General features: G+C 36.2%; 2 protein-coding genes and 1 long non-coding RNA gene across 9 annotated transcripts; 2 read left to right on the top strand and 1 right to left on the bottom strand.

Annotated features, from left to right (window-relative positions):
- The first annotated feature begins 2,550 nt into the window (after nucleotides 1–2,550).
- LOC138304819 (uncharacterized) lies at nucleotides 2,551–4,892 on the top strand. The gene is made up of 2 exons (XR_011205641.1): nucleotides 2,551–3,542; nucleotides 3,900–4,892. It is a non-coding gene; the product is annotated as an uncharacterized lncRNA (long non-coding RNA).
- A 395-nt stretch (nucleotides 4,893–5,287) lies between these two features.
- LOC138304818 (uncharacterized) lies at nucleotides 5,288–12,705 on the bottom strand. Of its 2 annotated transcripts, none has more exons than XM_069245122.1 (2): nucleotides 12,248–12,705; nucleotides 5,288–9,143 (listed from the first exon to the last, which is right to left on the bottom strand). In XM_069245122.1, the coding sequence occupies exon 2, from the start codon at nucleotides 8,964–8,966 to the stop codon at nucleotides 7,572–7,574; it is 1,395 nt and encodes a 464-aa protein (XP_069101223.1). In that variant the 5' UTR covers nucleotides 8,967–9,143; nucleotides 12,248–12,705; the 3' UTR covers nucleotides 5,288–7,571. The 2 variants fall into 2 exon arrangements, with proteins under 2 accessions (XP_069101223.1, XP_069101224.1); XM_069245123.1 differs by lacking the exon at nucleotides 12,248–12,705 and adding an exon at nucleotides 10,941–11,179.
- Nucleotides 12,706–20,224: 7,519 nt separating this feature from the next.
- Nucleotides 20,225–55,266, top strand: LOC138304820 (ubiquitin-like modifier-activating enzyme 1). 6 transcript variants are annotated; one of them, XM_069245124.1, is made up of 25 exons: nucleotides 20,225–20,425; nucleotides 20,863–20,955; nucleotides 22,994–23,032; nucleotides 25,690–25,754; nucleotides 26,425–26,593; nucleotides 26,934–27,068; nucleotides 27,466–27,572; nucleotides 27,803–28,026; nucleotides 28,453–28,550; nucleotides 28,771–28,917; nucleotides 29,693–29,971; nucleotides 30,601–30,681; nucleotides 30,887–31,208; nucleotides 34,345–34,427; nucleotides 34,689–34,802; nucleotides 35,285–35,398; nucleotides 35,878–36,024; nucleotides 36,559–36,633; nucleotides 50,089–50,284; nucleotides 50,618–50,799; nucleotides 52,579–52,665; nucleotides 53,051–53,155; nucleotides 53,574–53,657; nucleotides 53,906–54,006; nucleotides 54,359–55,266. In XM_069245124.1, the coding sequence occupies exons 2-25, from the start codon at nucleotides 20,863–20,865 to the stop codon at nucleotides 54,492–54,494; spliced, it is 3,183 nt and encodes a 1,060-aa protein (XP_069101225.1). In that variant the 5' UTR covers nucleotides 20,225–20,425; the 3' UTR covers nucleotides 54,495–55,266. The 6 variants fall into 6 exon arrangements, with proteins under 6 accessions (XP_069101225.1, XP_069101227.1, XP_069101230.1 ...); XM_069245125.1 differs by lacking the exon at nucleotides 20,225–20,425 and adding an exon at nucleotides 20,574–20,716; XM_069245126.1 differs by lacking the exon at nucleotides 22,994–23,032.
- The last annotated feature ends 16,823 nt before the right edge of the window (nucleotides 55,267–72,089 follow it).

Genomic DNA, 72,089 nt, shown 5'->3' on the forward strand with positions numbered 1-72,089 from the left:
AACAGTCTAGTGTTTTATTGACAGTAATAGATTAATTATTTACAATTTATAATAGAATGTCCTATCAAAGTATGGCTACTATTCAATTTTTGTTCAAGCTTTTTATACGGATTGGTAATAAATATGCACCAGGTAGAGACAAATGAAAGCGAATTCCATGGAAAATACTTACAAGAAGAAAAAAGAAATGTAGATGAATAGAATAAGAAATCAGCTCATTCTAACATTGAATTTTATTCAACATTGACAACATGTTAAAACGAAAACTTCCGAAGATGAATCAAGACAATAAATCAAACTGATCTGGAACAGTAAGCGTTCTTTTGTTTCATCAACGATGTCTATCAATCAAAATCATATTTGATAACCAATATATAAAAAAAACTAATAAAACATTACGTAATTATTAAATAATTATGAATGAGTTAATCCTATTCTGATGAAAACTTTCAAGCCACGTATTTTTTTTTAATGTTTTGAGTTGAATATGCGATAGTACGTTTCCTATGAACAGCTTCTTCACGAAAACAATTTCTGTAAGTAATGTTTCTATAAATACCTGATATTCCTGCTGGTTTTCGAATATAAAATATATAATATTGGTTCAACTCTATAGGCTATAGGTTATTTGTATAACTGTATTAATATAAGGGAGATCACTCTTACAAATAAAACAGGATATTGCACAACACATGTATGCAATATTCATTAGACTGTATTTGAGTTTAAGAGGTCGGGGTGAGCCGTAGCGTGGTGGAACAACCTCTTTCAACTGAGACTAAAGCACTTGATATATACGCCTGTCGAGAGAACCCTCGGCAGGGGTACCACCGCGCTAACTCGATACTCATTCTTTTTATTTAAAATCTAAAAATGAAATAAACTGTATTTCAAGCTTTAAACTAATATCTTTAATTGGAATTTTTTTCAAACATTAGAAATTATATTATTCTGTCTTTTTTGCATGATATATTTTTTTCAAATATAATGTGTATGTTCAATTATAAATGCATTGTAATTGAAAGTCCTATCAAAGTCTGGCTACGATTTCTATTCAAGCTTTTTATACGGATGGGTAATTAATGTGCACCAGTTAGAGACAAAGAAAAACGAATCTCCTGGAAAATACTTACAGGTAGAAAAAGAAACAGTTTTATAATTTACGATCGATTTCCTTGATCAAGCCATGGCGGTGAGATGTGAACATGTACGGTGTTGTTGTCCATGATATGTGCCACATGATATAGTAACCCCTAGAATATCGAGGTTGATATGTTTAGGATATTCTGTTTGCTGAATAAGAAGAAAAGGACATAACAATATTTGTACAATGGGATTACCAAACAGTTTAGTGTTTTATTGACAGTAATAGATTAATTCTTTACAATTTATAATAGAATGTCCTATCAAAGTATGGCTACGATTCATTTTTGTTCAAGCTTTTTATACGGATGGGTAATTAATGTGCACCAGGTAGAGACAAATGAAAGCGAATCCCTTGGAGAATACCTACAGGTAGAAAAAGAAACAGATTTATAATTTACGATCGAATTCCTTGATCAAGCCATGGCGGTGAGATGTGAACAAGTACGATGTTGTTGTCCATGATATGTGCCACGTGATATAGTAACCCCTAGAATATCGAGGTTGATATGTGTCAGACATTCTGGTTACTGAATAAGAAGTAAAGGACATAACAATTTTTGTACAATGGGATTACCAAACAGTCTAGTGTTTTATTGACAGTAATAGATTAATTATTTACAATTTATAATAAAATGCCCAATCAAAGTATGGCTACGATTCAATTTTTGTTCAAGCTTTTTATACGGATTGGTAATAAATATGCACCAGGTAGAGACAAATGAAAGCGAATTCCATGGAAAATACTTACAAGAAGAAAAAAGAAATGTAGATGAATAGAATAAGAAATCAGCTCATTCTAACGTTGAATTTTATTCAACATTGACAACATGTTAAAACGAAAACTTCCGAAGATGAATCAAGACAATAAATCAAAGTGATCCGGAACAGTAAGCGTTCTTTTGTTTCATCAACGATGTCTATCAATCAAAATAATATTTGATAACCAATATATAAAAAACTAGTAAAACATTACGTAATTATTAAATAATTATGAATGAGTAAATCCTATTCTGATGAAACCTTTCAAGCCACGTATTTTTTAATGTTTTAAGTTGAATATGCGATAGTACGTTTCCTATGAACAGCTTCTTCACGAAACCAATTTCTGTAAGTAATGTTTCTATAAATACCTGATATTCCTGCTGGTTTTCGAATATGAAATATATAATATTGGTTCAACTCTATAGGCTATAGGTTATTTGTATAACTGTATTAATATAAGGGAGATCACTCTTACAAATAAAACAGGATATTGCACAACACATGTATGCAATATTCATTAGACTGTATTTGAGTTAAAGAGGTCGGGGTGAGCCGTAGCGCGGTGGAACAACCTCTTTCAACTGAGACTAAAGCACTTGATATATACGCCTGTCGAGAGAACCCTCGGCAGATTCTCAGACCGTCCCTCATCTGTTTAGAGCCCTCTCATTTTTTATCCCCTCACTACGGGGATATAGCAACGCAAATGAGGGCGTGTTCGTGTGTCCCAAAATGGTTGGTCAACGATAACTGTTGAACCCTTCCATGGATCATCGTCAAACTTTAATATTAAGTATGGAGGTCGTCCAAGGTCACTGTCAAGGTCAAACTTCAGACAAACATCTTTAAAATCATCTAATTAAAATTCATACTGTCTGTGTGGCCAATATAATATGCATGAGCAAGGCATCAGCTGCAGTCTCATTGGCCGGCTATAAAAAGTCTCTTCTCAGGACGACGTTGTACATCTTTATATGGATATGCCGTTGCTATTCAAACATATACAAATATAGACGTCTAAAAGTGGTCTTAGGGCACTCTGGTGGGTCCATGATTATATATATATAATCTGTGACTATAATTCTCAGATCCCTGTGGTCATAAACACTAAAGTATTTTCGTAGGAAATTAGTTATATTTGATTAGAAAATGGGTTATAAATGTAAAATGGAGCAAGAATAATCGGTTAATCCTTTTTTATAGTAACATTTCAACAAATTACTTAGATTGACTTTGGCTTTGTGAAAAAATAAAAAGCATCGTCATCTGTTTTGTTGACAAATAGAATAATAATTTTAAAAAAACTCCCTCCCTTATCTCTTTTGAGAAAACTGGGCCTGAGAACAAAGTAATTAATTTTTATGACCGAAAGAGTTTATTTTTATTTCTGTTTATATTGAAACTTAATTTCAGGTTGACTTTGGGGTTAAAGACTCTTGGGCTCTATGACAGAATGAAGGAAAATCCAGCTGTTTTCGAGGAGGTGTTCCTCAATAACTCAAATGCTGAAATCGCAGCAGCTACGATGGAGGCCATCTTTGTTGACATCACCTTTTCTCTGGCCGGTAGTAACCGGAGAAAAACAGAGGAAAAGATAGTTGGGTTCTGGAGGGACTTCCTACTTGATATAGAAGGTAATCAGAGATTTGATTCTGGAATCCCGAGATTTCAAATGCTATATTAAAGGGCCCTTGCAACAATTTTGCGTGGTGATATTACCACACAAATATTTCCATCTTTCTGTGTGTGGGAATTAACACTCCGTCACTGTTTTCTCTGTGCCATAAGTATCAATCTGCACTCATTTCAATTGAAAGATATTTTTTTCCTTTATATTCCATTGAAATTACTATAAAAAAGATCAATTACTTGAATAAATAGTTACTTTTGGGAAACAACATTCAAATGTTATGAAACTCGAGTTTGACAGGTTATTGTTTAATACATATATTTATTTTTCTGTTGTGTAATATTAAGTTATTCCTTTTCAGAAAATAGTACTGAACTAGAACTAAATCTAAGTGAGGTGCTTGCTTTTGCTACTGGGGCAGATAGTGTTCCTTTGTTGGGGTTTGACCCATCGCCATCGATTACATTTACTGAATGTGGACGTTTTCCAAGGGCCAACACATGTTCAATGGAAATTGCTCTACCGTTAAATGTGACATCTTATGAGGAATTCAAAGAATCGATGATCTTTGGAATAAAAAAACTCACCAGGATTTGGAAAAGCATGAGAGTGGATTTATCCTTGGTCTTTTCATGTCACAACCAGTACCCCAATGCAAACAAGGAGTATTTAAACTTCATTGACTCTTTGCGGTTTCCTTGTTTGATATGTTGACTAAGCATGTGAACAACCATTTGTGATGATAAAAAGTAAAATATTTCCATGAACTTATTAGATAATTATTTTCCAAATTATTATTGCTGATAGCAATTGTTTTTTTGTGTTCACTTGGACTTTATTCTTTGAAAAACACTAGTCTTTTTTGATACTCTCCCACTAGTTAGCAGAATTCCACTGTTTATATTTGCCAAGGCCGATATGTTTTGAATTATGCATGATGATAGCCTACAGTATGTAGATGTGCAATAGGGGTTTTAATGGTTTTTTGTTAGAACATTACATATGTCTTTGTAGCTATGACATTGTCAATATGCAGAAACACAGAATCATATTACTAAAAAAGCAATTAGTATACCAATTGATTAGGTTAGGTAAAATTTTAACTGTATTACCAATTTTTCAAATATGTTTTAAATCAATACAGGTTCTTGCTTATACCGTGCATCCAATTGTGTACGGTACTTTCCAGGGACATAATTGTTTTTCGTACTTTTCAAACAGGAGGGAGGCTTGTGTTACGGGCAGCCATCTATTAATCGTTTTAGAATGTTTATTATACATTTTATGTTTTGATGATGTCACTAGTTTTTAAGTTTGGAATACATATGATGTAAATAAATGACTTAAAAATTCATACTTTTTGTTTTTTTATGTACCTACTTTTTTATGATTTAACACGTTCACTAGAATCAACATAAGATTCAGGTAACATGGTAGGGGAAAAAGGGCAGTCGGCAAAACTTTAAAATAAGTTTTCTTATTTTTGAAATATTTGCTATTTAAATACCTGGGTAATATGTAGAAAGCCTTGATTTCTGTATGAACCCTGTATTTACAACACAGAAAAAAATTCTTTCAAATTCTGCAATTAAAATGTTAATAGGGTCAACAGGAAAATCTAGGGTTGGTCAGGTTACCTAAAACGAACCTAATTTTGTTTGGCCTAAACCAAGTAGCCACCTAGCACTGCTGAGATTTGGATCCAATAGAAATGTATCATTTAATTGTATCCTTGTATTAATAATATTAAAAGTGCCATTTTTCTTTCAGTATTTTTGTTCAGATGTGTTCTTGGTAGGTTCAAACATTGCCTCGTGATGTTATTTTTAACAAATTTGATTTCCTATTGTCCGAAAACCATACATGAACGTTTATATATAGACCCAGACTGCATTTTATTCACCTCACTAAACACGATATATGTCAATTGGCTGGATGTGCACCCTAAAAAGTCCTTGGTATTTTTACTGTCTGTATAAATGTATATGTATTTCGGACAATTCCAGATGGATACGAAACAATTTTATTGACAGGCAAACTCTGGAGGTTCCATGAACACATTCACACAAAGATTCTTATTGCACAATGAACAACATTTCTTTGGTAAATACTTCTTCAACATTTTTATTAGAATCAAGATCTTTATATAATTAAATGCATGTTCAGCTTTATGCAGCTAAAAGTGGTATGTGGATAGGCTAGATTGGGATACACTCCCTTAAAAGTCGTTTGCACAGATAAGGACTAGACATTTATTTCAGACAATTCCAGATGGATATGAAACATACCATTGGCAGGCATAGTTTAAACTTTACTAAAGCTACCAAGAACACATTTCTACAAAGTTGTGATGGCAAAATCTCTTTCAACCAATTTGCAATCAAAACTTTGTAGAAATGTGTTCTTGGTAAGAGAATTTGATAAACCTGATGTACACATGTACGTCATATTTACTTAGAGACGACTAAGCTAAAAAAAAAATGTACCGGTATGTTTCAGGTAACCCTTCCTACCCTAATTTTTCTGTGCCTACCTATCTTTTCTATTGGCATTTGCAAAACTGAATTCTTCAAAATTAGTCTCAATATTACATGTAATCCATACTGGACACCATATTCAAACGAATAATATTGAACATATTGGATAAATTTCTTCTAATTATGAAGTCAGGAGGTAATAATGGATGGAAAATTGGAAAACAAAATTTAAAAAAAAGTCCCTACCTACCTACCCTATCCTTTCCCTGACATGTGACCTGAAACATACATATTTTTTTTTGCCTAACTACTGATCTTTAATCTTTTTAGAGGACCATGGTACATCATTTTACCAGATATGAGGAAGATTCTGTGGACGGTTTTGTTGTTATTGTGTACATTTTACATATGTACACCATTTTGTGACGGATGGACACAAACATTACAGCTACTTTGACCTTGACCTTTTCAGCTATGAACTTGACCTTCACGAGGCGTCATCCACAGACCAAGCTGCATTTGCCAACCAAGTATGAAGATCAATATTGGATGGTTCTTCTTTTATCGTGAAGAATCTTGGTAACATTTCAGCTTCTGTGATCTCGACCTGCGTCTCAAGTCTAATGAAATATACATCATGTATTCTTCACACAGCTAAGAGAAAGTCCTGAACAATATTCCTTGCTAACAAATAAATATTAATTCCAAAATCTTCACAGTTTGACAAGGGGTCATCACAGTGTTCCCTTAACATTGCAATAAGATGCTCCTTCTGCTCATCGGACTGAACCTGCAGGTCAATTTCAGGGATGTTAATCTCATTTGCATCATCTCCAGCAACATAAATTTCATCTGGATCTATTCCAAATGTCTGAATACTTTGAGAATTCAACACATCACTTACAGCTAAGCTGTTTTGTCTCTCGATGTCAATCATTCCATTCACTAGGGATGGGTATCGCGAAAAATTTTGTATCGCGATATATCACGATACATCATAAGTGTATTATGATACGTATCATGATATTTTGGTATTATTTTTGTAGAATAAGAATTGCATGGTTTTTTCTGTCAATCACCTAAAAAGAGTATGAGATAAATGTTTTGTCAATATATAACTTTTATTTTTATTTTTATCTAAAAAATGCGAGATAATGTCTGTGTTACTTCCGCTCGATGTTTTGCAAACACTTACTACTGGACGGGACTCAGTAGCTGGGTGATGGCTACGCAAGTGAGTCGTCAGGTTCCTTGTTCCGCCACTACATTTAACGATTGCCGTACACAATCGACATCAAGCGATGCTTTACTCGCTATTTATTTCCCCTTTACGTACTATAAGGCCAAAATGCTGCCATACAACCGCTTTTGCTTGGGATTTTTTACGAGGTTATGATTCGTGCCTATGAAGGTCGCCATTTTGAAACGTTACTAAGCACAAGATCAATCATAATCTACGTATAATAACATCCCAAAAATCCATCTTAACCTATACATTTGTCTGAAATGTTGTTAAAATATATATTTCAGTTTTAATTTTTATACAAATTCTCATTTTAAAAATATTTCCCGTCAAAAACGAAATTTTCACGGAAATATACGGAAAATCCCCGAATGATTCCGAGTGAACCGATACGACTAAATCGTACCGCGATACGTATCGTTTTCAAATTGAACCTGGATATATCGGTATACCGATAATACCGCGCACCACTACCATTCACCCATATTCTTTTAGGAGTCCATCCTCGTTCTGTTCTTAGTCCGTGGTGGTTATATGCTTCTGTAAATTCACATAGTCCAGCATTGATGCGCGGTAAATAAACAAATTGGAGGCAAAACAAATCTACCTCGTTGTTTACATCTAAAACAGAAATGCTCTCCATGTAATAGAATAGGCTATAATAGGTTTGTACAATTCCATAATATACATCCCTCCATAACCTCTCTATTCTACTGTTGTGTACTGACCTGCCACCAATAAAACTACCCCTGTTGTTTCCTCTACTATTTTCCATGAACTGCTTAACAAGCACATTTTCGCTTCCATGATCTCCTCGAACCCTTGATGGGAGTCCATACTTGTCAGTAGCTTCTATAAACAAATTAAGCACATTATCCGCCCGATTATTTCCTGAACAGCACAAGAAAACTATTAATCTACTGAATCCATCGATTCCTCCATGGGTAACCATTCGCCAACGGATCAAGGCATGGTGGCCATCTATGTGCCAGAGGCTGTTTGGACCTGGTACACTATACTTCCTTCTCCGAGCCATCAATCCCCACCTCAGAACAGAGCTGGCAGGGTCCATCTCGCGCAGTATTTTCTGAACAAGCCTTTTCGGAACTGAAATTCCTTTTGCATGTAAATGTCCCTGCATCATTGATAAACCGCAATGTGGGTGATTTTGATAAATACTACACATTTCATTTGACAGGTCTTCTTCACTAATATCTGTAAATCTTAACAAACCAATGTTCATTTCTTTTAGTTTCCTCCAAAGTGTTGTTCTGTCTATCATAAAGCATCTTGCTATATCTTTTTTTTTGAATCCAATAGAAAATAAAAAATGAATCTTTTCCATGTCAATTATAACAGATGGTCGACCGATTCCAGTGTTGGAAAGTTGTACACATGTAGCAATGGCTGTTGGTTCACTGGGTGTACCATGAACTACTCTTGAAGTATTCCATACCTGGGAAATTGTTTTGAATGAAGAAAGTAGTATTTTAATGTTTTCCGATAATTCTTGATTAGCGTTTCTTTCCCTCAAATGGAAATTGATGTATTCCAAGGACTGCAGAGCTGAATCCAGGTGTTCTTGACAATACTCCACATCCCCTGGAGTAGGATTGTCTTTTTTGTCCTCACAATAATTCAAAAGATCAGACAAAGACGAAAAAAAATTCTCAAAATCAGATTGTTGTAGATTCTGATCTGAAGCCATGACATATTGAAACTATACTCCTTTCTAGTAAATTGGTATTGGAGTTTTCCAAGTGATGTTACCAAGGGCGATAAATTGAGAGAGATACAGACTCGGAGTATGATGTAAACATGCCATCCGTGAGACAAAGGGGTGCGCCATCGCCCGGTAACAAGGCAGTGTAATAACCACAGGCAACTGAAAAACAAAATAAAAAAAATTAAGGCAGTGTAACGGTTGTAATTATGGGCAACTGGAAAAAAAAAATCAAAACGAGATCCATACAGATCTACATGCCCACTATCAATCCTTACAGTATTCACATGCCCACTATCAATCCTTACAGTATTCACAAGTTGAAATCAAACTTCCAAGATGACCATAGGCAGCTGTATTGAATATCTAATTTAACCTAAAATGTTTCATCTGCGACAGCATAGTGTTGGTATGATTATAAACTTTAAATAAATTAAAAGCTAATTATTGATTATAAGAGTGGAGATAATTAACTCATATTTGATCATGTGTTCTGAACTGAACATATTACAAGTGAATTTAGTCTAAATTACATTTCAAGACACTTATATTGTTATAATGTACAACAAAATAATAAGCATTGTTAAATTATAAATTAAATGCAGCATAATGAATTGGGCCAAAATTAAAATAGTTTGTGTGGGATTTACGAACAACCCACTCAAAAGCCCCTACTCAAAGAATTTTTTGGCTCCTCTCAAATTACAATTTTTATTTTATTCAATTTTTCAAAAACCTTTGGGTTACCAATTAAAATTGTAAATGCTAATAATAGTTCTTGTGAAAATAAAGTAAGTTCACTTATGTTTTATAATTTAGGACTCTTCAACGAGGATAGAAGCCAAAAAGTGTAGCTCAGAAGCGCTGTTGTGCAAACGATTACATAAATGATAATTTGTACATTGTAAGTTGGTCTCAACCAATGATCCATGATTTCCAACTGATTCCGAATACTAAGCCAGAGGTTACATACAATTTGGAGTGTGATGTTTGCGCCCCTAGGAGTAAGCCATAAAACAGGTCTACCAAGCTTGATGTTTAAAGGTACAGTAGTGGAGGTCTTGAAAAACGGTAAAAATCACAAACAGGGAAACTTTGTGCTGAGATCTAATGAACACGATGGGTAATATTAACATGTCATAGACGGTAAGTCCTATTCCGAATTTGCATATTACAGAGTTATCTGCACTTGCGGGGAGGTATTTATTGTGACGTCATGTGTTAGAGAGCGTAACGTCATACATTTCGGAGAAAACGACGTGAATTGCGCTCACAACATGATGACGTAACAATCGATACCTACCCGCAAGGGAGCTAACTCTGTAATATGCAAAGACGGAATATCAAAATGATCATGATGAACTGCAGTTTCATTCTACCAGCATTGTTCTTTACGAAAATGTTTCGGATCGGAGTTATTATATGATAAACACTAATTATACTATACAGTTCAGTGTAAGCTAACTTTTACACCTAGTGCACTAGTAGTAGTGCAGCCTGGGCAAGAAATATCCCATGTCCGATGGCCAGAGACCAGTAAAATATGCTCCTTGGCAAGTGGAAATTGGTGTAAACTTGCCCGGTTTTAATGTTATTTTCCCTGTTTTGGGTAAAATTAGACTGAAATCTTAAATTCGGGCAAGTGGTTTTTAAAATAAGTTTCTTGCACTACTTTTGAACTAGGATTTTAAGGAGTGCACTACATTTAAATTACAGGTAAACTAGTAGTGCACTACATCCAGATAGGTAATTGACACCAAAATCTCCAAACAGGTATTGGGCAGTACCAATTGCTACCTGTGATTCTCACCTGTGGATGTCTGGTAGCTACACTTGTATATGTAGTAATCTATAACTACTATTGCCCAAGACAAAACCAGCATTTTTTTTTTTTTTTTTTTGACAAAACCTATTAAAACTTTTAAATATTTGATGATTACCTACAAAACAAATACTAACTTAACATTTTACCACACTTAGATGACATTTTATTTAAGTATGGATTTGGGTCATTTCTCCTCTGACAAGCCTTTTTCCTGTGGTTGACCTATTTTGAATCGAAAAAAAAAATCAACATAATTCTCATTTTCAGAACACAGTGCATTAAAATTTACTTTCTTTGCTCCATAAAGTCAGTTTTAAGCCTCAAACATAACCTTTCCTGTTAAGATATCTCTAACAAGATAATGTAAGAGAAGACAGCAATTTGGAAATTTTTTGAGACTGACTCATACATATGTATATATTCAAGCTACATTGTAGATTATAATCACATCCTTTTCTACTATTCTATTATAAATGGCCCTATCCAGAGACTGTTACTATAGGGGAGACAAGGTATATCAATACCCGTAGGTAAAATTTCAGGTATAGATATCGGCCTATTAGGGTTTTAGTGGTCACACCTGACTGGACGTACATGTATACGTAGTGCACTACTTTACTCATCCTCGATACTCCAGGGCTTCCGATCACTTACGATCTCTACACCCCTGGACTATCTCGTAGTGAAATTGAAGGCAGCTCAGCGGAAAACATTTGACCAATCACAGGCTAGCAAAGATTTCCTTTGAAGACTACAGAGAGAGCGACGCCTACCATCAAAGTCACACAGTCAACCACAGTGTACCGTTATACGGCTCTTTTGATGTACATCAAATGACTAAGTTACCTGTTCTATTCTGTTGCCTCCAGTTTTACTATGAGATAGTCCAGGGGTGTAGAGATCGTAAGTGATCGGAAGCCCTGGATTATCGAGGATGTACTTTACTGTACAGTACAGTGCAAAAAGCGGGGCTTCCTTCCCATTACATTGTATCACAGGGCCTCGTTACTATTGATGATATATATAAGATAGATCACGTCTATTTACATACATTATACGTGACCTATCTTATATCATCAATAGTAACGAGGCCCTGTGATTGTATAGGGTGGCGGTTTCAGGACAGATGTTACCACCCTTTTATTTCCAAAACCACTAGGCCTACCTACCACCCTTTAATTTCAGATTACCAATTTACCACGCTTACGCCACAGGGCCTCGTTACTATTGATGATATAAGTAACGAGGCCCCGTGGCTGTGCTTACGCCGTGTCAGAAACAATTTCGAAATTAAATCATCATATTTACATGTAGGCTATTTTGAGCTGTAAACAAACATTTATATAAAATATATCCGGCTGAACGATGCCGATTGTGACTTTGTAGCTTCATATCCAAACTTGTGCTAATGGAAACTGTATATACTCCACAATATACTCACCATTTACAAACAAAATCTTATAATTTCGCCGCCAGTGAAGAGATGCGGCCATTAACAGATTAGCCAATCAGACGAGCCGTTACAAAAGCGACATTAGCATATATCCCATGATGCTAATTATTACACAAATAAAAAAAAATCACACATATTTTTTTTCACACAAATATAAAACAAAATCACACTCAAATATATATTATTACACACAAACCAGTTTTTCACACACAAATATAAAAAAAAATACACAAAAATATTTTTTACACACAAATATATTTTTCACACACACAAAGAAAATATTGAACATAAATTTTATTTTTACACACAAATACAAAAAAAAATACATAAACATTTATTGTTTTTACACACAAATTTAAAATATTGAACACATATAACGATATATTACAAACATTTTTTTTAATACACAAATGTTTTTACTTGTTGAATTTTGCAACGATCGGCACGCCATAATCAAAGTATGGCTACGATTCAATTTTTGTTCAAGCTTTTTATACGGATTGGTAATAAATATGCACCAGGTAGAGACAAATGAAAGCGAATTCCATGGAAAATACTTACAAGAAGAAAAAAGAAATGTAGATGAATAGAATAAGAAATCAGCTCATTCTAACGTTGAATTTTATTCAACATTGACAACATGTTAAAACGAAAACTTCCGAAGATGAATCAAGACAATAAATCAAAGTGATCCGGAACAGTAAGCGTTCTTTTGTTTCATCAACGATGTCTATCAATCAAAATAATATTTGATAACCAATATATAAAAAACTAGTAAAACATTACGTAATTATTAAATAATTATGAATGAGTAAATCCTATTCTGATGAAACCTTTCAAGCCACGTATTTTTTAATGTTTTAAGTTGAATATGCGATAGTACGTTTCCTATGAACAGCTTCTTCACGAAACCAATTTCTGTAAGTAATGTTTCTATAAATACCTGATATTCCTGCTGGTTTTCGAATATGAAATATATAATATTGGTTCAACTCTATAGGCTATAGGTTATTTGTATAACTGTATTAATATAAGGGAGATCACTCTTACAAATAAAACAGGATATTGCACAACACATGTATGCAATATTCATTAGACTGTATTTGAGTTTAAGAGGTCGGGGTGAGCCGTAGCGCGGTGGAACAACCTCTTTCAACTGAGACTAAAGCACTTGATATATACGCCTGTCGAGAGAACCCTCGGCAGGGGTACCACCGCGCTAACTCGATACTCATTCTTTTTATTTAAAATCTAATATGAAATAAACTGTATTTCAAGCTTTAAACTAATAGCTTTTAATGATTTTTTTTCAAACATTAGAAATTATATTATTCTGTCATTTTTGCATGATATTTTTTTTCAAATATAATGTGTATGATCAATTATAAATGCATTGTAATTGAATGTCCTAATTAATGTGCACCAGTTAGAGACAAAGAAAAACGAATCCCCTAGAAAATACTTACAGGTAGAAAAAGAAACAGTTTTATAATTTACGATCGATTTCCTTGATCAAGCCATGGCGGTGAGATGTGAACATGTACGGTGTTGTTGTCCATGATATGTGCCACATGATATAGTAACCCCTAGAATATCGAGGTTGATATGTTTAGGATATTCTGTTTGCTGAATAAGAAGAAAATGACATAACAATATTTATACAATGGGATTACCAAACAGTCTAGTGTTTTATTGACAGTAATAGATTAATTCTTTACAATTTATAATAGAATGTCCTATCAAAGTATGGCTACGATTCATTTTTGTTCAAGCTTTTTATACGGATGGGTAATTAATGTGCACCAGGTAGAGACAAATGAAAGCGAATCCCTTGGAGAATACTTACAGGTAGAAAAAGAAACAGATTTATAATTTACGATCGAATTCCTTGATCAAGCCATGGCGGTGAGATGTGAACAAGTACGATGTTGTTGTCCATGATATGTGCCACAGGATATAGTAACCCCTAGAATATCGAGGTTGATATGTGTCAGACATTCTGGTTACTGAATAAGAAGTAAAGGACATAACAATTTTTGTACAATGGGATTACCAAACAGTCTAGTGTTTTATTGACAGTAATAGATTAATTATTTACAATTTATAATAGAATGTCCTATCAAAGTATGGCTACGATTCATTTCTGTTCAAGCTTTTTATACGGATTGGTAATAAATATGCACCAGGTAGAGACAAATAAAAGCGAATTCCATGGAAAATAATAAGTAGAAAAAAGAAATGTAGATGAAAAGAATAAGAAATCAACTCATTCTAAAGTTGAATTTCATTCAACATTGACAATTTGTTCATGTTTAGAAAGTGAAAGATAAAACGAAAACTTCCGAAGATGAATCAAGACAATAAATCAAACTGATCTGGAACAGTAAGCGTTCTTTGTTTCATCAACGATGTCTATCAATCAAAATCATATTTGATAACCAATATATAAAAAAAACTAATAAAACATTACGTAATTATTAAATAATTATGAATGAGTTAATCCTATTCTGATGAAAACTTTCAAGCCACGTATTTTTTTTTAATGTTTTGAGTTGAATATGCGATAGTACGTTTCCTATGAACAGCTTCTTCACGAAAACAATTTCTGTAAGTAATGTTTCTATAAATACCTGATATTCCTGCTGGTTTTCGAATATAAAATATATAATATTGGTTCAACTCTATAGGCTATAGGTTATTTGTATAACTGTATTAATATAAGGGAGATCACTCTTACAAATAAAACAGGATATTGCACAACACATGTATGCAATATTCATTAGACTGTATTTGAGTTAAAGAGGTCGGGGTGAGCCGTAGCGCGGTGGAACAACCTCTTTCAACTGAGACTAAAGCACTTGATATATACGCCTGTCGAGAGAACCCTCGGCAGGGGTACCACCGCGCTAACTCGATACTCATTCTTTTTATTTAAAATCTAAATATGAAATAAACTGTATTTCAAGCTTTAAACTAATAGCTTTTAATGATTTTTTTTTCAAACATTAGAAATTATATTATTCTGTCATTTTTGCATGATATTTTTTTTCAAATATAATGTGTATGATCAATTATAAATGCATTGTAATTGAATGTCCTATCAAAGTCTGGCTACGATTTCTTTTAAGCTTTTTATACGGATGAGTAATTAATGTGCACCAGTTAGAGACAAAGAAAAACGAATCCCCTAGAAAATACTTACAGGTAGAAAAAGAAACAGTTTGATAATTTACGATCGATTTCCTTGATCAAGCCATGGCGGTGAGATGTGAACATGTACGGTGTTGTTGTCCATGATATGTGCCACATGATATAGTAACCCCTAGAATATCGAGGTTGATATGTTTAGGATATTCTGTTTGCTGAATAAGAAGAAAAGGACATAACAATATTTATACAATGGGATTACCAAACAGTGTAGTATTTTATTGACAGTAATAGATTAATTCTTTACAATTTATAATAGAATGTCCTATCAAAGTATGGCTACGATTCATTTTTGTTCAAGCTTTTTATACGGATGGGTAATTAATGTGCACCAGGTAGAGACAAATGAAAGCGAATCCCTTAGAGAATACTTACAGGTAGAAAAAGAAACAGATTTATAATTTACGATCGAATTCCTTGATCAAGCCATGGCGGTGAGATGTGAACAAGTACGATGTTGTTGTCCATGATATGTGCCACGTGATATAGTGACTTCTAGAATATCGAGGTTGATATGTGTCAGACATTCTGGTTACTGAATAAGAAGTAAGGGACATAACAATTTTTGTACAATGGGATTACCAAACAGTCTAGTGTTTTATTGACAGTAATAGATTAATTATTTACAATTTATAATAGAATGTCCTATCAAAGTATGGCTACTATTCAATTTTTGTTCAAGCTTTTTATACGGATTGGTAATAAATATGCACCAGGTAGAGACAAATGAAAGCGAATTCCATGGAAAATACTTACAAGAAGAAAAAAGAAATGTAGATGAATAGAATAAGAAATCAGCTCATTCTAACATTGAATTTTATTCAACATTGACAACATGTTAAAACGAAAACTTCCGAAGATGAATCAAGACAATAAATCAAAGTGATCCGGAACAGTAAGAGTTCTTTTGTTTCATCAACGATGTCTATCAATCAAAATAATATTTGATAACCAATATATAAAAAACTAATAAAATATTACGTAATTATTAAATAATTATGAATGAGTAAATCCTATTCTGATGAAACCTTTCAAGCCACGTATTTTTTTAATGTTTTGAGTTGAATATGCGATAGTACGTTTCCTATGAACAGCTTCTTCACGAAAACAATTTCTGTAAGTAATGTTTCTATAAATACCTGATATTCCTGCTGGTTTTCGAATATAAAATATATAATATTGGTTCAACTCTATAGGCTATAGGTTATTTGTATAACTGTATTAATATAAGGGAGATCACTCTTACAAATAAAACAGGATATTGCACAACACATGTATGCAATATTCATTAGACTGTATTTGAGTTAAAGAGGTCGGGGTGAGCCGTAGCGCGGTGGAACAACCTCTTTCAACTGAGACTAAAGCACTTGATATATACGCCTGTCGAGAGAACCCTCGGCAGGGGTACCACCGCGCTAACTCGATACTCATTCTTTTTATTTAAAATCTAAAAATGAAATAAACTGTATTTCAAGCGTTAAACTAATAGCTTTTATTGGAATTTTTTTCAAACATTAGAAATTATATTATTCTGTCTTTTTTGCATGATATATTTTTTTCAAATATAATGTGTATGTTCAATTATAAATGCATTGTAATTGAAAGTTCTATCAAAGTCTGGCTACGATTTCTATTCAAGCTTTTTATACGGATGGGTAATTAATGTGCACCAGTTAGAGACAAAGAAAAACGAATCTCCTGGAAAATACTTACAGGTAGAAAAAGAAACAGTTTTATAATTTACGATCGATTTCCTTGATCAAGCCATGGCGGTGAGATGTGAACATGTACGGTGTTGTTGTCCATGATATGTGCCACATGATATAGTAACCCCTAGAATATCGAGGTTGATATGTTTAGGATATTCTGTTTGCTGAATAAGAAGAAAAGGACATAACAATATTTGTACAATGGGATTACCAAACAGTTTAGTGTTTTATTGACAGTAATAGATTAATTCTTTACAATTTATAATAGAATGTCCTATCAAAGTATGGCTACGATTCATTTTTGTTCAAGCTTTTTATACGGATGGGTAATTAATGTGCACCAGGTAGAGACAAATGAAAGCGAATTCCTTGGAGAATACCTACAGGTAGAAAAAGAAACAGATTTATAATTTACGATCGAATTCCTTGATCAAGCCATGGCGGTGAGATGTGAACAAGTACGGTGTTGTTGTCCATGATATTGCCACGTGATATAGTAACCCCTAGCATACCGAGGTTGATATGTGTCAGACATTCTGGTTGCTGAATAAGAAGTAAAGGACATAACAATTTTTGTACAATGGGATTACTAAACAGACTAGTGTTTTATTGACAGTAATAAACTAATCATTTACAATTTATAATAGAATGTCCTATCAAAGTATGGCTACGATTCAATTTTTGTTCAAGCTTTTTATACGGATTGGTAATAAATATGCATCAGGTAGAGACAAATGAAAGCGAATTCCATGGAAAATACTTACAAGAAGAAAAAAGAAATGTAGATGAATAGAATAAGAAATCAGCTCATTCTAACGTTGAATTTTATTCAACATTGACAACATGTTAAAACGAAAACTTCCGAAGATGAATCAAGACAATAAATCAAAGTGATCCGGAACAGTAAGCGTTCTTTTGTTTCATCAACGATGTCTATCAATCAAAATAATATTTGATAACCAATATATAAAAAACTAATAAAACATTACGTAATTATTAAATAATTATAAATGAGTAAATCCTATTCTGATGAAACCTTTCAAGCCACATATTTTTTAATGTTTTAAGTTGAATATGCGATAGTACGTTTCCTATGAACAGCTTCTTCACGAAAACAATTTCTGTAAGTAATGTTTCTATAAATACCTGATATTCCTGCTGGTTTTCGAATATGAAATATATAATATTGGTTCAACTCTATAGGCTATAGGTTATTTGTATAACTGTATTAATATAAGGGGGATCACTCTTACAAATAAAACAGGATATTGCACAACACATGTATGCAATATTCATTAGACTGTATTTGAGTTTAAGAGGTCGGGGTGAGCCGTAGCGCGGTGGAACAACCTCTTTCAACTGAGACTAAAGCACTTGATATATACGCCTGTCGAGAGAACCCTCGGCAGGGGTACCACCGCGCTAACTCGATACTCATTCTTTTTATTTTTTATTTAAAATCTGAAAATGAATTAATCTGTATTTCAAGCTTTAAATTAATAGCTTTTAATGAAACTTTTTTCAAACATTAGAAATTACTAGTTTTTCGAATATAATATAATTCTTGACTGCATTAATCCATAGAGATCACGAATAACACATTATCATCAGTCTGATGATATTTCATTGTTCTTACCACGGAGTCTGTCATTGGAATCACACATACGACATAAGTGTGTACCCGAGATTTTCGGCACTGGTGTTTTATATGTGATAATTTACAGTATCTTAGTATACAATATTAATTTAGTGATCAATCTTTCTATCTTTGAGTGTATCTCTCACACTACAGTACAGACAAATTTCTGGGCCAGGTATTCCGTACTTGTACGTTATTGTAATAGTGTTATATTTTTTACAGTTATATTAAATTTGACGGCAATAATCAGTTACATGAGCAATATAATTTTAGCTTATCCTTGGAACACATTCTGAACTAGTATTGTTGTAAGTATTGAAAATAAAAATAAAAAAATAGAACAAAAAGAACTTTTTCACAAGACAGTAGGAAATATTTATTATCAATTATACAAAGGAAACTATCTTATTTTATTTGAGATCTAGATGTATGCTATTTATGTCGCTGATTTTATTTAGAGTCATTCAAACCAAGGAACCATAGATGTATATTCAGCTCATGGAGTGCGGTGATCGCGGGAGTGAAGAGAAAGAAAGGGATCATAAACAAATGCTTTCAATTTTACTCTAATTGTACTTTTATATTCGTTTGAGAAACGTTAACTTGCAGAAAGGAGAACCAAAATTTAGTGCAATGTAGGAATGTGTATACATGCAGTAGCCCCACCACTCCTCTTATCGATTTTTTAAATGCACATTTCATGCTTAAAGATGCTCCACCGCCTACAAAGCATAAACGATACCCATAATTTAATCAATAACTGATATATATAATATGATCATGTCTATATGTTAAATCATCGCTTTTGGTGCATGGACAATAAGTATTTAAATAGAAGCCATGGCGGATTTATTTTCGGGACGCAGTTTTTTTTATACTTTCATCTAGAATTAAAATAATAAGCTCAAACTTTTCAATGTGGTAATGGTGTAAAATAAGTAACTTTTGTACGAAGAAAAATATTAATTCGTGTGTTCCTGTTTTTGATAGAGAAACTTTACCATTCGTCGGCGTTGTAGCATTTTTTAGAAAATATTGCAGTTGTTCTATAACTGTAACAGGGTCATCGCCTTAATTTAGCACAAGTCGTGCTAAAATATAAAATTGAACTTATTGATCAATACCCAAATCGCTTATTGGCGGTCATAGCTATTTTCACGATATGACGCTACTGTACTTGTCGTTACTTGTAAGAATTTAATATAGTCGCATTGAAACATATGTCAATATTGGTCTGTTCCAAAACACTGTTTTAGTTTACAATTTACTTGTGAAACCTTTTATCTCTGCATTGTACAAAATTCTCACCCTGTCAGCTATCTTAGCGTAAAATAAGACAAAGCGAAAATGAAAGCTGTGCTTGTGACATCATCATTATTACCCACAATGCTGTACGATGACATAGAAACAGGAAGTAGAATACGGTCTGACTAGTCATCGTCAAATATACCCACCTGACATATTATACCAAGGATTGAGATACCATTGTTCTATGTCATAAGATTTATTTATAACTTAAACTGCATATATATTCGGATTTTAATCGTGAATTTGGTTATTATTTTTGTGGAACTATTCAAGTGATACGACAGATTTCTCCGGTGCAGTTTGGTAAGTGATCGGATAAATAATTTTGTTTGGTTGCCGGTATTTCCCATTTGGATAATGACATTGTCTTGTTTTTTCACGCTTTATCTTTCATTTTATTAATTCCTTTGTGCTAATTTTCCATTTGAACACTATCGGTTTTGTTTCAGTGACATTTTGTTTTGTTATTCAAATGAGCCTCGGTAATTTATTTCGGTCCGAGAGTATTCGATTCCCCCCGCCGCACGTGTTGACAGTCTCCCTTACGTCCGCCATATTTTTAGCCGCATAGCTGCGACGTCTGCAGTTTTCCTGGTTAGTTACGACACTTTTTTGATGTGACATATGCTTCGGTAGTGTATTTAGTGAGTTCCATGAATCAAGCGAGGAATAAGGCCTCTTTTCTTGACGCTATGCTCTTCATGTAAGAGATGAGTTCGACTTCCTTTGTGTCATTTCAGATGTCCAGTTGCACCGATTCTGAGGACCCCCCTGCCAAGAAACCGCGGTTAGAGTCGTGTGTAGGAGAAAACCAATCATCCAACTCAGTGGAGGTTATTTAATTTTTCTGCTTTGTTTCTTTCGTTAACATGATCTTTATTTGCAATAATTTTGCATTTTTAATTTGGCTTTTGATTCGAGACTATTTCCTGTGATCATTGACCCACAGGATTTCTCACGATGCTTTCAAGTTGAAACATTGTCTGAAAAAATATCATTCAGATAGGGGGTTTTATGTTTCTGTATACTTATATTGTGATTCTGCCATTTCGAGATAATAATACGGCATTGAGAATGCATATAATATACAGTTACCATGTCATTCTTAAGTAAATGCAGAGTATTTTAAACACGACAGAAAACACCTTATGAAATAGTTTCACCTCACTTGCTATTCATTACTGGCAGAATGGTTATGTCAGAAGAATTGTGGGGTTTGTAGTAAAAGCATGAAATTTTGCAAGAACACAGAGCATCATCACCCTAACAACTTTTCAAATAGGGCCAAGCAAAATGTTTTTCAAGATGGCCACCAAATCCAATATGGCTACCAAGAACATAATACTGATTACTGCCTATTCACACAGTTTGCAAAAACAAAAATCTTTTTATACCCCTATGAAATTCAAGATGATGACATCAATGCTTAGATGAATTTACATGTTTTTGTTTTGGATAGATAAAGGCAATCTTACAAACATTTTTTTTAAAAACTTTATTTCAGTCTGGTTGGCCATGCCAACATTATCACTAGAGCTGAAATGAATTACTGATTTTGATATTCAAATATTCGTTTGATGTATTTGAATATTCGGAACTTTAAGTCATAGATCTTTGAAACTCCCAAACTCGTTCCGTACTCATTCAAATTTTCCACTCGCTACCAGAAGTAAATATGGGCTTCGTCTTTTGTGTATAACTATTGAGCAAATGCAGAGATGGATTAAACAATGTTTTTACAACAGTGTGGTGGTTATTACATCAGTATTTTGCCCTATATTACCTGTTATCTATGTGCATAAAGTTCAATTCTGATTTGTGTAACATGTGCAGATTAGCAGTCAGTCAGAAGATCGTTTTTTCCTACTTGTCATAGAGTTCTGCATGGATTGTAACCAAATTTGGCCACAAACATCCTTGGGGGAAGGGGAACAGAACTTGTTTTCACTGTGTCTCATACATGAACATGCACATGCATAATATTTAATATTTAAATAACACACATGCATAATATTAAATAATATTATTAACTTACTGTTTGATATTTTATCATTTTTTATGATTTTACTATTTTTTCAATTATGGTCCAGCAGAAAAATGTAGCTAAAATGAGTCTGTCATTGTGTTACGATTATAAACAACAAGGCTTCTTCAGTGGGCAGATTTCCCATTAATTAATTCCATTTTATGATTGAATGTGCATCTGGTACGTAATAATTTTCATCTTTATTATATTTACAATTTAATTATTACTTTTAATTACTTTTACCGAGATATCTGATCACTGTATCCGATATAAAACTTACACTGACGAGTAAAACAAAAGTAAAGATTACAAGTTTCACATGAGAATCACAGTGTAATAATGCTTCATGAGGGATATTGGAAGGGAGGTAAATATTTGTCAAATAATACTATTTTACTATTCCAATATTCAGTAAATATAAGGTCATAGCTTTTTCTCACTCCTTTTGGAATAGGGCCCGTGGCTTTGAATTTGGGAAAATGAGCGACAAAACCAAGATTTGGGTAAAATTATTAAATATGAAATAAAGCATTTTAAATAAGACTTTTTATTTCCAGTGTAGGTTATGTACTTTTCTGAAGCCAATTCACAAATATTTAAAGCCTTCGTCAACTAAGTTCATACAATGTTTTTGGATAGTCTTCAATGACCTTCGATTTTGGGAAATTTAAGGCTTGCATTGGGGAAAATGCAGAGGATTTGCCATTGGAATGGGGCCGAAATTTCTGCCCCAAATCAGGTTGAAAAAAAGCCCTGAAGGTACTCATTCGTGAATATGTGTTTCAGCTCTAATTATCACATTAACACAGTACTAATCTTCAAGTCTGTTGCTCTGCTACTTTCAGATATTGTGTATGGGCTCAAAGGTTTCAAAGGCTCCACCGGTAAATGTTGTTGTAACACGTGTTTGTGACCCTCGGTGTGATTTCGGAACTCTTTCTCTTCCTACAGTCTCTTGTAGTGTTCAGATTTGCAGGTCCAGAATAATCCTGGTTTTAGTTGGGAATGGCCTAACCTAATTAAGATTATAGCTATAGCTATATTACAACATATTAAAGAAAGCACATCAATATTAACTTTGCAAAACTCATATTTTCAGGATGGTTACCTAATAAGTTATTCTAGTATATCTGATTAATCTACTTCAACTGGTTGGTGATTTGGTGCACATGTACCATTTGTTTACAGTGAAACACATAATAACCTTTAAAACAAATTCATGGCTATAACATAGAACTTTTTATTCTCTAACAAGATTCCTATCAGATTGTTTATTGTGTATAACACGTTATGCGTATAACGAAGTAATTTTGTTGGTCCCTAGAAGTTCTTATAACACTGTTTTACTAGTAGACTGTAATGACAGAAAGATGTTGACGTCTTTGTTACATTTTCATTATAATCTGCAGCAGATCAGTGATAGAATGAATAATTGTCCTAAAAAATTGCTATACTGGTCGCCATCTTTGCATTTATTCGGTATATGATAATATTTTCCTCATCAGCATCATTGCAGCCTGCTGTGTATTATCTTTTTTTTACCTCTTAAAGCAAAAACCATCAGAATATCTGGGCTGCCTAAAACTAATTAGTCATTAAGCCTAAAGGCGTTCATTTGAAAGCATTTGTCTTGAGTTAATTGTCATTTGTTTCTTTTTCATTTATTACAATCTGTATTAGCTGCTTTTTGATATAGCCAATAAATATTTATTTGTATTTTGTCTGATCATAGATACAGATCTAGATCTACCACATGTAGATGTATTTATTGATATATATATATACACATGTAAGGGATATTGATTTCCTGTGCAAACATGGAAACAATTGATACATATATAGACAGTTAACTTGCACATGAATATATATTCTGAACATGATAATTCCTTGTGGTTTTTCATTGGTTTTCTGACCTAAATAATATATACTGGTTAATTAGCTATAGAAATTTACTTAATCTTTCGTGAGCTGTTAATAACTATTTTTCATTAATAATTTGGTACATTATATTTAATTGATTAACCTACAAAACATTTGATCCTTTTATATGTTGATTTATTATCAATGCACACATTCCTTGCTTGATATTTGGTGTTTTTGGTTTTCACATATCTTTTATCCCCAAAAATAGAACCTTCTCCCTGATACATAGTACCATTATCAAATTTTTCTTGATATTTATTGTACACCTATTATATATGCAACTACTCAGATGATATTGAAAAAAACTGTAACCAGTTACCTGCTGTGTGCTTTTAATGTTTATTTTAGTTTCTTTTCTGAATCACTTACAATGCATGCGCAATATTCTTTTTATTTATCTTCAATTATTTCAACAATATCATTTAGTTGGCTCAATATGTACACTACGTATACCCTCTCGGAATGTATATGTTGGGTCAAAGAGCAGAAAACTATATCTTACTACGGCTAATTTACATGTATACAATTACTTTATTTAAATTTCCTGGCTTGTTATAAATTAACTTGGGTTAGATTGTATTGATCAACTCCTGTTATAATCTAGCTAGGGCTAATCCTATGACTTTCTCCATCCTCAAGTCTTTTAGGATGTTTTAAAAGGAACATTTATAAATTTTGTTTCGGCATAAATTAACCAAAAGTAACAACTCGCATTGTAATAAACTAATATATGATTTTGAATATATATATAACATAGAAATGTACATAAGATTACTTCACTGCATTTGTTATTGGTTTTGCTGAATATAAGTGAATATAAATGTATAGGAAACTGAAAGTGAAATTATTATATATATGACCAGTATATATAGTTTGCATACACTACTCCTACAGTTATACTCTCGTTCCTGTCTAGCTTAGACAGTGTAAAGGGAGACTTAAAGTAATTTACACACAGCTTATGGGTTTTACCACTTAACTCTATTGCAATTTTCTTTGTTCTATTTTAAAGTTTCTAGGTAAAACTATACACTGTGATTGATAATACATGTATGTACATGTATGTAATCTGTTATTGTTGATAGGATGTTCAGGATATAATTTTGTGCTCTTCTAGAAAAAAAAAATTCCTGGATTGTTAGTCCACTCCTTAATTTGTTTCCTTCAGGTATGTTGATATGTATACACCTACAAATGGCTACAATGCGAATAATTTCTATTCCTTTCATACAGAATTCTAGTATTCTCTTTTAAACGGGTTGTGTGTATATATGCTTAAGTAGTCGTCTTACATTTACATATGGTTATTACTGTTGTGAATTTTTTATAAAGTACTACAGTGGCTAATTGCAATTGGTATGTACTCTGCTAACTTGCCACTGCATTATCCTGTCCTGTTGCATAAGATCTGTTGTCATCATCATAAAGAGATGAAATGCTATAATGGAATCAAGCACCAAGTTTTATGAGCCAGGATTGTGGCATACTGCGCTGCCTTGCTAATGATTAAGATGTCCTTATATATAGTGTGCATTAGAAAGAGATCAAGTTCATAAAGTCTTTTGTGTATTTTTAAAAATATCTTTACAATTCAGGTTATTTTGGATTTTCTTTCCAGACTATGGCACAAAATGGGGCTGAAGAGAAAGGAGATATTGATGAAAGCCTGTATTCCAGGCAGTTGTAAGTAATTTCCTACTCAGGGACCATTGAAGTGGTCAATTTGTACTATATTATGATTGGATTAGAACCAAAAATGAATAATGTAAAAATAGATTTGTAGCTAATAGGGATGTGAAAGCTTCAATATTATTCATGTTTTAAAAATTAATGCACATAATATTCATGTAGTTACTACATCAAATATTCATATTGTTATTACATCTAAGGGGCTGAGTGGTTAAGATGTCCCAACATATTACCACAAGCCCTCCACCTCTGGGATGCGGGTTCGAATCCCATGTGGGGCAGTTGCCAGGTACTGACTGCTGGTTGGTGGTTTTTCTCTGGGCACTCCGGCTTTCCTCCTCCAACAAACCTGGCTGTTAATTATATATTAGGACATTAAAAAACTACTAAAACCAAAACCAACTTAATTATCACATCAAAGGAGAATTCAATAAAAGAACAGGATAAAGAAATACTCTACTATTTCTCTGATGAATCCACATGTCTATCTGTCCAAATCTTGTACTCGTAAATTTGGAAGTAGAGTTTCTAAAAATGGGTCAGTTTAATACTGTTAGACTGCTTAGCTTTGACCATATTGAGTAAGACCGGACTTATAGATGATGAGGACATGTGGAATGATACTTTTGGAATCATCCTTGCTGGTATATGTTGGTTGTTACAGATATGTACTTGGACATGATGCCATGCGGAGAATGGCAAACTCCAATGTCCTCATCTGTGGGATGAAAGGTTTAGGTATCGAGGTGGCAAAGAATGTTGTCCTTGGTGGAGTGAAGACCGTCACCATTCAGGACACTGAGAATGTTTCTTGGATGGACTTCAGCTCACAGGTATGGCATCAACTGTTCAAAAATAGAAAGTTGTAACTTTCAAGGAATCTGTATTGTTATTAAACATGTATTTTCAAATGTCTTTTAAATAGGCCTCCCATTATTGCTATAAAATAAAATTTAAGCAAGAAATGGCTGTAAACAAGAATGGTCTTGACTTCTAAAATGAGTAATCTTTTGCTTTTGAGAAAAAAAGGAACAAATGTATTCATGTTATGCTTAAAAGCGGTTGACCAATCTTATTTCAATTTGTGATCCTATTCTCTTATGTATTAGTTTACCCTTTTCTGACAGTTATTCATATGTGTCTTTGATGTGATAATTTTCCCTTTTTTGACAGTTTTTCTTGCGTGAGGCTGATATGGGGAAGAATCGTGCCACCGTCTCTCTCCCTCGTCTTGCTGAGCTGAACACTTATGTTCCAGTCTCCTGCCATACTGCCGAGCTGACAGAGGACTTTGTCAAGAAATTTCAGGTATGTGAAATGTGTCGTATACGTAGGAATCATTTCTGGAAGTTCTTCTTGTTTGAGAACATCAGGGCAGAGTTTCACAAACATTTCTTAACTTTAGATTCCCTATAGGAAGACCTAACACATAAAACATCAGTTGGAGTTCCTAAGCTTAAGAGTTTTACCTTTACTTCTGCCCTACCTATAAAAAATTTAAAAATTAAAGAATGTTCGCGAAACATTAGCCAGGATATAGTACTAGGCTAATAAAAAAGTATTGCAAAGACCCTTGTTTGGAAGTAAATTTGATTATCCTGTATCCAATGCAATGATATTGCATGTGTGTATCCACCTTGTTTATGGCATGTAAAACTGTGTTTGCTTTGTAATCATTCATTGTAATGTGTTACTGACTGTGTAGGTGGTTGTACTGACGAACTCCGACTTTGATGAACAAATGAAAATTGGAGAAATATGCCATGGCAACAACATCCACTTCATAGCTGCTGAATCTAGGGGTTTGTTTGGGTAAGTATTGCTTTATAGGCTTCCAGATATATTCAAAAGCATATAAGAACAATTATAAGAATATTGTAATCACGGGATGTTGGTACTAATGTACAGTAAATTGTACCTCGTCGTTTTGGGATCTGTAAACCGCTGTATTACTTCAGCTTTTGACACCTAAGTTAAACCAAAACCAACCTTGTAGCTATGTGATTCTAAAGGTAACAGTTATGTATTTATTGCTGTTACAGGAAGATTTTCTGTGACTTTGGCGAGAACTTTACTGTGTATGACACTGATGGAGAACAGCCAATTAGTAACATGGTGGCCTCCATCACCACGGATACCGAAGGCGTAGTCACCTGTCTGGACGAGGCTCGACACGGGTACTCGGACGGCGACTATGTCACGTTTTCTGAGGTCAAGGGTATGACACAGCTAAATGGATGTCAGGCAAGGAAAATCAAAGTCTTAGGTAAGCATCACAATATAAAATTCTCTTCATTAAAATTAGTTAAATTTCAAACATATTAACTGCAATATAAATTTCTTAGATATACCCTTGGTAATTGTATGTGATCACACATCAACAGGCATGTATATATTGAATTATAACTTAAGAGCCAAAGCCAGACCATAGCAGTAATTAAATTCGTAACACACCTTCAAAGCAGATCAAACCAACTGTAGAAGCTAAAGCAATGTATTTTGTTACTATCTAATTATAGGTAAAATAGGTGATTTATCTTCTGGTAGTAGTTGTTAATGAAAAGAAAACATTTCTACCCACTTTTGGCCTGCAAAAATCTGAAAGTAAGTATAAGTATATTGGTTGTTCGATTTATGTTCGAAATGAAAAGTCTTTAGAGAATGTGGAGTTTTTGAGTTTGCTGTGTTGCAGGACCTTTCACATTCAGTATTGGAGACACTACTGGATTGTCTAACTACACTCAGGGAGGTGTAGTCACACAAGTAAAGATGCCACAAACCGTTAAATTTGTAAGTATAAACAAAATATATTTAAACATGTATACTGTATTACATATGTGAAATATTGAAAAAATATGTGAAGAAACAATGATTATCAAACAAGGTCTTTAATACATTAAAACATCATTATGTATTTTGTACCAATTTCAAATTTTAATCAAAATTTTACTAATGAAATAGAAACGTTTGAATTATCTGTATATAATAACTTACATGTTTATTTCAACAGAAATCTATTTCTGAATCTGTCAAAGCACCAGAATGTGTGATCACCGATTTTGGCAAGTTTGATCGCCCAGCACAGCTACACATAGCATTTCAGGCTTTGAGCGAGTTCAAAAAAACAAAGGGATGTCTACCAAAGAGTAGATGCAAGGTATATTTATAGATCTTTCATTCCAGTATGTAATATAACAATCCCAGGATATAAAATTTAATTGTCCTTGTAGCAATATGATATCAAATTACAACTAATTTGAAATCACATATGAATCTAGGGCAAATGTAATATAATTTTATAACGATCCCAGGCTATGAAATTTAATTGTCCTTGTAGCAATATGATATCAAATGATAACTAATTTGAAATTATATATGAGTATAGGTCGAATGTAATGTAACAGTCCCAGGATATGAAATTTGATTTCGGTTTAGTCATGGTCATTGCACATACACACAAGTTGATAATATATCTTCCGGCAGTTAATTCAGGAACATCGTCTTAGAAGTCCATATAGGAAGTTATTTCATATCTAGGAAGTTGTTATTCAATTATTGCCCGTCATCACTTTGGAATCGTGATGTTTACGCCATTCCTGCTTCAGGACCGTTATATTACAAGTGTATATTAAGGAAAGAAGTACCAAAGTTAACATGCTAGTAAAGCAATGAAAATACTGAGCAAAGAAGTAATTCCAACAGTGTGGAGAAAGTATATTTGCCAGATTGTCAAATTTTCGAGGCAATCCGCCATTTTATCAAGACACACAGAATACATGTTTTAGTAGTAATTGGATCAAACTAATTTGTTCTGTTTGGAATTAGATTGAGTCAATATCAGTAAGTTGACAGCGTTGTATACTCATAAATCAAATCAAGGTTTTTGAGAAATATTTTTTTAGATTTGTATGATAAAAACCTCTTTGCTTTAGGCCGATGCTGATGAGTTTATTGCCATGGTGAAGGATGTCAACAGTAAGTCAGAAGCCAAGGTAGATGAATTTGATGAGGATTTGTTGAGAGAATTCGCTTACACAGTTCGTGGTGACATCTGCCCAGTGGCAGCCGTGGTTGGAGGTATGACAGCCCAGGAAGTGATGAAGGCATGCTCTGGTAAATTTAACCCTATATTCCAGTATGTGTATTTTGATGCACTGGAGTGTCTACCTGCCGACAAGGATACTGTGCTCACGCAGGAATCCTGTGCACCGGTGAGTCTCTACCATAAAGCTATGGTGTATGTAGTATTAAACATATTTACATTCTGACTGTGTCGTCACTATATGAATCAATCAACTGACGAAAACAAACATTTGCCTATGAAAACACTATGAATACGCTAACGCGCTCCATGGGATATATGGATAGCTTCTGCTATTCATAGCCGCTATGAAAATTAGAAAAAATACATTCAATTTCTATATAAATACAAAGTAAAATATATATGCACTTATCTTAAAGCAAGTTATATGCTCATAGGTTTAAAGTGTATTAGTAAAAGTGATGGGGATTACAGCTAGTTATTTTACTGTATAGTTACTTTATTAGGTGAAGGATCATACAATTTTCATGTACATAAATGCCAGCGAATAAAGTGGAATGAATGACAAGAAAAACAACTTGTCTGGCTTATTACCGCTAGATAAATACAATGCTCTCCACCAATCAGTATCAAAGAGAAATCCACATGATGAAGCAATTATTATATCTCAATAATACATCTCACAAAAATGATGATAAAGATATTTGATTAGGGGAACTTAATATATGTGAAGCATTTACCTTCAAATCTGAAGATAATAATAGTGGTCTATTATAAACAGTATTCTTTGTTTTATAGGCCGACAGTCGATATGATGGACAAGTGGCTGTGTTTGGGAAGGAATTCCAGAAGAAAATGGGCTCATTAAATTACTTCTTGGTAAGTTTTTTTTTAGTCCAAGTGTATAACTGATTACCGATTAGCGATCATTCAACTTCCAACAGGGAGTATTTCATTCATTCAATACATTAACTGAAATTCCTTGTGACCAAATTTTGCTTAATTTATCCATTAAAATACATTCTATCTTGATATTGTATTTGCATGATGGTCGAAAGAACTTATTCATGTGCGGTTTTTTTAGGTTGGAGCTGGAGCCATTGGCTGTGAGATGCTGAAGAACTGGGCCTTGATGGGGCTCGGTGCAGGAGAGGGTGGAAAAGTGATTGTAACAGACATGGACATTATTGAGAAGTCTAACCTCAATAGACAGTTCTTGTTCAGACCTTGGGATATACAAAAACCCAAGTCCTCCACAGCAGCTAATGCTGCCAAGGAAATGAATCCAAACTTAAATATAGAATCACAAGAGAACCGCGTGGGTGATGACACAGAAAACATCTATACAGATGCCTTCTTTGAGAAGCTTGATGGTGTTGCTAATGCTTTAGACAACGTTCATGCAAGTAAGTGTTAGGTTAATTTCTACAGCAGTAAATCTATGTGAGTCCTAAGTGTATAGAAGTGTGTAAAAATCCTCGGAATTTCCAACAATAGGTCAATTAAACATTGAAGGACCCATTGGATTTAGCAAAAGGAATTACTGCCGTTCTATCATAAGATTGCACGATTGTGTTACAGTACTAGTGTATCGACTCACTGTAGTAGATTACATCGCTACATGGTACAGATGAAGTGTCTATGTAACACGCATTGTGATTGGCTGAAGTGTGTATAAACATTACACAACCTAATTCTACATCCGCGGGAAAACACCCCAGTTTAAAATAGCCCCTATTTGTGCAATCGGGACGTTCTAAGTACGTCGAAACAATTACAAATGTTCAAATAGATAAACATCTGAAAAATTAATATTTGTAAAATACAACTATTACGCCGTAAAAATAAATAACGCTGATATATAGAATTCGCGCTGTAATATACATGACTGTTTTGATCCCGGGTGTTTTTTTCCGTAGTACACCTAGCACATGTAACGAACTTGACTGACAGAGTTTCCTGAAATAGCTGTTGTAAATATATAAATAATATGATTGGAAAAAATCAAACATGGAAAGAGATAACACACAATCAGGTTATACTAGCTGTAGAAGAATACAGTGGACCCGCGATAATCCGGACGCCGATAGTCCGGAAAACTCACAATCCGGACGAAAATGTCGGGGAACGGATTTCCATAACGGTATTTATACTCACTAGTCCGGAAATTCGTATTCTGAATCCGGAACTCCATTTCGGGAACGGAATGTAATTTTCGTTAATAAATTCCCGCAATAATCCGGACAATTTGTTGTCGCGACGTGCCGAGAAAATCCAAAGCCAGCTACAATCATGTGTACAATACACACTATCACTTGTCACTGACTGCGTTGTCATAACGACGGCTGCCAGGTCATAGCCACGGGCGTTTACCTGAACACCTTTCCCACACGGGTACATGCAGTCATGTAACGGTTCATTAGTTTTCTATAGGAGATCAAACTTCAGTGTTGTAATTGAGATACGCAATATATTTTTAGCCACACGCTTTTAAACATGCAGTTTGAGTTTGGGTACGGGTACGTATGTTGTAGATACCTTACTTGTTTCGCATGCAGAATATATCGCTATGAGTATCGGATACAACAAAGTGAGATAATACTCACAAAATTAATAATGATTTTAAATGTATGTGAATCTATTCGAATTCATCGTCTGTGGTATAAGCTATAAAGGCTACGGCATATGCCATTTACACGTGTGTGATATTGTGCACGAAGTTAGACGTGAACGGGCGCGTGGTTGTTACACAAGTCTGTAAGTCGGAAAGCAAAGACTTGTGGAAATGGTGATTAAAAACACACATTATACAAAATAACAATTATATAAGTTCATAAAATGTTCACAACTATTTGTTATCATAGTTTTTTATGCCAAGAACGTAGATAATAATGATCCTTGGTTAGGCAATTTGCCGTACGACAGATCAAGAGTGGGATAGGTAGTTATATGCATACATAGTGCACAATTAACGACGTCACAGCCTTATGTTTCGTATTTTGAAAAAGAAATACGTTTATTTAATATTCTTAACGTAATGATATAAGAATACCTATAAAACATAACAAACGAAGTATTAATTATAATACACGTATGTTACATAAAAGCCTATCATCGATTACAAGGTCAAGGGGAGTAACTCGTACGTGACAATTTAATTGACTAAGAACACGGAATTCGTCAGTCCGGAAAACTCGTAATCCGGACGGTTTAGGCTGGGAACCAAGGTGTCCGGATTATCGAGGGTCCACTGTACATAATATTGATTTAAACATAATAATACTGGTACCGTTAATGAAGGTCAAGAAGAAAGTATCTGCTAAAACATAACTGTTCAGTTTCAAAATTATAGTAAGGTATATTTAAAATGTTAATTAAACTCTTAATTTGAACTTTATACTGAATAATAAAGTGTGGAAGTACTAAAAATCGTCGATCGCCAAGCTGTCTACGCGTGCATTTATAAGTTACCGGTACATGTGTGTTTGCACACATGTGTAACGTTACGTTACTAACGTATTTTAATCTCTCGCTAAAATTGCGCCAAAATTAGAAGCGGTTCAACCGATCACAGCCAAAATTAGAAGCAGTCCTCAACCGATCATACGTCGACATGTCAAAGCCACGAACCGATCTAAAAGTACGCAAAAGGGTACAGTAGTGAAAATGATGGGGTGTCATATGGAAATATATCTAAAGCGGTCGGCGTTTGTAAATCCACCTGTCGAAACATCGCAAAGTTGTACGAGGAACAGCATGGTTCTCTGCTTCCACGTGTTCGGCCTATCATGACACCAACAAAGGTCAGTGAAGAAGTTGTTAAATTCGTTGAATATCAGAAGAAAATGAAACCAAGCATGGCAGGCTAAATAATTGTGTACACACGTTTTTCTCTTCTATTTTTAGATCAACTCAACCAATCACAATGCGTGTTACATAGACACTTCACCTGTAACATGTAGCGATGTAATCTACTACAGTGAGTCGATACACTAGTACTGTAACACAATCGTGCAATCTTATGATAGAACGGCAGTAAAAAGACAATTGAAAAATAGTAACAGATTGATCACTGATATTATGAAATCTATATTACTGAAAGATAATAGATTGAACTTTTATCACATAATCTTCCTGACATCCAGTGACTTTGTCCCTATAATATTTTTGTATATGTCACTAGTCTAATATGACCAGAGTGCTGGAAATTCATTGTGATTTCATGACTTGACATTTGTAAGCAATGACAGGATGTCAGGATTCAAGAACATTGTCACAAAAAGGCAACAGATTTTGACGTCAAGAATTTAAGAAATATAGTTTGTAGTTTGGAGATAAAACGTATCTTAAGTTTGTGTTCATTTCATATTGAAACTTGTGTTTAGTTTTAATTTTTGCTAGCCAAGGCTGCTAAAAAAAACTCCTAAAAATTTCCTATACTCATTTGAGAAGATCTCATGTAAAATCAACACTTATTTAATTAATAAGATCCTATATATATTATTTTTGATTTATATTGTTTGACTTCATTGTATTTTGCAGGAGTTTACATGGACAGACGATGTGTGTATTACAGGAAGTCTTTACTAGAATCAGGTACTCTAGGAACAAAAGGAAATGTACAGGTAATCAACATCATCCTTTCTTATATTATAGTTGGAAATAACAATTGAAGTATGAATCACTGTGAAAAAGTTGTTGGGAACACAATTGCAAAATTAAATTGCCACAAAAACATTAAATTAAATTTCTACAGTATTCAAGCATGTTATCTGCCAACAATCTTAATTGTCAAATTCAGCTGTTAACACAGGCCATTTCCTATGTGAATTCAGTCTGTGATGTGAATTCAGTCTGTGATGGTTTACTGATGTTGTTTGTTACAGGTTGTGATTCCCCATGTGACAGAGTCCTACTCCTCCTCACAAGATCCCCCCGAGAAGTCCATCCCTACCTGTACTCTTAAAAACTTCCCCAACGCAATAGAACACACGTTACAGGTAAAAAAAACTACCAACTTTGGTTGTTTTGGCTTTTAAAGTATTGTCTTTTCTAGAAAGTTTGCCATACTGCGTAGCTTTTTAAATTTGTGTGGGTGATATTTTCAAGATTTTATTTTGGACCATGACATAGTTTTGAAAATCATATTTGAAAATAAAGTAATGAGCCTTGTGTAAATTAAATTATACATGTTCTTAAGTCCAAGTCTTTGAAGCAAAATTTGAGTCTTGATTTTTCTCATATTATTGAACCTGCAACAATTTGAGCCATGAAAATTACCAACTAAACTGACTGTATTTAGCTTATAAATCTTCTACACAAACTTTTAAATTGATACAAGTAAGTTTTGTCCATAATGATCCAGTGATCCAAAGATTCCATCTCCATGAAGAGAAGGTTTTCACTCTGAAAAAACTGCTCAGTGCTGTCATTCTAATAGCTTTAAGCTGTCTACATCACTAAGTTATTGTTACACTTACAGTGGGCACGAGACCAGTTTGAAGGTATCTTCACTCAGCCTGCAGAGGTAGCACTCCAGTACATCAACGACCCCAAATTCATGGACAGGACGCTCAAGTTACAAGGCACACAATGTGTACGTATTCCAGTAAAACTTATGCCCATATTTTTATCTGGCAGATAACTTAAATCTACCAGGTTCTCTTTCTGAAAAGCAAAGCTAAAAAGAAATTCTGTGTTCTCTTTCTGAAAAACAGATCTAAAAAGGTACACATTTTAAATCATTAAAGTCTTCTTAAACTCAAACCATTGAGCCCAATATATCGGTAATTTATAAACAAGAATTTGTTGTAAACATGTCAGTTATAAACATATTTTACTGTATTACCCATCACTTATATAGACTAGGAAATGTGGGAGTGTAGGTCATGTCTGTCCTGTTTTGTGACCTTTATCACTTTATGTCTTGTAGACATTTTGACGCTTCTAGTTTATACACTTGTAACTTTGGAAGGACATTTTGTCTCGTGTCCTATTGCTAAAGATTAAATCCATTACCAAATCCAAAGATTTTAACAGGACTGTCATGTTATTTATATGTATTGTCTTCCACAGATTGAGACCATGGAGACTGTACACAAGGCTTTGGTAACGGATAAACCTGGTAATTTCCAGGATTGTGTGACGTTTGCACGCCACTTTTTCCAGTCCAACTATTACAATAACATCAGTCAGCTGCTGTTTAATTTCCCCCCAGATCAGGTGAGAACAATTCTCTGTTTAATTTCCCCCCAGATCAGGTGAGAACAATTCTCTGTTTTGCCTTCCGACGACAATCAAGACTACTAAGGTGTTGCTTTCCTGGTGACGTCTATTTTTGAGAAAGTAAATCACATCCAATTGAACTGAAACTTTGTCAAGTTACTCTTCACATCAGTTAGAGCACATAGACAAAATGATTGAAAAAACCATTAGACATTGTAAATCATATTCATTTGAATTTGAACTTACTTTGGTAGAATTTGACATACTGTATTTGACCCAATAAGTGCCCAGTGCGTTTAAAAAATAAAAGGGTGCTAAATAATTATTGCAAACCTTTACAGTTTTGATAGTTTGGGTCTTATGCCTGGCCAATTGAAATGATGCCTCAAAAGGGGGAGGTGTGCGTATAGGGACATGGGCGCTTATTGGTCAAATTTGGTAGTTTATTCAACGCTGTCTAAAGACGACTTTGTTTTATCTTTTTTTATTTGATATTGGTCTGAAGTTAAATTAGAGAATTCCTGTTTGTAGACAACGAGTTCAGGAGCACCATTTTGGTCTGGACCAAAGAGATGTCCTCATCCACTGAACTTTGATGCAGAAAATGTAAGTATTGAATCTGTATTATCAACAAAGATTCGATATAAGAGTAAGATATAGTCAAACCTCTATATAAAGACCACCAAAGGGACAAGAAAAATGGTCTTATAGCCATGTGTCTTTATACATAGGTCAAATTGTGTTGAAATTGACTATTGGACCATAAAAAAGTGGTCTTATCAAATTCAAATTCTTTATTTGCATTAAGTTTTTCAACTTATTTGCTTTTTACAAAGAATAATATCAAAATACAATTAGCATACATACAGGATAAGTGGAGAATGGACAAAGCATTACATTAATGACTTTCTCAAAATAGTTGCATTGTAAATATATTTACTAAGTAGATTTAATTCTTTTATATTTGTAGTACTCAAAAGACCGGTTTTTAGACTCCCCGTGCGTTTTTTAGGTCATCTGACCCGAAGGGTCAGGATGACCTATAGTCATCATGTTTCGTCCGTCGTCGTCCGCCGTGCGCCGTGCGCCGTGCGCCGTCCGCCGTGCGCCGTGCGTTAACTTTTCACATTTTGAACTTCTTCTCAAGTTCTACCAGTGCGATTAGGCTGAAACTTAAGTGAAATGATCCTGACATGGTCCCGACAAAGTGTTGTTATTTTTCGGGTCGATCCGAAATCCAAGATGGCCGCCACAGCCGCCATCTTGAAAACACATTTTGAACTTCTTCTAAAGTTCTACCGGTGCGATTTGGCTGAAACTTGCATGAAATGATCCTGACATGGTCCCGACAAAGTGTTGTTATTTTTCGGGTCGATCCGAAATCCAAGATGGCCGCCACAGCCGCCATCTTGAAAACACATTTTGAACTTCTTCTCAAGTTCTACCGGTGCGATTTGGCTGAAACTTGCATGAAATGATCCTGACATGGTCCCGACAGAGTGTTGTTATTTTTCGGGTCGATCCGAAATCCAAGATGGCCGCCACAGCCGCCATCTTGAAAACACATTTTGAACTTCTCAAGTTCTACCGGTGCGATTTGGCTGAAACTTGCATGAAATGATCCTGACATGGTCCCGACAAAGTGTTGTTATTTTTTCGGGTCGATCTGAAATCCAAGATGGCCGCCACAGCCGCCATCTTGAAAACACATTTTGAACTTCTTCTCAAGTTCTACCGGTGCGATTTGGCTGAAACTTGCATGAAATGATCCTGACATGGTCCCGACAAAGTGTTGTTATTTTTCGGGTCGATCCGAAATCCAAGATGGCCGCCACAGCCGCCATCTTGAAAACACATTTTGAACTTCTTCTCGAGTTCTACCGGTGCGATTTGGCTGAAACTTGAGTGAAATGATCCTGACATGGTCCCGACAAAGTGTTGTTATTTTTCGGGTTGATCCAAAATCCAAGATGGCCGCCACAGCCGCCATCTTGAAAACACATTTTGAACTTCTTCTCAAGTTCTACCGGTGCGATTTGGCTGAAACTTGCATGAAATGATCCTGACATGGTCCCGACAAAGTGTTGTTATTTTTCAGGTCGATCCGAAATCCAAGATGGCCGCCACAGCCGCCATCTTGAAAACACATTTTGAACTTCTTCTCAAATTCTACCGGTGCGATTTGGCTGAAACTTGCATGAAATGATCCTGACATGGTCCCGACAAAGTGTTGTTATTTTTCGGGTTGATCCGAAATCCAAGATGGCCGCCACAGCCGCCATCTTGAAAACACATTTTGAACTTCTTCTCAAGTTCTACCGGTGCGATTTGGCTGAAACTTAAATGAAATGATCCTGACATGGTCCCGACAAAGTGTTGTTATTTTTCGGGTCGATCCGAAATCCAAGATGGCCGCCACAGCCGCCATCTTGAAAACACATTTTGAACTTCTTCTCAAGTTCTACCGGTGCGATTTGGCTGAAACTTGCGTGAAATGATCCTGACATGGTCCCGACAAAGTCTTGTTATTTTTCGGGTCGATCCGAAATCCAAGATGGCCGCCACAGCCGCCATCTTGAAAACACATTTTGAACTTCTTCTCGAGTTCTACCGGTGCGATTTGGCTGAAACTTGAGTGAAATGATCCTGACATGGTCCCGACAAAGTGTTGTTATTTTTTCGGGTCGATCTGAAATCCAAGATGGCCGCCACAGCCGCCATCTTGAAAACACATTTTGAACTTCTTCTCAAGTTCTACCAGTGCGATTTGGCTGAAACTTGCATGAAATGATCCTGTCATGGTCCCAACAAAGTGTTGTTATTTTTCGGGTCGATCCGAAATCCAAGATGGCCGCCACAGCCGCCATCTTGAAAACACATTTTGAACTTCTTCTCAAGTTCTACCGGTGCGATTTGGCTGAAACTTGCATGAAATGATCCTGACATGGTCCCGACAAAGTGTTGTTATTTTTCGGGTCGATCCGAAATCCAAGATGGCCGCCACAGCCGCCATCTTGAAAACACATTTTGAACTTCTTCTCAAGTTCTACCGGTGCGATTTGGCTGAAACTTGAGTGAAATGATCCTGACATGGTCCCGACAAAGTGTTGTTATTTTTCGGGTTGATCCAAAATCCAAGATGGCCGCCACAGCCGCCATCTTGAAAACACATTTTGAACTTCTTCTCAAGTTCTACCGGTGCGATTTGGCTGAAACTTGCGTGAAATGATCCTGACATGGTCCCGACAAAGTGTTGTTATTTTTCGGGTTGATCCGAAATCCAAGATGGCCGCCACAGCCGCCATCTTGAAAACACATTTTGAACTTCTTCTCGAGTTCTACCGGTGCGATTTGGCTGAAACTTGAGTGAAATGATCCTGACATGGTCCCGACAAAGTGTTGTTATTTTTCGGGTTGATCCAAAATCCAAGATGGCCGCCACAGCCGCCATCTTGAAAACACATTTTGAACTTCTTCTCAAGTTCTACCGGTGCGATTTGGCTGAAACTTGCTTGAAATGATCCTGATATGGTCCAGACAAAGTATTGTTACATCTAGATCTGGTTGATCCCAAATCGAAGATGACTACCATGACACTATATATATCTAATTAATTTCCTATATGTTAAGGCCCTTGGGCCTCTTGTTTGAAATAAAATTTGTTGAAAGAAATTGAAAATGATCCTGACATGGTCCTGACAAAGGGACACCATATATAATTAATTTTACTATGGCCAAGGTAGTCAGATGACCGTTAAGGCCCTTTGGGCCTCTTGTACTATATAATGGCACTCTGCAAAACGACCACCTGTCTAATGTGGCTAACGACCGGTCGTTTTAGCCCCGTCAAAGTTGTATAACGACCGGTCGCTGAGATCGACTTTTTGGAGTACCGAGTACAGTGTGTGTGTAGTAGCGTCCCTTTGACCTACTTCCGGTAATTAACTCCCTTTGTAAGCAAATGGCAGCCATTACTGAAGCCCAAGCTATGAATTGTTTATACAGTACTGTTTGGTTTATAACCTAGCGGTCGTAACATTTGAGGTACAAATATGGTTGCCAACTTAAGGATGGAAGTTTTAAAGACCGTTTATGCCTATCAAAGACTGAAATTAAGTTTGGTCGCGAACGCCATGTGCACGAAAAGATCACTCGTAAAGCGTGATTTTGAAGCCACAACTCGGATGATACGGTAGGCAAAATAAAACATGCCGATTTATTTAATGTGTTCCGTTATTCATTGTCGATATTTAGCATTGTTTTATTACTAAGAAATGGCCTGTACTTAAGCTATTTCAAATTAGGCCTATAAATTTACGTTCGACTTCTTTACGATTAGAGTCAGTCGGATTATCGCCCGATGTAACTCGGGTATTCTCGATGTGTTTATAAATAAAATACGGTCCCATTACTTGGTAGAAATGTTACTGAAAGTAATGTTACTGTACCTGCATTGTGATTTTAATAGTTTTGAAGCTGTATATTGTGAGAAAACGCCTCCAAATCGATCTTTCATGTTCCGAGATTAATCCGTCAAAACTGGTTACACGGCAACATTACATACGACTTGCCAGCGAGAATGTGTTGTAAAAAAATATTGCACGCATACATTGTCTGATAATAATCGTTCACAGATAATTCCAGGCCATGTGATGTCAGTAATAAGGTAATGATTATGTTCATAGCTGAAAAAATCTATGTATCAAAACGAGTTGATTTTGTTATGATCGAAATTTCCGGTTGCATTAAAATAAAACGAACACAAATCACGGAAATATATTGACACAATTAATTATTTCTTAAATAATGCATGGCAATAAATATATAAACATCCAGTAGCAGGTGTGTTTTGTATTAATATAATTCTGTTTTATTTACTGGCTCGTTGGTTGGCACGAAAGCCCCAACCTGTCTATAAAGGCAACCTGTCTATAGTGACCGTTTTTCTGTCTCCCCTTCAGTGGTCGTTATAGACAGGTTTGACTGTACAATACGATTTTTGTTTGGAATATACTTTGTCAAATAAGTTTGTAAAACAACTTGATTCACCAGGTGACGATATAAATAGCACTTAGAAGAGTTTTCTAATATAGATGACAATCTTGAAAAGCTATATTATTAATTCTTTGTTTGATTATTGGTAAAATATTTGAAGGAACAACTTTATGCTGGTTTACCCAAACATCACCAAAACCATGACTGTACAATATATCTTTAGCACATTCTACCCAATTAAATACATTGTTCGATTTTGGTAAATTCAATAAAACATTATAAGCAGTTTTTAAAATACAGTTATTATGTCCCCCAAACGAAGTGGGGGGACATATTGTTTTTGCTCCGTTTCTTATTATTATTATTATTATTATTATTATTTTTATTCTTATTTCTTCTGGTTTCTTCCGCCGCGCGGGTTTCCGCAGCTTTTCTCAGAAACTACTGGGCCGATTATCACGAAACTTCACATACATATTCATTAGGGTATGGGATTGTGCATTAAGGTTTTTTTTTCCCAACCGGAAGTCCAAGATGGCCGCCAGGGCCCATTTCCTGTTTTCAGGTTTCGGTCTCCGATCTTGCTGAAAATTGGTCTATGGGGGTTTTAAGGGATGGCAAACATCATGAAAACATTTTCGTGAAGATTTTTGGTATTCCAAGATGGCTGCTGGCCAACTTCCTGTTTTCAGGTTTCGGTCTCCGATCTCAAAGAAAATTGGTATATAGGGGTTTTAAGGGATGGCAAACAACATGCAAAGGTTTTCGTAAAGATTTTAGTATTCCAAGATGGCCGCTGGCCCACTTCCTGTTTTCAGGTTTCGGTCTTCTATCTCAATGAAAATTGGTATATAGGGGTTTTAAGGGATGGCGAACAACATGCAAAGGTTTTCGTAAAGATTTTGGTATTCCAAGATGGCCGCTGGCCAACTTCCTGTTTTCAGGTTTCGATCTCCGATCTCGCTGAAAATTGGTCTATGGGGGTTTTAAGTGATGGCGAACATCATGCAAACATTTTCGTAAAGATTTAAGTATTCCAAGATGGGTGCTGGCCCACTTCCTGTTTTCAGGTTTCGGTCTCCGATCTCAAAGAAAATTGGTATGTAGGGGTTTTAAGGGATTGCAAACAACATGCAAACATTTTCGTAAAGATTTAAGTATTCCAAGATGGCTGCTGGCCCACTTCCTGTTTTCAGGTTTCGGTTTTCTATCTCAATGAAAATTGGTATATAGGGGTTTTAAGGGATGGCGAACAACATGCAAAGGTTTTCGTAAAGATTTTGCTATTCCAAGATGGCCGCTGGCTTATTTCCTGTTCTTAAGATTTCGATCTCCGATCTCCATGAAATTTGGTCTACAGGAGGTTTTAAGGGATGGCGAACAACATAAAAACATTTCCGTAAAGATTTTTGGTATTCCAAGATGGCCGCTGGGCTCACTTCCTGTTTTTATATTTTGGTCTCTGATTTCAATAAAAATTAGTATATAGGGGTATTAAGGGATGCTTATCAATATGAAAATTTTAAAAGATTGTCGCTGGGCAAACTTCCTGTTTTCAAATTTTCGTCAGCATTTCATTGAAAATTGGTAAATGGGGGTTTTAACTTAAAATTTTAAGGGATGCCATACAGTCATGATTACTGCCAAATCAATTTCTCTGAAAATAGCCTGGTATTACCGTATTTTTGCGCATATAGTGCACACTTTTTTTCAGATTTGTTGCTATTGGGGGTGCGTTTGGGGGACTATGTAATGGTGTCCATTACAATCAGTACTTGTTAGAATTTATAATTTTCAACCAGTATTTTATCATTCGATACTTTCTGGTGTGAAAAAGAGGAAAACGCCCAAGTTCAAAATAAACCATTACATTGCATGTGGATTTTTCAACATGTAATACCTTTTTACAGAATTCAAGCTGTATCTTTTCAATATCTGGAGCTTTACAGCCACCCCAAGACTTCCGATGCATAACTTAATACACTGTTAACATATGTATCAAATAAATTTAAAAGAGTAACAAAATTCATTTGCATAGATTTACATTTTGAAAAACAAAGCAAACACAGCATTTCGCTCTTGTTCTGACAACTTTTTTTGTAATGCATTAAACTTATATTAAATTTAAAAACAACTCCCAAATACGTAAATTGGTCTACAACTTCCAACTGTTTGTCATCATAAAACCAACAATCTTCTTTACGTAACTTGCCACTTTTTCTAAAAACCATTATTTTAGTTTTTTCAACATTCACAGTTAGATTCCACGTTTCATAATATGTAGGCTGTTCAGCATGTTTTGTAAATCTCTGGCAGATTCCGCAAACAAAACTAAATCATCAGCATACATCATGAGAAAAAGACTTAACTCACCAAATTGGTAATCATTTACTCCATGTTCTATAAAATAGTTTTCAAAGTCATTAACATACAACGAAAAACATTATCGGTGACATAATTTCTCCTTGAGCGAGGCCCATATTGTTTACAAAAAAATCTGAACATCTCCAATTTACAGTTACACAAGATTTTACTTGGCTATACATTGATTTAATAGTTTTGAGTAAGTTTCCTCTAATTCCAAGTTGAGATAATTTAAACCACAATTTGCATCTATCTATAGAGTCGAAAGCTCTTTTAAAATCCACAAAACAGCAAAATAATCTTTTATTATCATTAAGAGATTTAGTAATAATAGAATGGAGCACAAAAATAGCATCAACTGTACTTAATCCAGGGCGAAACCCAAATTGGGCATCAGTAACAACACTGTTTGATTCCGACCATTGTATAAGACGATTATTTAAAATTGATGTAAAAAGTTTTGCCATACAGCTAAGAAGACTAATACCTCTATAATTGGCAGGGTCACTACTGTCTCCTTTCTTATAAACTGGTATAATTACAGCAGTTGACCAAGCTTCAGGGAAAAAACCTGAGTTCAAAACATTATTGAAAATTTTATTAAGAACATGATTCAAGTATGTACTGCATTCGATAAGATATTCGTTAAGAATGCCATCCAGGCCGTGAGATTTACCTCTTTTCAACCCCCTAATAGCCTTTTCAATTTCCTGAGTGGTAACACTGCTAATCCTGCCGAAACTTGTTAAAATTAAGTATTCTGCCGTTATTTTAACAAGTTTCGGCAAGATTAATACATTTTGGGTTACCAGTGTAATGGGTTTATCTAAATCCTCAAACACAGTAGAGTCATCCGTATTATCATGGTGAGCCTGGTCATAATTATTAACAGAAAGCTCTTTGAAATAATCATAAAAATCTAGGGCTGAAACGATTAGTAATTTTTGTATTCGATTATTCGGTCACATGTAATAGATTACTAATCGATTAATCGTTTGAATTGAAGGCAACTATATTGTTTCACTACTGACTACTGAAAACGTCCGCCATGTTTTGTTATCAACTAATAATAACACCTACCTTATAATATGACAGAGGACATGCCTTATATAATATAAGCCTACCAACAAATAAGAATAGATTTATTGACAAAACAAACGTATTTTATCCCAAATAAGCTCTGAATTCCATTCCTGTATTGTCTTCCGTAACATCGTTTAAATCAAGTCTGCTAACCCGCTCTTCACACGTACCACTAATCAACCAAATCTGGATCGCCACGGAGCGACATGACCAAATTTTCGTCAATGAACTTTTTTAGCCCACCATCATCAGATGGTGGGCTATTCAAATCGCCTTTCGTCCGTGGTCCGTCGTCCGTCCGTCCTTCCGTCCGTTCGTCCGTCCTTCCGTCCGTCCGTCCGTCCATCCGTTAACAATTCTTGTTACCGCTATTTCTCAGAAAGTACAGAAGGGAGCTTTCTCAAATTTCACATGTAGGTTCCCCTAGGGCCCTAGTTGTGCATATTGCATTTTGGGACCAATCGGTCAACAAGATGGCCGACTGGCGGCCATCTTGGATTTTGATAGTTAAAGTTTGTTACCGCTATTTCTCAGAAAGTTTTGAAGGGATCTTTCTCAAATTTCACATGTAGGTTCCCCTAGGGCCCTAGTTGTGCATATTGCATTTGGGGACCAATCGGTCAACAAGATGGCCGACTGGCGGCCATCTTGGATTTTGATAGTTAAAGTTTGTTACCGCTATTTCTCAGAAAGTACTTAAGGGATCTGTCTCAAATTTCACATGTAGGTTCCCCTAGGGCCCTAGTTGTGCATATTGCATTTTGGGACCAATCGGTCAACAAGATGGCCGACAGGCGGCCATCTTGGATTTTGATAGTTAAAGTTTGTTACCGCTATTTCTCAGAAAGTTTTGAAGGGATCTTTCTCAAATTTCATATGTTGGTTCTCCTAGGGCCCTAGTTGTGCATATTGCATTTTGGGACCAATCGGTCAACAAGATGGCCGACTGGCGGCCATCTTGGATTTTGATAGTTAAAGTTTGTTACCGCTATTTCTCAGAAAGTTTTGAAGGGATCTTTCTCAAATTTCATATGTTGGTTCTCCTAGGGCCCTAGTTGTGCATATTGCATTTTGGGACCAATCGGTCAACAAAATGGTCGACTGGCGGCCATCTTGGATTTTGATAGTTAAAGTTTGTTACCGCTATTTCTCAGAAAGTTTTGAAGGGATCTTTCTCAAATTTCATATGTTGGTTCTCCTAGGGCCCTAGTTGTGCATATTGCATTTTGGGACAGATCGGTCAACAAGATGGCCGACTGGCGGCCATCTTGGATTTTGATAGTTAAAGTTTGTTACCGCTATTTCTCAGAAAGTACTTAAGGGATCTTTCTCAAATATCATATGTTGGTTCTCCTAGGGCCCTAGTTGTGCATATTGCATTTTGGGACCAATCGGTCAACAATGATGGCCGACCGGCGGCCATCTTGGATTTTGATAGTTAAAGTTTGTTACCGCTATTTCCCAGAAAGTACTGAAGGGATCTTTCTCAAATTTCATATATAGGTTCCCCTAGGGCCCTAGTTGTGCATATTGCATTTTGGGACCAATCAGTCAACAAGATGGCCGACCGACTGACGGCCATCTTGGATTTTGATAGTTAAAGTTTGTTACCGCTATTTCTCAGAAAGTACTGAAGGGATCTCTCTCAAATTTCATATGCATGTTCCCCTTGAACCCTAGTTGTGCATATTGCATTTTGGGAGTGATCGGTCAACAAGATAGCCGACTGGCGGCCATCTTGGATTTTGATAGTTAAAGTTTGTTAACACTATTTCCCAGAGAGTACTGAAGGAATCTTTCTCAAATTTTATATGTAGGTTCCCCTACGACCCTAGTTGTGCATATTGCATTTTGGGACAGATCGGTCAGCAAGATGATCGACAGGTAGCCATCTTGAATTTTGATAATTGAAGTTTGTTACTGCTACATATCTCAGAAAGTACTGAAAAGATCTTTTTCAAGGTTCATATATAGTATGTAGTAAAAGTTTGAAAAGCAGGGAAAAGATCCCTCTTTCTGTTGTCAGACATAGATCATTCTTTGGTGGGCGCCAAGATCCCTCTGGGATCTCTTGTTATTTCCGTGATCTAAAAAATAAAATAAATCAACAACTCTTATCTTCAATTAGATTATGAACAAAAACAGTCTTATTCTCATGCAATAGTAAAATTTAACTGTTCAAGATTACTGCTCCTTCCGCTCCCGAGCGTCCCGGTGGCGATTAGGCCTCCGTGACGTAACAACATGGAGTCGATCGCTAGTGAAAATTGGCGAACAGCGTGTTGCAAGCTTTCTCATGACATCCACTTTTTCATTGATTAATGACTTTAACTTCCACAGACACGTAATTTAACAAGTATTTCTCACATCATATATGCTTTGTTGAGTTCAAAACATGTACATAAAGAGATGAAACTCCAGTCGGAATGGCTTACTCAGAAATCCATGATCTGTCAACATGTTTAGTCAGCTTACAATGCACTGGCTATGCATGTTACGATTAACGATTAATAAAATCTTTAATCGATTATCAGCAATTAGCTTCATTAATCTAATCGCCTCCGATTATTCGACTAATCGTTTCAGCCCTATAAAAATCAGATATATGTGCTGTTGGGTTAACTCGTTTCCTAGAAGAAATTTTTTTTATATAAATATCTAGGGTTATGTTTCTTTAAATGATCCAATATATCACCTTCTACCTTCCTATACATGTTTTTACGCTTCCTCTCTGCTATTTTGTATTCTCGTTCACTTGCGTGTAGCTGTTGCCGATTACTGTGGGATTTATCTCTATTAAATACTTTTAACTTATATAAATACCGACCTCTAAATCTTTGTAGTTCTTCATCAAACCATGGTTTGTTTTCCTCGGACACACATGAATGAGACCAGAAATTCTGGTCTGACCTCGCATGTGCTGACCTCTCAGGTCGCTCATCTGCCTGTTCTACTTTCGTGAATGGAGATAGTAAATTTGTCAACTCATGCGTGACATTGTAAACACATGTGTTTATAGACTCCGGAGTTATTTCCCCTTCAATATCACTTGCAGCATTAATCCTATCAATATTATCACGTATTGTTGTAACACATTGATTCTTAAAACTATCGTCCCATTTATACACAGACCTCTTAGTACCTGACAGATCTACATTAACATTATCACATGTACCAGATAAATCTGATTTAATTTCGATATGTAGAGGAGCGTGATCTGAAAATTCTGTGAAACTACAGACCATAAAATTATCAATAATTAAAATTAGCTGGGGATGCACAATAAGGTAATCAATTACACTCATACCGTTTCTAACATGGAATGTAAAATCACTGGAAAAAGTAAATTTATTTCTTCCGTTCATTATTATTAGGCCAGATGCCTTACATAGATTTGTCTTGTACCATATTCATTCAATACCGTGTTAGGATTAATTCTTTTGTCAATGTCAACATCTGTATCATATGTAATAAAACTTTGCAAATGTTGTTGTATATTCTGATTTATATAATCTTGTCTAATGAAATCATCATCTGTGCGTGTTCTGCTATTCAAGTCACCAAAAACCATAACATCACCCTTACTTGAATATTCAGCAATACAGCTTTCAAGTTCAAAAAATAATTCACAATTATAATACTGATAAAAATTGGAATTGACAGGAGGGATGTATACGCCCGCTACATATAGATAATTTTCACTGCCTAGTAGTATTTCATCTAATTTTATCCAGGCTATTGAATCAAAAAGTATTTTATCAACTGTCACACTTTTTTTAAGATTTTGATTGATCAATATAACAATACCTCCTCCCTGTGCGTGTCTTGTCAATTTTCGTGGGATACAAAAACAATCATATCCGCAAAAGTTAAGAGAATCTTTAAATGTCTCTTATTGTGTCCAATCTCTGCATGTTCCTATTTTTTCCCAGCTCGTCCTTTCTGTGGGCTTTTCACATTCCGTGTGGTAGTATGGCCTGTATACAAGTTACCATCAATATAGAGCTTGTCCTTCACTATTACAGCCCGCTTCCCTTCATCGCACGCTTTTTTACATATGGGCCATAACTCTTGACGGACAGCTTGTATTTCCTTCGGGTACTGCTCACTTATGTAGATATCCGACCCAATCAGTTTCCTAGAATTTTTACGTACATCTTCCCGTTGGTGATATGAACTGAATTTAGCAACAATTGGTCTCGGTTTCCCGCCTCATTTTTTTCTCCAAATCTATGCGCTTGGTCGATGGCAACGTTATCAATGTTAAGCTTATCGCGACACAGGTATACAGTCCTCGCGCACTGTTGTGTCGGACTCGTTCACTTCCTGAATTCCAAAAAACAGCAAGTTGTCTCGCATTGAACGTGATTGTAAATCAACAACTGACTTTAAGGTTTTTACATTGCAACAGGGTGGTATCTAAGTGCGCTTTCATAGAGTTTATTTCCATGCTGAGACTTTTCATTTCTTTATTATCCTGCTCAAACTTATCACTCAAAAATTATCCTGCTCAAACTTATCACTCAAAAACTGTTGACTTTTCCCCACCTCCCCCACTCTGTCGCCAAGATTTTTAACATCAGTTTTGACTTCACTCAAGGATCTTTCTATCAAGTCAAGTTTTCCCAATCTCTTATTTATGCCCTCTACTTTTTCCATAAGAGACAATGCCCACCCTGGGGTAGTTTCTGAACTGTGTGTGGGCACCGGTTGTACATGAACTGCTTGGGGTGGCACAGGCCCTGGGTACATCATCATGGGTGTTTGCATATTAGTTAACGTTGGTGAGACAATATTCTGGTATCCCTGATATGGGTAATTCTGGCAATTATTACTGTTCAAAAATTGGGGACTGCCAGGATTTCCTGGGACTGACACTGACTGTACTTGTCCATTTGTACTTGACATACTGGCGATACCCGACGAACCATTCACATTGACACATGTACACGACTGACCTTTCTGTCCTTTGACTTTGTTGGAAGTTTCTTGATCTTTTTCCGCCTTCTTCTTTTTCCGTGGAGGCATTTAATTAGTTGTTGTAATATCCGCATGCTATACAGAACACTCCAACCAAAGATAAGGCAGCTAGGTTCCTTCTAAAATACCATACTTGCAGATTTTATCGCTGACACTCATCCGTGCATGTATGCGCGACCAAGCGCCGCAACTCACCTTATCAAACAAGTAGTCTATATATGCAGAGGTGGTCTCTATGCCAGATTTGACTGTAATCTTTAAATAAATCCTTTCTGTTTGTTATCTTCACAGTAATTGTTATAAGTTAATATTTACACAACTGTAATTAAAATGAAGGTTTAAACTATTCAAATACTTTCCTACCATGATAATAAGGATTGGGTGGCCGATTGGTGAAGATGTCCTGACACACAAGCCCTCCACCTCTGGGTTGTGAGTTTGAATCCCATGTGGGGCTGTTGCCAGGTACTGACCACTGGTCAGTGGGTTTGATTCGCTGGGTACTCTCACTTTCCTACACTATCTAAATCAGGCATGTCCTTATATTAATCTGACTTTTAAACTAATCAAACCAATTAAATATGTTTAACCTATCGATTATTTCATTGTAAAATCATTATTTCTGCTTTGGATTTGCAGGAGGTTCACATGGACTATGTGTGTTCTGTTGCCAACTTGCGAGCAGAGATGTACGGCATAAAACAAGTACGTGACAGAAAGGCCATTAAGGAAATGGTTTCCAAAGTGGTAGTACCTGAATTCAAACCCAGAGTAGGGGTTAAAATCGAGACAACGGAGGCAGAGGCTGAAGCTAATCGAGGGGGAGGAAACTCTGGTATGTAACATTATTATTTCGTTTTCGCTTCTGTTTCTGTCAATTTACCTTCATTTTGGGGTTTGTAGTATTATACTTCTTCATTTGTATTAGCGATGAAAAGAAATAAATAAGTGTAATATTGCTCATATTAAATGCTAGTGCTAATCTGACAAATCCGTTGTTGAAAAGTTAAAATAATATCTAGTGCTTATACCTGGAAAGATTTGTTATATTAGACCTAAGGAAGCCATTTTCTGTGTTATCTGTGTTAGCCAAACTTAGACCCTTTCCTGTAACTTTCTTTACACACTTTTTAGTCTTTAAGTATTTACTATAGGTTTTTGTTTACAGATATGGACCAGCTAGACCGTTTCCAGGAGGAACTTGGCTCCCCAGACAAGTGGAAGGCTGTCAAACTTGTTCCCATTGACTTTGAGAAAGATGATGACACAAATTTCCACATGGACTTTATAGTAGCTTGTTCTAATCTGAGAGCTGAGAACTACAGCATCACTCCCGCGGACAGACACAAGGTCAGTATGACCTATCACTTCTGTAGACATTATATTCTACGACATATTTTTTTCTTCATTGATCCTCTCTACATCCACAATTTCCTTGTATGAAAGTATTATTTGATGTAAGTGGTTCCAGTAAAAAACTTTATAAATTCTGCAACTGGAGCTATAGTAATTTTACTTCTTAACCCTTAGACTGCTACACGCGACTATATACGCGTTGGTTTAAATGGCCCTCAGTGCTACACGCGTAAAAAGACGTTTTTTGACTGCGAGTTTTCAACCGGCGGTCCGATCGTCAAATCTCCCTCCTGTTGCTAAAATTATGACTGAAAACGAAAGTAGAATGCTTCCGATTGGTTCTAGTGTAATTACATTCGATATTCTCGGGATTATACACTAAAAATAACCACAGGTGTGGAGGAATTCGAATGGTATACTGACTCGTCAAAATGGCCGCTCCGATAGATCGAAGTGATGAAGAACGTGTACAACAGTTCTTTGCTAGCGATGTGTCAGAAGTTGAAAGTAAATTTGAAGGGTCAGATACTTTAGATTGGGATCCAATAGAAGGCAAAATTATTTTAATTTCTCCTATAAATTAGTGTGTGCCCGATGCCAACACAGAACATGAGGCAGCCCCCCACACGGCCGGCTGCTGTGTTGACAGACGACAAGATTGACTTTCACAGGCGAGTTGAAATTAATGCATAACATGAATAAATGTAAGCTAGTTGCTTTTAAAAGCATTTTTGGATGATTACAATATAGAAAATATAGTTGTTCACACAAATTTGTTTATATTATCTTCACGAAGTTTACCGTCAATGACCGACCGGCATGTTCAAAGAAAACATGAACGAAAAATGACACTGGGATTACGTTTTATGAGATGCAGGTGTTTCTTTTACGTTGATAACAGCTATGGGTTTTATCCAGATTAAGTGATTTACACCACTGTTGGTCAAGTCATGATGCATTTGAAAAACATTTTTTCAGAAATTGTTTAGGATCGTTTTCTAGTTATATTGTCTAATTAACTTTCACCTGACTGAAAATGACTTACCTGGACTCACCTGAGCTATAACAATACTTTTAAGGGTAACTTGGTCTAAGATAGAGATAATGTGTGGTGCATAATGCAAATGCATACACTATGTGATGATAGACCAGAAATTAAACGGGAAACTAGCTTCTTTCCTTCATGAACAATTATCAAGATTTTGTTTGTGAATATTAATTAGTTTTAGAAGTTTTTACCTGGATTTTTTCAAAGACTTAATAACCAAATGAAGTCATATGCTTCTAATACTAAGGTTACTCTATTAAATTGGTTTTATTTCATAATTTTAATTGAGTTTTCTTGTTATCATTTGATACAACCTAATATTTTTACCTTTAGTCACCTGTATTGTTACCTGTATGCTTAACGAGAAGTATATTTGCGGAATAAACAACATCAATATAAGCTACAGGCAATAACAAACAATTTTCATATAACTTTTATTCACATAATGCAAATAGTTTTCAAGATATAATCATTTATAATTAGGTTATCATTTCCCTGGATTTTACAAAATTAATGCAGCACTGAGAGCCATTACTTTACAAACCATTGCAGCAGCCTAAGGGTTAAAATCAGTCCTGAAGTTTAACTTTAAATGTAGGTGATTTATTATGCATGACTTTCAGATAAAACTGTACATCATATGTAGATTTACATAACATTTATGTAGATTAAGATAACGTTTTATGGACAAAGAAACTAGAAACCCATTTCATTTTTATCTACAGAGTAAACTAATTGCTGGCAAGATCATCCCCGCCATTGCTACAACCACCGCTCTCATCGTCGGCCTTGTCGGCATTGAACTGATCAAGGTCAGTCATCAGTCATTCTATCATTGTTGATCATATTATTTGTTTCCAAGTGAAAATAATGAAATCATTGCAGAAGTATACATTTTATAACATCAGTTATCATGGGAATTCAGAAAATTTCCATCTTAAAAGTTCAATTTAAGAGCAATAGTAATTGTTTTAAAAATTGTCGATATATCTATCTTTGAAATTGACAGAGAACCAGACAGTTGTAGCCTTGTGCTCACACATGCATACATTTCCATTGCATTCGGAGCAAATGTCATAACATACAAAACACAAAGTCATGTGTGGTATCATGTCAGTTTGTTTGACAGCTGATGATAAGTCAGTTTAATTAGATCTCAACATTTATGACTTTTAATACTTTCCTATTCACTTACAGCTAGCCCAAGGCCACAAAAAGATAGAACTATACAAGAATGGCTTTGTGAACCTAGCACTACCGTTCTTCGCATTCTCTGAGCCACTATTGGCCCCTAAAAACAAGGTGAGAGGGTGGTCCTATAAAGTGTTTCGTGTGTCTTTTTACCAGTGTTATATATGTAACCCTGGTTTATGCAATCCGCTATTTCTCTTTAACTGTCAGACTAGAATCCAGAGATCCCGAGTTCGATCTCTGGTGAAGGCAGTAATTTAAATTAACTCCTGAGCTCTTTTAAAAAAGTCTCTGTTACATATACTTGCATCTGCTTGTGATACCGAGAATTTTGTGTTACTGTGATGAAGAACATCAAAACATGGCTCTTGTGATATCATCAGTACTTTTGTACAGAGTGCAGAGTATGTATGTCCTAGGATGTAATTATGCTTACTCGCAAGATTGAATGGATTGTTCAGTACTGTAGTGTATATTTTTGTAAACTGACAAACACTGCTATATATTTTGATGTTTTGAAACCTTTCAGTATCACGACAAAGAATTCACTCTTTGGGATAGATTTGAGGTTCAGGGTGAGATGACACTTCAAGAATTCCTGGATCATTTTAAGGTGGGTTCAAATTTTAAGTTTGTGAAAGTTAATTAGATGAATTTTACTGTGTTATTCTATATCTTCTTTCTTTAATTTGAGTTTAAGTATAAATTCATTATTTCAAATATTCAAATTTATGGGCTGATATTGAAATTCTGAAGCAAACAAATTAGTTTTGGTTTAATACATGATTGCTTCCGCTTTTTAGTAAAATATTGATATTGCTAAGGTTATAAGTTTGAGTATTTCTAATGTTTATGTTGTAGAATGACTATAACCTGGAGATCACCATGCTGTCTCAGGGTGTATCTATGCTCTATTCATTCTTCATGTCTCCTGCTAAACGTGCAGAACGACTCAAGATGCCGTAAGTGTTCCTATTCCAGTTGAGATTAGTTCTCCACCAATGAAAATAAAGCGTTCAACTGCAACATTTGCCTGGTCCTTTGTCTTTCAATCATTGCTATATCTTGGATCTAACTGTAACACACCTACTTCCTAGAACTTTGTACTTTTGTCAAAGCTTCAGTTTCATGTTCATACCAAAAGTAGCAGTCATTGTAGCCTTCATTTTGAATTTTGAGCTACAAATCAAATTTTATTCACTCTCTGTACTATCTAATTTTAAATGAGTTGTTTATCATTTTGTTATTCCAGACATATTTTAGTTTCGTTTGATATCCTGCATCGCTTGAAGTGTTTGTATATTAATATTGTAGGATGTCAGAGGTGGTAAAACAGGTATCCAAGAAGAAGATTCCTCCCTATGTTAAGGCACTCGTGTTGGAGATGTGCTGTAACGATAAGGACGGTGAGGATGTAGAAGTGCCCTATGTCCGCTACAGTCTGGCTTAGGTGTGTAGACTCGGTGATAATGCAACATTCAGTTTAACTGGAGTGTGGACGACTGCTCGGTCAGTTTAATTGGAGCGTGGACAACTACTCAGTCAGTTTAACTGAAGCGTAGACGACTACTTGGTCAGTTTATCTGGAGCATGGATGACCACTCGGTCAGTTTAACTGGAGCGTGGACAACTGTTCGTGCTTGTTGATTTCTGTCTGGTGGAGTGCATAATAGCTGTTCAACAAGCATCGACACAGATAGATTATCTCCCTTTCTGGGAGTTTCATGGCGGTGTATCTTATTAATTTATTCCCCAAAGACTGTACTTCTAAGTACAAAGCAGCTATATAATGTTAAATGTTTCAAAAAGTGCTTTTTTCATCATACTAAACTTTATAAGCTTTTTGTTTTAATGTAGAGTGTGAACTTAGGCTCTTAATATCCTAATTGGTACAGTGGACGCTGACTTACTAAATCTAATGTGAAAGTTACATAGGATACACTATAGGATTATGAAGTGTGAATTTGCATTACCAGACCAACCTCATTTCATTTTTCGTCACAGCATTTGTCCTGTTATACAATATGAATCATGTACTGGGTTTAATATATAATTTTTGCCTATTTCTTATGTTTATAGTATCCAGATCAAATCATTCTCAACAGTGCTGCACAATGTCATGTTTTTGTTCTTGTTTTTATGTTAAAGACTGTTTCTGTATTGATTATATTCTGATGTAAATTATCAATAGAAAACTGATTAAAAACATATGTCACAAATCTGGTCTTGAGTTGGGTTTATTTTATCCAGATGGGAAGAAAGAAATATCTAAAAGGCTGTTTGCTTTGGGTTATTTTCCAAGACCAAAGGCCACTATTACTGAAAATAGTATTCTTTCATTGCATATGGTAAATCGACAATTCTTGCTATCACACTTTTTAGCTCACCTGGCCAGAAGGGCCAATGAGCTTATGTCATGGCGTGTCGTCCGTCTGTCGGTTGTCCGTCCGTAGTCCGTCCATCAGCATTTCCTTTAAATCGCTACTAGACATAGGGTTCTGTATGGAATGTAACCAATTTGGATTTTGTCAGATCCTCTTGTTGCATAAAGGTCACCAGAACATGACCCTGTATGGGATGTTGTCAGGTCCTCTATAGTATAAAGGTCACCAGAACATTACCCCGTATGGGATGTTGTCAGGTCCTCTATTGTATAAAGTCACCAGAACATGACCCCGAATGGGATGTTGTCAGATCCTCTATAGTACAAAGGTCACCAGAACATGACCCCGAATGGGATGTAATCAGATCCTCTAAAGTATAAAGGTCACCAGAACATGACCCTGTATGGGATGTTGTCAGGTCCTCTATAGTATAAAGGTCACCAGAACATGACCCCGAATGGGATGTAATCAGATCCTCTAAAGTATAAAGGTCACCAGAACATGACCCTGTATGGGATGTTGTCAGGTCCTCTATAGTATAAAGGTCACCAGAACATGACCCCGTATGGGATGTTGTCAGGTCCTCTTAGTATAAAGGTCACCAGAACATGACCCCGTATGGGATGTTGTCAGGTCCTCTACAGTATAAAGGTCACCAGAACATGACCCCGTATGGGATGTTGTCAGATCCTCTAAAGTATAAAGGTCACCAGAACATGACCCTGTATGGGATGTTGTCAGGTCCTCTATAGTATAAAGGTCACCAGAACATGACCCCGTATGGGATGTTGTCAGGTCCTCTTTAGTATAAAGGTCACCAGAACATGACCCCGTATGGGATGTTGTCAGGTCCTCTATAGTATAAAGGTCACCAGAACATGACCCCGTATGGGATGTTGTCAGGTCCTCTTTAGTATAAAGGTCACCAGAACATGACCCCGTATGGGATGTTGTCAGGTCCTCTCAGTATAAAGGTCACCAGAACATGACCCCCTGGGATGTTGTCAGGTCCTCTAGTATAAAGGTCACCAGAACATGACCCCGTATGGGATGTTGTCAGGTCCTCTATTGTATAAAGGTCACCAGAACATGACCCCGTATGGGATGTTGTCAGATCCTCTATAGTATAAAGGTCACCAGAACATGACCCCGTATGGGATGTTGTCAGATCCTCTATTGTATAAAGGTCACCAGAACATGACCCCGAATGGGATGTTGTCAGATCCTCTATAGTATATAAAGGTCACCAGAACATGACCCCGAATGGGATGTTGTCAGATCCTCTAAAGTATAAAGGTCACCAGAACATGACCCTGTATGGGATGTTGTCAGATCCTCTATAGTATAAAGGTCACCAGAACATGACCCCGTATGGGATGTTGTCAGGTCCTCTATAGTATAAAGGTCACCAGAACATGACCCTGTATGGGATGTTGTCAGGTCCTCTATAGTATAAAGGTCACCAGAACATGACCCCGTATGGGATGTTGTCAGATCCTCTATTGTATAAAGGTCACCAGAACATGACCCCTACTGATGGGATGTTGTCAGATCCTCTATAGTATAAAGATCACCAGAACATGACCCCGAATGGGATGTTGTCAGGTCCTCTATAGTATAAAGGTCACCAGAACATGACCCCGTATGGGATGTTGTCAGGTCCTCTACAGTATAAAGGTCACCAGAACATGACCCCGTATGGGATGTTGTCGGGTCCTCTATAGTATAAAGGTCACCAGAACATGACCCCTACTGAGATGTTGTCAGATCGTCTATAGTATAAAGGTCACCAGAACATGACCCCGTATGGGATGTTGTCGGGTCCTCTATTGTATAAAGGTCACCAGAACATAACCCCTATGAGATGTTGTCAGGTCCTCTATAGTATAAAGGTCACCAGAACATTACCCCGTATGGGATGTTGTCAGGTCCTCTATAGTATAAGGTCACCAGAACATGACCCCGAATGGGATGTTGTCAGATCCTCTATAGTACAAAGGTCACCAGAACATGACCCCGAATGGGATGTAATCAGATCCTCTAAAGTATAAAGGTCACCAGCAACATGACCCTGTATGGGATGTTGTCAGGTCCTCTATTGTATAAAGGTCACAAGAACCTGACCCCCGAATCGGATTTTGTCAGATCCTCTGTTGCATAAAGGTCACCAGAACATGACCCTGTATGGGATGTTGTCAGGTCCTCTATAGTATAAAGGTCACCAGAACATGACCCCGTATGGGATGTTGTCAGATCCTCTATAGTATAAAGGTCACCAGAACATTACCCCGTATGGGATGTCGTCAGGTCCTCTCTAGTATAAAGGTCACCAGAACATGACCCCGAATGGGATGTTGTCAGATCCTCTATAGTATAAAGGTCACCAGAACATGACCCTGTATGGGATGTTGTCAGGTCCTCTATAGTATAAAGGTCACCAGAACATGACCCCGTATGGGATGTTGTCAGGTCCTCTATAGTATAAAGGTCACCAGAACATGACCCCGTATGGGATGTTGTCAGGTCCTCTATAGTATAAAGGTCACCAGAACATGACCCCGTATGGGATGTTGTCAGGTCCTCTTTAGTATAAAGGTCACCAGAACATGACCCCGTATGGGATGTTGTCAGGTCCTCTAAAGTATAAAGGTCACCAGAACATGACCCCGTATGGGATGTTGTCAGGTCCTCTATTGTATAAAGGTCACCAGAACATGACCCCGTATGGGATGTTGTCAGGTCCTCTATAGTATAAAGGTCACCAGAACATGACCCCGTATGGGATGTTGTCAGGTCCTCTATGTATAAAGGTCACCAGAACATGACCCCGTATGGGATGTTGTCAGATCCACTCTATAGTATAAAGGTCACCAGAACATGACCCGTATGGGATGTTGTCAGGTCCTCTAAAAAGTATAAAGGTCACCAGAACATGACCCTGTATGGGATGTTGTCAGGTCCTCTATAGTATAAAGGTCACCAGAACATGACCCCGAATGGGATGTTGTCAGGTCCTCTATAGTATAAAGGTCACCAGAACATGACCCTGTATGGGATGTTGTCAGGTCCTCTATAGTATAAAGGTCACCAGAACATTACCCCGTATGGGATGTTGTCAGGTCCTCTCTAGTATAAAGGTCACCAGAACATGACCCCTACTGGGATGTTGTCAGGTCCTCTATAGTATAAAGGTCACCAGAACATGACCCCGAATGGGATGTTGTCAGGTCCTCTATAGTATAAAGGTCACCAGAACATGACCCTGTATGGGATGTTGTCAGGTCCTCTATAGTATAAAGGTCACCAGAACATGACCCCGTATGGGATGTTGTCAGGTCCTCTATAGTATAAAGGTCACCAGAACATGACCCCGTATGAGGGATGTTGTCAGATCCTCTATAGTATAAAGGTCACCAGAACATGACCCCGTATGGGATGTTGTCAGGTCCTCTATAGTATAAAGGTCACCAGAACATGACCCCGAATGGGATGTTGTCAGATCCTCTATAGTATAAAGGTCACCAGAACATGACCCCGTATGGGATGTTGTCAGATCCTCTATAGTATAAAGGTCACCAGAACATGACCCCGTATGGGATGTTGTCAGGATCCTCTATAGTATAAAGGTCACCAGAACATGACCCCGTATGGGATGTTGTCAGGTCCTCTATTGTATAAAGGTCACCAGAACATGACCCCGAATGGGATGTTGTCAGGTCCTCTATAGTATAAAGGTCACCAGAACATGACCCCGTATGGGATGTTGTCAGGTCCTCTATTGTATAAAGGTCACCAGAACATGACCCCGTATGGGATGTTGTCAGATCCTCTATAGTATAAAGGTCACCAGAACATGACCCCGTATGGGATGTTGTCAGATCCTCTATAGTATAAAGGTCACCAGAACATGACCCCGTATGGGATGTTGTCAGGGTCCTCTATAGTATAAAGGTCACCAGAACATGACCCCGAATGGGATGTTGTCAGGTCCTCTAAAGTATAAAGGTCACCAGAACATGACCCTGTATGGGATGTTGTCAGGTCCTCTATAGTATAAAGGTCACCAGAACATGACCCCGTATGGGATGTTGTCAGGTCCTCTATAGTATAAAGGTCACCAGAACATGACCCCGTATGGGATGTTGTCAGGTCCTCTATAGTATAAAGGTCACCAGAACATGACCCCGTATGGGATGTTGTCAGATCCTCTAAAGTATAAAGGTCACCAGAACATGACCCTGTATTGGGATGTTGTCAGGTCCTCTATAGTATAAAGGTCACCAGAACATGACCCCGTATGGGATGTTGTCAGGTCCTCTTAGTATAAAGGTCACCAGAACATGACCCCGTATGGGATGTTGTCAGGTCCTCTATAGTATAAAGGTCACCAGAACATGACCCCGTATGGGATGTTGTCAGGTCCTCTTTAGTATAAAGGTCACCAGAACATGACCCCGTATGGGATGTTGTCAGGGTCCCCTATACAGTATAAAGGTCACCAGAACATGACCCCGTATGGGATGTTGTCAGGTCCTCTATAGTATAAAGGTCACCAGAACATGACCCTGTATGGGATGTTGTCAGGTCCTCTATAGTATAAAGGTCACCAGAACATGACCCCGTATGGGATGTTGTCAGATCCTCTATTGTATAAAGGTCACCAGAACATTACCCCGTATGGGATGTCGTCAGGTCCTCTCTAGTATAAAGGTCACCAGAACATGACCCCTACTGGGATGTTGTCAGATCCTCTAAAGTATAAATGTCACCAGAACATGACCCCGTATGGGATGTTGTCAGGTCCTCTATAGTATAAAGGTCACCAGAACATGACCCCTACTGGGATGTTGTCAGATCCTCTATAGTATAAAGGTCACCAGAACATGACCCCGTATGGGATGTTGTCAGGTCCTCTATAGTATAAAGGTCACCAGAACATGACCCCGTATGGGATGTTGTCAGATCCTCTATAGTATAAAGGTCACCAGAACATGACATGTTGTCAGATCCTTTATAGTATAAAGGTCACCAGAACATGACCCCGTATGGGATGTTGTCAGATCCTCTATAGTATAAAGGTCACCAGAACATGACCCCGTATGGGATGTTGTCAGGTCCTCTATAGTATAAAGGTCACCAGAACATGACCCCGAATGGGATGTTGTCAGATCCTCTATAGTATAAAGGTCACCAGAACATGACCCCGAATGGGATGTTGTCAGATCCTCTATAGTATAAAGGTCACCAGAACATGACCCCGAATGGGATGTTGTCAGATCCTCTAAGTATAAAGGTCACCAGAACATGATCCCATATGGGATGTTGTCAGATCCTCTATAGTATGGTAAAGACACCAGAATAGTGACCCCGAATGGGATGTTGTCAGATCGTCTATAGTATAAAGGTCACCAGAACATGACCCCGAATGGGATGTTGTCAGATCCTCTATAGTATAAAGGTCACCAGAACATGACCCCGTATGGGATGTTGTCAGATCCTCTATAGTATAAAGGTCACCAGAACATGACCCCGTATGGGATGTTGTCAGATCCTCTATAGTATAAAGGTCACCAGAACATGACCCCGAATGGGATGTTGTCAGATCCTCTACCCAGTATAAAGGTCACCAGAACATGACCCCGAATGGGATGTTGTCAGATCCTCTATAGTATAGTATAAAGGTCACCAGAACATGACCCCGTATGGGATGTTGTCGAATCCTTTATAGTATAAAGGTCACAGAACATGACCCGTATGGGATGTTGTCAGATCCTCTATAGTATAAAGGTCACCAGAACATGACCCCGTATGGGATGTTGTCAGATCCTCTATAGTATAAAGGTCACCAGAACATGACCCCGAATGGGATGTTGTCAGATCCTCTATAGTATAAAGGTCACCAGAACATGACCCCGTATGGGATGTTGTCAGATCCGCTATAGTGTAAAGGTCACCAGAACATGACCCAGAATGGGATGTTGTCAGGTCCTCTAACGTTATAAAGGTCACCGGAACATGATCCCAAATAGGATGTTGTCAGATCCTCTATATTATACTTGGTAAAGATCACCAGAACGTGACCCCGAATGGGATGTTGTCAGATCCTCTATAGTATAAAGGTCACCAGAACATGACCCCGAATGGGATGTTGTCAGATCCTCTATAGTATAAAGGTCACCAGAACATGACCCCGTATGGGATGTTGTCAGATCCGCTATAGTATAAAGGTCACCAGAACATGACCCCGAATGGGATGTTGTCAGATAATCTAAAGTATAAAGGTCACCAGAACATGACCCCGAATGGGATGTTGTCAGATCCGCTATAGTATAAAGGTCACCAGAACATGACCCCGAATGGGATGTTGTCAGATCCTCTATAGTTATAAAGGTCACCAGAACATGATCCCAAATGGGATGTTGTCAGATCCTCTATAGTATAAAGGTCACCAGAACATGACCCCGAATGGGATGTTGTCAGATCCTCTATAGTATAAAGGTCACCAGAACATGACCCCGAATGGGATGTTGTCAGATCCTCTATTGTATAAAGGTCACCAGAACATGACCCCGTATGGGATGTTGTCAGATCCTCTATAGTATAAAGGTCACCAGAACATGACCCCGAATGGGATGTTGTCAGATCCTCTATAGTATAAAGGTCACAAGAACCTGACCCCCGAATCGGATTTTGTCAGATCCTCTGTTGCATAAAGGTCTACAGAACCTGACCCTGTATGGGATGTTGTCAGGTCCTCTATAGTATAAAGGTCACCAGAACATGACCCCGAATGGGATGATGTCAGGTCCTTTATAGTATAAAGGTCACCAGAACATGACCCCGTATGGGGATGTTGTCAGGTCCTCTATAGTATAAAGGTCACCAGAACATGACCCCGTATGGGATGTTGTCAGATCCTCTATAGTATAAAGGTCACCAGAACATGACCCCGTATGGGATGTTGTCAGATCCTCTATAGTATAAAGGTCACCAGAACATGACCCAGAATGGGATGTTGTCAGATCCTCTATAGTATAAAGGTCACCAGAACATGACCCCGAATGGGATGTTGTCAGATCCTCTATAGTATAAAGGTCACCAGAACATGACCCCGAATGGGATGTTGTCATATCCTCTAAAGTTATAAAGGTCACCAGAACATGACCCCGAATGGGATGTTGTGAGATCCACTGTGTTACAAAGTGGTAATAAGGATCTGTATGTTAATGGGATTAACAAATCAAGATCTTTTGTCTTCATGGAAAAAAATACAGTTTGTAGATTTTATTAGCCCACCATCTGATCAAATCGCTTTTCGTTCGTCCGTTAAGAATTCTTATCACTATTTCTCAGAAAGTACTGAAGGAATCGTTCTCAAATTTCATATTTAGATTCCTCTAAGGCTCTAGTTGTGCATATTGCATATAAGGCAGCCATCTTGAATTTTGATAGTAAACTTTGTTATCGCTATTTCTCTTTCAATTCACCACATGGACATTCAGCTTGCTTTGATGATTGCATTTCTGAAGTCTTTTAGCAAATCCATATTCACTTGCATCAAATTTTAAAAATTGACTGACGCAAAAGTGTTTCGAGCACAGATCTAGAACAATGCAAGTATAAATCACAAAATTAAAGCACAGTGAATAAGTCATTTGGCAAGAAAACACAAAATCAAGTTGTCACAATATGTTGATTTACATAAGTTATCAATTCATGTACCATAAAACCTGCCTTAGGGACCACCTCTGTATTAGACCACTGCTTAATAAGACCAGTTTTCTAGAGTCCCAAGTAAACCAATTTCAACACAATTAACTAGTGTATATTTCTAAAGATCACATGGATATAAAGACAATTTCCCTATGTCTCTTGGGTGGTCTTTGTAGACAGGTTTAACAGTACATCTTCCCTATGTCTCTTGGGTGGTCTTTATAGACAGGTTTGACAGTACATCTTCCCTATGTCTCTTGGGTGATCATTATAGACAGGTTTGACAGTACATCTTCCCTATGTCTCTTGGGTGGTCTTTATAGACAGGTTTGACAGTACATCTTCCCTATGTCTCTTGGGTGGTCTTTATAGACAGGTTTGACAGTACATCTTCCCTATGTCTCTTGGGTGGTCTTAATAGACAGGTTTGACTGTACATCTTCCCTCTGTCTCTTGGGTGGTCTTTATAGACAGGTTTGACTGTACATCTTCCCTATGTCTCGTGGGTGGTCTTTATAGGCAGGTTTCACTGTAAATCTTCCCTCTGTCTCTTGGGTGGTCTTTATAGACAGGTTTGACTGTACATCTTCCCTATGTCTCTTGGGTGGTCTTTATAGGCAGGTTTCACTGTAAATCTTCCCTCTGTCTCGTGGGTGGTCTTTATAGACAGGTTTGACTGTACATCTTCCCTCTGTCTCTTGGGTGGTCTTTATAGGCAGGTTTCACTGTAAATCTTCCCTCTGTCTCGTGGGTGGTCTTTATAGACAGGTTTGACTGTACATCTTCCCTCTGTCTCTTGGGTTGTCTTTATAGACAGGTTTGACAGTACATCTTCCCTATGTCTCTTGGGTGGTGTTTTCAAACAGGTCTGACTGTACATCTTCCCTATGTCTCTTGGGTGGTCTTTATAGACAGGTTTGACTGTACATCTTCCCTTTGTCTCTTGAGTTGTCTTAATAGACAGGTTTGACTGTACACCTTCACTGTCTCTTCGGTGGTCTTTATAGACAGGTTTGACTGTACATCTTCCCTCTGTCTCTTGGGTTGTCTTTATAGGCAGGTTTCAGTGTACATCTTCACTCTGTCTCTTGGGTGATCATTATAGACAGATTTGACTGTACATCTTACCATCTTACCTGAAGTTTTTGAATGTCATCAAAACATTATTCTAATCTTTTATCTGATATAAGGAATTTGTGAAAGAAAAGAAAAAGTTAAATCACCAATCAGAAAGTTTATTACAAATAAGAAAATCTTTCAAATGCATAGCAAGCTACTGTTTCAGATCCACCTTTGAAGGAGAGGAGATAATTTCATGGTTTATTCAAAAGGATACTGTATTCTTTTATTTGGGTCTTGATTTACATTCAAATACACATTTAATTAATTATCAAATAGACTACAACAATCACATACAATTTTTCTGATTACTGATATCTCTGGTAATTTAAAGCTAGAGAAAATGTATCTTAATACCAACCCAGTTAAGGTTTTCATGATTATATGGTATATAATATAAGCAACACTTAATTACATAATTAATTAAGTCTAAGCCCACCACCACTAACAGCATTGTACGTTATATAACTATGCCATACCTACAGAAATAACAATCCATTCCTATCAAATAAGGGGAAAATCTTGATGGAATGTAAAAAGAACAGAGAGGTATATATCCGATACAACATGCATGTAAAAGCTTCCCTATAAAGACATTGCAGTAGTTTGATAAAATAAATCTTCTATTGTACAAAAGAAAGTATCTAACTATGTACCAACAAGAATAACACAGAAATTTACCAACAAAAGTTGCGTCAATAAGCCACTGGTCTAGCAAGTAGTTTTAATTGCCAACATAATACGTTTTTATCTACAATGTATTAAAGTGCACATATACATAAGTAAAATCTCAATATAAACTGAATAGTACTTTTTTCAAACTATAGATTATCTAAATGCGTATATATGAGTATAATTTAAAAAACAGAGCAGCACTTTTTAAGTAGCAATTATCTTTTAAAATGTGTATACACAAGTAAAATTTCAATAACAGTACATATATGTTGAATACCATAATGTTCAGCATTATTGGTTATCAAAAAAAACCAAAAACCCCAGTTCCATCATATGTAAGCTACATGCTATATACATGTACATATTATGCCAGAATCAAATTTTGGATAGCTATATATGAACATACAATCTTTTGTCACCGGTAGGTGATGGATGATCTTCATGATCAGGACACAAAATTACGGTAACACAATTTTTTATCATTGCACAAAACATTGCTTTTTTACAAGACAAACATCATCGAATATCAGATATACATATTTCTTAATTCTGCTTCAGCTTGTCTTGGTTTTTAACAGGCAGAATTGGCATTTAAAAGGATGTGCCAATGAAGTATATTTTTTTTTGGTGGAAGAAAGCCAGGGGTGGGGTGGGGGGGACGAACAGCCTTCAGTCAGTTCTGTCTACTACCCCAAGTGGCTTTTAATCTGAACAATCCGGAGATGTACAAGGATTGATGTAAAATATTGGACCCTTAACTACAAGGCAACCACTACCGATGTCTTTGACAGTCATATTTTATAATACAATATTTATCAAAATGTTCCAGGCATTCGATGTAATATTTAAAAAGTAATAAAGTCATCCACACATACAATAAAAAAGGTTAGGTTGCAATTACATCTGTTTCAGACGGTACAAACCTTAAACTCTAAATTTGTTTCCCTTTCTTACACCAGTATCCAGCTAACTTTGGAAATTCATATGAGATATCCAATCCCACGAACTAGGGAAATTCATATATCTTTATTCCTGATCATTAAGAAAGAGAAACAAAGTCAGCAGTCTTGTCAAGTAAACAAGAATGTTTGTTTCATCTGAATATTGAAGTGAAAGTGTTAAATTGTTTTAAGTTTAATGTACAATCTGTTTTACAAATGTCAATATAAAATGCTCTGGGTGCATCATCTACTGGAGCTCCTGGGTCTCCCTACGTTCACAATCAGGTAAAAACACTACATTACTGCTGTTTATAATCATGTGAATCAGAAAAGTGCCAATTATCTTGCATTCAATAATTCAAATTTGGCTAAAATTTAGCATCATGTACAAAATTAATGTGTAAAAATGTGAAAGATAGACAAACATAGCCTGATGTGTTTTTATTTTTATGAAATAAAGATAATCAAAAATTCACTACCTAGTGTATAAGCAGAGTTAGATATGAGATTGCCAAAGTGACCAGAATAGCATTCTTACACAACGATCACATGATTATTAACAACAGTTTAGATCAGTTCATGGTTAACGGGCAACAATAACTGGGATCTCAGCGTGATGCAGAATGAAGTCACTAACGCTGCCCATAAATGTCCTCCTCACGGTGCCCTGGCCCCGGGTCCCTACACATATCATAGCCGCTTTATGTTCCTTTGCAAATTCCACAATGGCTGGGCCAACTTCTCTTCCTGGCAAATGCCTTGCCTCACCATGAATCTGAAAGAATATAACAATTTGTAGTAATATTGTGATGAAGTCAATCAGATAAAACCCTGTTGAACCATATTACCCCACACCAGGTTTATGTTTGTCATAAAACCCTGTTAAACTGTATTACCCAACACCAGGTTTATGTTTGTAATAAAACCCTGTTAAACTGTATTACCCCACACCAGGTTTATGTTTGTCATAAAACCCTGTTAAACTGTATTACCCAACACCAGGTTTATGTTTGTCATAAAACCCTGTTAAACTGTATTACCCCACACCAGGTTTATGTTTGTCATAAAACCCTGTTAAACTGTATTACCCAACACCAGGTTTATGTTTGTCATAAAACCTGTTAAACTGTATTACCCAACACCAGGTTTATGTTTGTCATAAAACCTGTTAAACTGTATTACCCACACAGGTTTATGTTTGTCATAAAACCCTGTTAAACTGTATTACCCAACACCAGGTTTATGTTTGTCATAAAACCCTGTTAAACTGTATTACCCCACACCAGGTTTATGTTTGTCATAAAACCCTGTTAAACTGTATTACCCCACACCAGGTTTATGTTTGTCATAAAACCCTGTTAAACTGTATTACCCCACACCAGGTTTATGTTTGTCATAAAACCCTGTTAAACTGTATTACCCCACACCAGGTTTATGTTTGTCATAAAACCCTGTTAAACTGTATTACCCCACACCAGGTTTATGTTTGTCATAAAACCCTGTTAAACTGTATTACCCACACACCAGTTTATGTATTTTGTCATAAAACCCTGTTAAACTGTATTACCCCACACCAGGTTTATGTTTGTCATAAAACCCTGTTAAACTGTATTACCCCACACCAGGTTTATGTTTGTCATAAAACCCTGTTAAACTGTATTACCCCACACCAGGTTTATGTTTGTCATAAAACCCTGTTAAACTGTATTACCCCACACCAGGTTTATGTTTGTCATAAAACCCTGTTAAACTGTATTACCCCACACCAGGTTTATGTTTGTCATAAAACCCTGTTAAACTGTATTACCCCACACCAGGTTTATGTTTGTCATAAAACCCTGTTAAACTGTATTACCCCACACCAGGTTTATGTTTGTCATAAAACCCTGTTAAACTGTATTACCCCACACCAGGTTTATGTTTGTCATAAAACCCTGTTAAACTGTATTACCCCACACCAGGTTTATGTTTGTCATAAAACCCTGTTAAACTGTATTACCCCACACCAGGTTTATGTTTGTCATAAAACCCTGTTAAACCATTACCCACACCAGGTTTATGTTTGTCATAAAACCCTGTTAAACTGTATTACCCCACAACAGGTTTATGTTTGTCATAAAAACCCTGTTAAACTGTATTACCCCACACCAGGTTTATGTTTGTCATAAAACCCTGTTAAACTGTATTACCCCACACCAGGTTTATGTTTGTCATATAACCCTGTTAAACTGTATTACCCCACACTAGGTTTATGTTTGTCAAAAAACCCATGTTAAACTGTATTACCCCACACTAGGTTTATGTTTGTCACTAAAACCCTGTTAAAACTGTAAATTAACCCTGTACCATCCCTCTGTAAACAATATCCTCCCATAGTAGATAAACACAAATATCCTCCAAGTAGATAAACAATGTTAACAATAGCATCCCTCTGTAAACAGAATATCCTCCAAGTAGATAAACAATGTTAACAATAGCATCCCTCTGTAAACAGAATATCCTCCAAGTAGATAAACAATGTTAACAATAGCATCCCTCTGTAAACAGAATATCCTCCAAGTAGATAAACAATGTTAACAATAGCATCCCTCTGTAAACAGAATATCCTCCAAGTAGATAAACAATGTTAACAATAGCATCCCTCTGTAAACAGAATATCCTCCAAGTAGATAAACAATGTTAACAATAGCATCCCTCTGTAAACAGAATATCCTCCAAAAGCAGATAAACAATGTTAACAATAGCATCCCTCTGTAAACAGAATATCCTCCAAGTAGATAAACAATGTTAACAATAGCATCCCTCTGTAAACAGAATATCCTCCAAGTAGATAAACAATGTTAACAATAGCATCCCTCTGTAAACAGAATATCCTCCAAGTAGATAAACAATGTTAACAATAGCATCCCTCTGTAAACAGAATATCCTCCAAGTAGATAAACAATGTTTACAATAGCATCCCTCTGTAAACAGAATATCCTCCAAGTAGATAAACAATGTTAACAATAGCATACCTCTGTAAACAGAATATCCTCCAAGTAGATAAACAATGTTAACAATAGCATCCCTCTGTAAACAGAATATCCTCCAAGTAGATAAACAATGTTAACAATAGCATCCCTCTGTAAACAGAATATCCTCCAAGTAGATAAACAATATTTACAATAGCATCCCTCTGTAAACAGAATATCCTCCAAGTAGATAAACAATGTTAACAATAGCATACCTCTGTAAACAGAATGTCCTCCAAGTAGATAAACAATATTTACAATAGCATCCCTCTGTAAACAGAATATCCTCCAAGTAGATAAACAATGTTAACAATAGCATCCCTCTGTAAACAGAATATCCTCCAAGTAGATAAACAATGTTAACAATAGCATCCCTCTGTAAACAGAATATCCTCCAAGTAGATAAACAATGTTTACAATAGCATCCCTCTGTAAACAGAATATCCTCCAAGTAGATAAACAATGTTAACAATAGCATCCCTCTGTAAACAGAATATCCTCCAAGTAGATAAACAATGTTAACAATAGCATCCCTCTGTAAACAGAATATCCTCCAAGTAGATAAACAATGTTAACAATAGCATCCCTCTGTAAACAGAATATCCTCCAAGTAGATAAACAATGTTAACAATAGCATACCTCTGTAAACAGAATATCCTCCAAGTAGATAAACAATGTTAACAATAGCATCCCTCTGTAAACAGAATATCCTCCAAGTAGATAAACAATGTTAACAATAGCATCCCTCTGTAAACAGAATATCCTCCAAGTAGATAAACAATGTTAACAATAGCATCCCTCTGTAAACAGAATATCCTCCAAGTAGATAAACAATGTTAACAATAGCATCCCTCTGTAAACAGAATATCCTCCAAGTAGATAAACAATGTTAACAATAGCATCCCTCTGTAAACAGAATATCCTCCAAGTAGATAAACAATGTTAACAATAGCATCCCTCTGTAAACAGAATATCCTCCAAGTAGATAAACAATGTTAACAATAGCATCCCTCTGTAAACAGAATATCCTCCAAGTAGATAAACAATGTTAACAATAGCATCCCTCTGTAAACAGAATATCCTCCAAGTAGATAAACAATGTTAACAATAGCATCCCTCTGTAAACAGAATATCCTCCAAGTAGATAAACAATGTTAACAATAGCATCCCTCTGTAAACAGAATATCCTCCAAGTAGATAAACAATGTTAACAATAGCATCCCTCTGTAAACAGAATATCCTCCAAGTAGATAAACAATGTTAACAATAGCATCCCTCTGTAAACAGAATATCCTCCAAGTAGATAAACAATGTTAACAATAGCATCCCTCTGTAAACAGAATATCCTCCAAGTAGATAAACAATGTTAACAATAGCATCCCTCTGTAAACAGAATATCCTCCAAGTAGATAAACAATGTTAACAATAGCATCCCTCTGTAAACAGAATATCCTCCAAGTAGATAAACAATGTTAACAATAGCATCCCTCTGTAAACAGAATATCCTCCAAGTAGATAAACAATGTTAACAATAGCATCCCTCTGTAAACAGAATATCCTCCAAGTAGATAAACAATATTTACAATAGCATCCCTCTGTAAACAGAATATCCTCCAAGTAGATAAACAATGTTAACAATAGCATCCCTCTGTAAACAGAATATCCTCCAAGTAGATAAACAATGTTAACAATAGCATCCCTCTGTAAACAGAATATCCTCCAAGTAGATAAACAATGTTAACAATAGCATCCCTCTGTAAACAGAATATCCTCCAAGTAGATAAACAATGTTTACAATAGCATCCCTCTGTAAACAGAATATCCTCCAAGTAGATAAACAATGTTAACAATAGCATCCCTCTGTAAACAGAATATCCTCCAAGTAGATAAACAATGTTAACAATAGCATCCCTCTGTAAACAGAATATCCTCCAAGTAGATAAACAATGTTAACAATAGCATCCCTCTGTAAACAGAATATCCTCCAAGTAGATAAACAATGTTAACAATAGCATCCCTCTGTAAACAGAATATCCTCCAAGTAGATAAACAATGTTAACAATAGCATACCTCTGTAAACAGAATATCCTCCAAGCACATAAACAATGTTAACAATAGCATCCCTCTGTAAACAGAATATCCTCCAAGTAGATAAACAATGTTAACAATAGCATCCCTCTGTAAACAGAATATCCTCCAAGTAGATAAACAATGTTAACAATAGCATCCCTCTGTAAACAGAATATCCTCCAAGTAGATAAACAATGTTAACAATAGCATCCCTCTGTAAACAGAATATCCTCCAAGTAGATAAACAATGTTAACAATAGCATCCCTCTGTAAACAGAATATCCTCCAAGTAGATAAACAATGTTAACAATAGCATCCCTCTGTAAACAGAATATCCTCCAAGTAGATAAACAATGTTAACAATAGCATCCCTCTGTAAACAGAATATCCTCCAAGTAGATAAACAATGTTAACAATAGCATCCCTCTGTAAACAGAATATCCTCCAAGTAGATAAACAATGTTAACAATAGCATACCTCTGTACAATACATCCCTGTAAACAGAATATCCTCCAAGTAGATAAACAATGTTAACAATAGCATCCCTCTGTAAACAGAATATCCTCCAAGTAGATAAACAATGTTAACAATAGCATCCCTCTGTAAACAGAATATCCTCCAAGTAGATAAACAATGTTAACAATAGCATCCCTCTGTAAACAGAATATCCTCCAAGTAGATAAACAATGTTAACAATAGCATCCCTCTGTAAACAGAATATCCTCCAAGTAGATAAACAATGTTAACAATAGCATACCTCTGTAAACAGAATATCCTCCAAGTAGATAAACAATGTTAACAATAGCATCCCTCTGTAAACAGAATATCCTCCAAGTAGATAAACAATGTTAACAATAGCATCCCTCTGTAAACAGAATATCCTCCAAGTAGATAAACAATGTTAACAATAGCATACCTCTGTAAACAGAATATCCTCCAAGTAGATAAACAATGTTAACAATAGCATACCTCTGTAAACAGAATATCCTCCAAGTAGATAAACAATGTTAACAATAGCATCCCTCTGTAAACAGAATATCCTCCAAGTAGATAAACAATGTTAACAATAGCATACCTCTGTAAACAGAATATCCTCCAAGTAGATAAACAATGTTAACAATAGCATCCCTCT

Source organism: Argopecten irradians, chromosome 12 (genome assembly GCF_041381155.1).
Source record: "Argopecten irradians isolate NY chromosome 12, Ai_NY, whole genome shotgun sequence".
In the NCBI taxonomy this organism is placed as follows: domain Eukaryota; kingdom Metazoa; phylum Mollusca; class Bivalvia; order Pectinida; family Pectinidae; genus Argopecten; species Argopecten irradians.

What these genes read in the sequence shown, in the direction of transcription:
- LOC138304818 (XM_069245122.1), bottom strand. Translation starts at nt 8,966, where the DNA reads ATGGCTTCAGATCAGAATCTACAACAATCTGATTTTGAGAATTTTTTT.
- LOC138304820 (XM_069245124.1), top strand. Translation starts at nt 20,863, where the DNA reads ATGTCCAGTTGCACCGATTCTGAGGACCCCCCTGCCAAGAAACCGCGG. An exon ending in AATCATCCAACTCAGTGGAG is followed by an intron (nt 20,956 to 22,993) that starts GTTATTTAATTT and finishes TGCTACTTTCAG; the next exon opens with ATATTGTGTATGGGCTCAAA. An exon ending in TGCCACAAACCGTTAAATTT is followed by an intron (nt 28,551 to 28,770) that starts GTAAGTATAAAC and finishes TTATTTCAACAG; the next exon opens with AAATCTATTTCTGAATCTGT.